Genomic DNA, 60948 nt, shown 5'->3' on the forward strand with positions numbered 1-60948 from the left:
AGGGTGCAGGACATAAGTTAATAAACAAAACATAAGCTCAATGAACATTATTCTTCCATATTAGTGTTTTTATCCATATTTGTTAATCAAACAGAAAACAACTCCTGATCATGGATGTTATTTTCCAGATTTCTGTGATCATGTAGTGCCAAGCATTAGATTACTGTAGCTGTTGGTACTAGGGATGGGGGGAGAAATTCAATTCAGTTTGCATTTAAAGCCAAATCTATCAAATTTGCACGCCTTGAAACAATAGGAGAGCCAAAATTCAGCCATCCTTCAAAATTTGCACTCATCCGAATTGCGCAATGCAGTTTCTCAGCTAAGCAACGTTTAGAAACATGCATGTGTTTGGGGAAAATATGCACAAGCATGCGTGTATTCGTGAAAATTAGTTACCAAAAATGCCTTATAGTTAGGAGGAATTGCTTGCAAGGATGTGTGTGCCCAAACTGCATACACGTACGTGTGTGCTGGGAGAAATTCGCAGCAAAATGCAGAAGAATTTCCAAGAGGATTTAAAACAAACAAAAGCAAATCGCAAATTGCTGCAGAAATGTGGAGAATGAATTCCAGAGTGGGGGAAATGAGACAAGGAGAGAGCCGAAATTGACAGGCCCTTCCATCCAATTGGAAAATGGAAATGGACTGCCTTCAAGCCGATCCCGACTTATGGCGACCCTATGAATAGGGATTTCATGATAAGCGGTATTCAGAGGAGGTTTCCCATTGCCTCCCTCTGAGGCTAGTCCTCCCCAGCTGGCTCAGCTTGTCACAGCTGCACAAGCCAGCCCCTGCCTTGTCTGCAGCTGCCAGCTGGGGGGCAACTGGGCTCCTTGGGGCTCTGCAGCTTGCCCACGGCTGCACAGGTGGCAGGGCACATAACCCCTGAGCCACTCACTGTGGAGTGATCTTTAGCTGGCCCTTGACGCCCAGGAGGCACGAGCAGGGATTTGAACTCACAGACTCTGCACTCCCAGCCAGGCTCTCCTCCCCACTGTGCTATACCAGCTCTGCCTTTCCAATTAGCAGCCTCTTAATTTGATGGAGAGCATCATCCGTATGTGTGTCTGCTTTGCACCCTGAAAAGAAGGGGCTGTTTTGTGGTCAGTGCCTTCTACTGAGTGGTGCTGACAAGGAACTACTTTGGGCAGAAGAAAGGTGCCCCACTCAGCAGGAGGACCCCCAAACTCAGGAGGCTTTCCACATGTTGAAGGAAGTGAAGTCATATATATATTATTATCTAAGGAGCCCAATCATGCTGAGATGATCAACCTCTAAAATTTCTTGGGTAGGTGCGATTGCATAATCTGGGGATAGAAGTGATTGGGACAAACTTTTGTCCCAGGAAAGATGCCATTTATATGCCAAGGTGGCTGTGGGTGTGCTTGACCACCGGGGGGGGGTGCAGCTCTGCAGCTGCCAGACTGAACAAATGATGAGTCTCTCACCCATTCCTCTGAGTCTGGAGGGTGTGTCTGGAGGGGAGATTTTGGCCACACAGGGGCTTCTTCTTTCAAATATCAGATAAACATATGCTGCAGCTGTTACTATTTACCAGGGTAGCCCTTGTTTTCTGGCACCTGTCTCAGGTAAATCACTGGCCTTAAGTTATCCCCCACCCCTTTTGTAGGCAGGCCTGTTAAAACTAACATACTTTTAGCTCAGGGCGGTAGCTAGAATTTTTGGAGCGCTCAACAGTCATCCCTTGCACTCATGGAGAGGACATAGCATGTTTGTCTTTATACAAAAAGATATAAGCTGCCATTCTGCCCCCTTTGCAATCCCTTTTCGACTAGGACAAGGAGGACCAGGGTTCAAGTCCCCCATCAACCATGACCTTAGGACAGTCTCCATCCCTCAGCTACTTTACAGGGGTGTTCTGGATATAAAATGGGGAGCAATGGGTGGGATAAAAAGGTAGTAATAGCTATTATTAGAGCATATGAAAGCGCTTTATGCTAAATCAGACCATTTGTCTATCTAGTTCAAAACCATCTACACCAGTGGCAGCTAATATTTTTTGGCCCAAGGGCTGCATTTCCTAGGTTCCACCCCTTGGGGGAGGGTGCATGCCAGGGGTGGGTGTGTCTGGGGGGAAAAGGTGTGGCCAAAAATTGCTCATGGCCACCCCACACTATTGCAAATAATGCAGTCACATTTTCCGCATTTGGGGAAATTGCAGGGGTCAGCACAGCTGGAGTGTAATGGATGAGCCTCGCTCACATGATGCACACCTCAACAAAGAATCCCCATGTTAGCAGAGAAGTGTAGGGGGAAGTTTTCCCCTCTCCACTGCAGTGTTATTAACACGTGCAGATATGGGGGACAGGGGACGGTGGGGAATAAGTAGTAGAACTTTTTTTGGCCCAGAGAACAGTGAGTGAGAACAACTTCCTCTATTTAATTTGAGGGTGTCGTTCAGCTTAAAAAAAGAACGTTTGGCAGAGCTAGTGAAAGAAAATACCCTGTTCCATATTAAAAGAAATCTATTTCTTTGAAGACTGAGACCCGACAATGTGGGTGAACCTCACTAGATAGAGAGACTTCTTGTTTACTGAGCTTTGGCCCTCTTTGGCTTGCGCAGAGATAATACAACGTCTGCTCTTTATTGAGGACTCGTTCTGATTTGTTTGCAAGGAAGTTATACAACAATGACCTTTCATCTTGGCTTGTTTACAGGGAGTTTATAGTTCTTCCCATCAATCAACCATGAACCCACACTTTTGAGTGCATTTCCCTGACACTTTCCTAACCGCAAGACGTCTGTGTTTTTTTAAACAGTGGATTTGTTAAACCAGAACAATTGAGAGTTTTAATCTGTTGTAATTGCACAAACGTAAACAATCCGGTATGCAATGGAATCTCTTCCACAGAATAGGGGCAGGCAGGAGGCAACCAGAGTCTTCGTATCTGTTCTGTTTGTAATCATTATCTTTGCCTCTTGCAAAGCTGAGGTCTCTTGCAGCGGCTATTTTGCATGCTTTGATAGCCAATTGTTTCAATTAGGGAGCCCAAATCTGGGGAGGATTCTAGATGCCTCTCAGAATGAAACCGACCAGAGAGCGTTAACTAGTGAGTAATAATTAGGGATGGGGGGAATTAGATTCAATTTGAATTTTTTAAAATATTATTTATTACATTTATATCCCACCTTTCCCCAAGGAGCTCCAGGTGGTGCATACGGTTCTCCTCTCTCTCCATTTTATCCTAACAACCCTTTTAAAGGTGAATGTACCTAATTTCAGTTTCCAAAAGGACATGCAAACCCCCTTGAAATTTTCTGAATTTTGCAATGCAGTTCCACAGCCAAGTCACGTGTACAGACATGTTTATACGAGGATCAAGTATGCATACAAATAAATATATTAGTGAAAACAACATACAAACATGCAATATCATCAATGAAACTGCTTTGCAACAATGTGTGTATTAGGCAACATTGCAAACAATTGTGTGTGTATTAGAAAAATCTGCACTAAAATGCCAATGAATTTTCATGAGGATTTCTTTTAAAAAATTGCAAATTGCTGCAGAAATGTGGAGAACTGATTTAAGATTGGGGAAATGAGAAAACGAGGGAAACAAAAATAGACAGGTTTGCCCATCCAGAAGCAATAAATAAGATTTGAAAGGGTAGAGTGAGATCTCAGCTCTAATAGCGACAAACTAAAACATCCAGAACTGCCCTGTTTGACCAGATCAGCAGGCCCCTGACATTTTATCCATGAACGTAGCAATGGTATACTTGCAGCACACCTGTATTCTCATACCAAGTATCATGTTGCAAGCCTCCCTCCCACCCTTTACTATTAAAACATGTGGAAAGTTTTATCCTGCCTGCTCCGTTTGGTTGCTTTCAATTATTTATTTTTGTTCCATCTATTTCCAGTATCAGAGGTGAGTCGAAATGGCACCATCCACCGACAAGAGGAATGCATCAGCAGGTTTTGAGGGAACCCTAAGGTTTGCCGAAGTAAAAATGATAAAACTATGTCAGAAAAGCCTTGCTGGATCAGGCCAATAGCCCATGTAGTCCAACATCCTGTACCCACAGTGGCCATACAGGTGCCCCAATGGAAAGCCCGCAAGCAGGACTGGAGCGCAACGGCGACTCTCCCTCCTGCACTTTCCAGCAACTGGGACAAAAATAGAAATGGATATGCGTCTTCCTCCCTTCCCAAAAAAGCACAAAGCTCCGTTTTGCGTGTTGTAAAAAGCAGGGCTGGAATTGTTGGTTCTTGTGCACTACCAGCGCTTTCTTTTGTTTTTAAGTGGGCATGCACTACACTTGAACAGTTGCACGTGCATGCACGCACACCCAGAGCAAAAGTAGGTAATGGGGGGAGGGATTTAGGGGAGAGACAGAGGGGAAAGCCAACCAGCCTGGTGGATACATTCTGTCAATCACATCCACTGGTGCGGATGGCAAGCAGTGGAATAGTCATGCACATCCACGACTGAAACAAACAACAGCAGAAGGTGTAGATGCTGATGTGTTAATTGTGCAGACAGAAAAATGGATCTGAACATCCGCTTGTGATACAATCCCCCCCGCTCCATCTAGAAGCATTCCAGAATGGCTACGGCAAACCCTTGGCTCCATCGAGAGCCGACTGACTCAGTACCACCTAGTAGTCTAAACTGTATAGTCCCACAGACACCTAAGCAATCTTGGAGCATTAGAAAATTCATGGGCAGGCATCAAGCACATGCGTATAATTATATTCTGCTAGGAACCTCACCTCCAGGCCTTCGACACACCTCACCTATATCCCCACACCCTCTCTGTGTTGGCAAAAACCTGCCCAGTGAGAATCACAGTGATTACGACAGATGGGAAGTATTTCAGCATCTCCTCATAAGCCCAGAGCATTTTTGATATGCGGCTGGCTCTTCCTTCGTTCGCTTTCTGGGATTCTTTTTGTGAATGTTCGGCAGCTGGAAAGTGCAACACAGTTTGGTTTGCAGACTGATAGCAAACAAGAGCAACCATCACCACCACGTTTGCAGCTCTCATGGTCCCAGAGGAAAGTCTTGAAGTGGATGTGGGTGGTTTCTACGAAAGCTTACACTCCAGTTGTCCCTTGAAACATAAAAAAAGAGTTTTCCAGTGTCAGGCCAGAGGGCTGTCTTGTCAATGCGGTGCCATCCGGATGTTGCTGGGCTACAGCAGCCATCATCCCTAACTGTTAGTGGCCACACTGGCCAGGGTGGAAAAAAGCTGTAGTCCCAAACATCTGGAGGGCCATGAGGTGGAGGGGAGTGGCTCTAGTGCCAGTAACCCAGTAACCAGTTTCCAACAGCATCTCAGAGTGTAAACTATTCTTTGGTCTTCCTTGGGCCTACACGTGCAGCAACTATGGCATGAAGTGGGGAGAACAGAGCAGCGGGCATAATGAACAAGACGGCTCAAATATATGCCACGTCTGTCTCATTTCTGGGCAAAAGCTGCTTGCACCTCTGCACCACCCTGCACACCAGGGCATTTGTAAAGGAATTGTTACTGGGTGCCCATGTTTTCATTCATATGGCTTGCATGTGGAGTCCCCTCTACCTTCTACCAGTCCTGACATTTGGACTGCGGCGAAACTGGTCCAGACTAAAGAAACACACAGGGAGCAAATGGAGCCTTGCAAATGCATTTACACAAGTGACTAGCCTGGCAACCTTCCCACTAGCCTGCCCGCCACCAGTAAATACATGAATTAAAACACAAAATTAAAAATAGCTACTTATGATTCATGGCCTGCTGTAGCAGAATTCTTAACACATACACACACCACACACACACACAAGGGTTCAGAGAACCAGACATCACAGCGTACAGGGAGAGAGATTTTGTTAAGACTTTTTCAGAAAGACTGAATCTAAGAATTATTATGTAATATGCCCCTATGTCCTGCTGTTTCTATTCAATTTCACTAAAATTCCATACGTCTCATCAGTGTTTCAGTGGCTTCCAATCTGAATGTGGGTTCTTGGCTCATTGATTTCATTGCGTGTGTCCCTTTGTGTCCACTGGGTGTCCATTTGGACTAGGGTTGCCAGGTCAGAAACATCCCAAACCCTGAGATTTCAGGGGTGGGCCCTAGTGATGTCATGGGGTGGGCCCTAGTGATGTCATTAAGCATGATACAGTAAGCATCAACCACAGTTGCTTGGAGCATACCATTCAAACAAATAAATTTCTCTGGAAATTAAGATAGAAGTCTTAGCTGAATGAGGGTGTTCCCAGGTCCAGCTGATGTGATGGGTCCCAGGCTGTGGTCTGAAGGCACGTGAGGCCAGCTCCCTGCCGAAGCTAAGCAGGGTCAGGTCTGGTCAGTGCCTGGATGTGAGACTGCCTGGGAACCATATGGAAGCCACTTTGGGTTTCTATCATGAAAGAAAGGTGGGGTATAAATGTAAAAAATAAATAATAAATACATTTCCTCTCACCTGCTTAGGAAGCCTGGGTAGGAAACATTTAATGTAGCCTACTTGCTTCTGCCAAGAAGGGTTTAAGTGCCCTCCGGCCAGGCCAGTCACCAGAAGGCCATTGTAGGAAGAAAGGAGTCTAGTGTCGTGGAGGTGTTAGATAGGAGCACTCAGGAGTAAAGATGGATGCCCCTGAAGGCTGCCATTCTAAACACCCTTACTAAGGAACAAAGCCCCATACAACTCAACAGGACTTACTTCTGAGTAGATATGGTTAGGATTGTGCTGTTGGTAAGGCTTGACTAGGGATCCTCTGCAAAAAAAAACCATATCAAAGTAGGGTTGGCAATCCCCTGACTGGAATGCCCTGCCCCTACATTATAACATGGCTGCTCCAAATTTATTTACAGATTTCATCCTTCACTTCAGAAAGAGGTTTGAGAAATGAGTAAGAGTGAGAAGATTCTCTAGCCCTTTCTGTCTACCCTGTGGGCTGCTGTAAACTCCTTTTGGCAGCCAACCCAATTCCAGTGAGTAATAATTGACAGAGAGAAAACACACATGGTTTGGTCTTCCTTCACAGGCAGCAGCTTGGGAACAACAATTGCAGCCTCACTTCCCAATATGAAAAATTCTCTTTTACCACTATGGGGCAAGAAAATATCATTGTGCAAACAACAGGGTGCATCATCAGTGGGTTTAAGGGAGTTGAGGTGAGCGTATGGAGACACTGTTGTTGCTTCTATGGATGTAAAGGAGTAAGGTCAGACGTAAATGAAATGAAAATAGAGAAACAAAAACAAAAGACAGTGATGATTTGCTAAATGCAATACCATACCAACCACAACAAGATTCCTACAAGTAAGGCAGAAAACTCAGCGTACCACAACCAGTCAGGGTTCCTGACCAAAAACCAAAACAGAAAAAAAATCCTGGCAGCCATTCAGCCAGGGTCACAGAAATCCCCATGCTGCACAACCTGACATGGGGGCTGCAGTTAGTGCAGAATGCTGCGGCACGATTGCTGACATGAGTGAGACCCTGTCAGCACATAATACCTCTGCTTTGAAATCTGCACTGGTTGCCAATTTGCTACCAGGCCAAGTTCAAGGTGTGCTTTCCATGTTGCAGGTGCCACATAGTACTTGTTCTGCTCTTGTAAGAAATTAGTAAGTGTGGCAGCACCTACACTTTGGAACTCCCTGCCTATTCACGTTAGGCAGGCACCTCCTCTTTTTGGCACCCGCTAAACACATTTTTGTTTAGGCAAGCCTACACAGGCATATAGAAGCTATTATGCTTTTTATCTCTTTTTAACTCATTGTTGGTTTTATTATTTTCAGTGTTTTTAAATACCTATCTTTAACTGCTTTTGCCAATAATTTCATTGTTTTAATTCCTTCTGTAAATTGCTTTGAGGTTTTTCTTAACAATAAAGCGATATAATAAATATTGTAAATAAAATACATAAATATATTTTAGAGTCACTGTGGCCCTTGGGTCTCTTTTCTCTTTTAGAAACAAAAGAATCTTCCTTATACAGACGCAGGCCATGGTGCCATCTAGCTCCGTACTGATGGCATGGACTAGTATTGGCCTTCCAGGATTCCGGGCAATAGCCTTTTCCAGAAATTGAATTTTGGACCTTTGCATGCAAAGCATGTGCCCTTCCCCTGAGCTACAGCCGTTCCCCTGTTGAAAATGTATCTTTTAATATTGTTCTTTTCTATTCACTAATGAATGCACAGCATAGCTAGGGCCCAGCCAGCCACTAGCGTTCTCTAGTCATTCAACGTCATTCATTGTGTCATTAATTTCAATGGAAGGGAAAAGTTAACAAAAAATACAGAAGGTAATGTAATTCTTTATGTAACATTTGCACACTTAAAAAAATCAAACTGTGATTTCCATCCCTGACATCGGACAAAGATGCGAATTGTGGCAATTTCCACTCCCTTTCCTGTTTCTGGTGAAATTCTCCAACCTTCCTAGCTTGGAGTGGTTAATATGTGTGTCTTCTTAGAATCATAGAATCATAGAATAGTAGAGTTGGAAGGGACCTATAAGGCCATCAAGTCCAACCCCCTGCCCAATGCAGGAATCCAAATCAAAGCATTCCTGACAGATGGCTGTCCAGCTGCCTCTTGAATGCCTCCAGTGTCGTACAGCCCACTACCTCCCTAGGTCATTGGTTCCATTGTCATATCGCTCTAACAACTAGGAAGTTTTTCTTGGTGTTCAGTCGAAATCTGGCTTCCTGCAACTTGAGCCCATTATTCCGTGTCCTGCACTCTGGGATGATTGAGAAGAGATCCCAGCCCTCCTCTATGCGACAACCTTTCATGTACTTGAAGAGGCTAAACATGTTCAGTCTCTCCTCATAGGGCTTTGTTTCCAGTCCCCTGATCATCCTTGCTGCCCTCCTCTGAACCTGTTCCAGTTTGTCTGCATCCTTCTTGAAGTGCGGAGACCAGAACTGGACGCAGTACTCAAGATGAGGCCTAACCAGTGCCGAACAGAGGGGAACCAATACTTCTTGCTGCCTTGCACTCTGAATAGAGTAGAGCATGTACCCTTTGGGGAGTGACAGGACTTGATGATTTACCAATCCCTCTCAGAGGGCACTGTACTTGCATTGGCCTTTTGAGCTGACGTCTTGCACTGCTGACTCGAAGATTGGCATGAAGTCTGCTGAAAGCGCTACATTTCAAAGTTGCATAACTGAACTTAAAACGCGGTTGGGCAAAATTCTGTCTGAATACTTCTCTGATATCTTCTCAAGCCAAAAGGCCCAGGATATTACTAAGGGGCCAGAATCCCACATAGGGGGATGGAGCAGAGTATCCGCTAAATCGGCTTTAGTACCAGATTTCAACGTAATCCGATAATCTGCTTTCTTTTCAGACTGGCATTGATTTCTTGCGGTGGGTTGTAGTTGTCATCAGTATACTTTCTTTTTAAATTCAGCTCTGAAATTTATGTTATTGTCTTTGTAATTGGCTTTCCTCTAAGCTGATGCATTCTTAGCTGCTGTTTAGTTGATATCGACCACCATTTACATCCATTAACCTCCCTCCAATTTTTGGCGATTATCTGCCTAATTGATATGCAAATTGGGGGGGAGTGGAACGGCATAAGTGTTTTCATAAGATGCAGTAATGGCCACCAGCTTGGACGGCTTTAAAAGAAGATTAGACAAATTCACGGAGGACAGGGCTATCAATGGCTACTAGCCGTGATGGCTGTGCTCTGCCACCCTAGTCAGAGGCAGCATGCTTCTGAAAACCAGTTGCCGGAAGCCTCAGGAGGGGAGAGTGTTCTTGCACTCGGGTCCTGCTTGCGGGCTTCCCCCAGGCAGCTGGTTGGCCACTGTGAGAACAGGATGCTGGACTAGATGGGCCACTGGCCTGATCCAGCAGGCTGTTATGTTCATAACCATTTTAGTTAAAAATTACGTAGGGTTTTTTTTTGCTTAAAAAAGCCAGCAGGTTGGCAATTGCGAAAGCAAAAAGAGCAACAAAAAAAGGCGGATCGGAAATGAAAGTTGGACTCTTGGAATTCAAGCAGATCAGAACTGAGTAGCGAGCCCAATCCCCAGTCCCACAGCACTATTGGGTTTCCTCCACTTTTAATTCAGAAGTGGGATTCTGTCTGAAATTTGGGGGTTCCTCTGCTGGGCTGGTCTCTGCCTTTTACTCATGAGGCTGGACAGGGCACCTGATTCCATATTCTGGGCGAGGCTGGGACAGCCTGAACAGGGAAGCAGAGCTTGCAAGAGCTGGTCCTTGATTCCCCAGAGGAGTTGCAAATCCAAAGCTGGGGAAGAGAGAGCCAGCTTTTCATCTGGAGTCGATTTTCCTGTCAAGCCAGACAGCTTGGATCCCTCCTACGTGCATCCATCTCAGGCAGCTGCTTTCAGGTGTCTCGGAGACCAGGAGGAGTCGCACAAGGGAACGGGCTTCTGGAAGCATCAAGGTCTGGGCAGGGGGTTCCTTCGTCTTGCATCGGTGGAGGAACAGGTGAGCAGGCTGAGGAACTCTTGCAGAGGGCGGGGGACAGAGGGTGGGAAGGTGATGGGTTCGCAGTGGGTGAATTGAAAAGGTCTTTTTAAGCCTTTCCAAATAAGGAAGGGGCTGCGACCCTTTGCTTTTTTCTGCCCCTCTCCTCGTCTGCTGCAGCTGTTAGCGACACAGACTCTGGTGAGGCAAGGGTGGGCAACTGCAGGCGTCACAAACAGCAATGGTGGCTTGCTCCGTTTCCCTGGGGCCGCCGATTTGACGACGCACGCACAAAGTTGACTGCGATTACTGTGGTGTTTAGATTGTAAGCTCAGCAGGGCAGGGACCTGCTGTTTGATCTTTTGAACAGCGCTGTGCATATTGATGGTGCTTATAATGCTAATTTATTATTTATTTATTTAATTTAATTTTTATACCACCCATAGCGAGGCTCTCTGGGCGGTGTACATCAAATAATCAAATGATAATCAGGCATGGGTAGAGGCTGCTGAACTGTGACTCCCATCGTCCCTGGCCATTGGCCATGCTTGCTGGGGCTTGTGGGGTCATAGTTCAGGCCAAAGGTTCCCCATACTTGTGGGCAGTCTACAGTGAGCGGAACCACATCAGTTGTGAGAGTGAAAATTAGGGATGGAGGAGGAATTTGGATCGGTTTGCATTTAAAGGCAATTAATTTCTGAAACAATATGAGAACTTAAACATGGCCATCCTTTAACTTGTCTGGATTTTGCAGCGCAGTTCTCTGACAAAGGGATGTGTGCAAAAAAGGCACATGCTGGGGTAAAGCGGTCAGGCAGGCAGGGACTGTCTTCTTTTTCCCCAAGACAGTCTATAAGCCACCCCGTGAGCTTTATCAGCTGAAGAGTAAAGATGCTTTCATAGAATCATAGAAGAGTAGAGTTGGAAGGGGCCTATAAGGCCATCAAGTCCAACCCCCTGCGCATGCAGGAAATGCTTTAAAATGCTTTAAAATAAATAAAGAAATGCATGCATTACTGAAAGAGAGCCCTGCAGCAGTGGGCGTAGCTTGGTGGTAGAGCACCTGTTCTGCATGCAGAAGGTCCCAGGTTCAATCCGCGGCATCTCCAGGCGGGCTGGGAGAGTCCCCCTGCAGAGCTGCTGATACTGACCCATGATCTGATTCCGTATAAGGCAGTTTTCCTATATATGGTCCTATTTGGGCCTGGGCCCAAAATTCCCCATCTGTGCTTTACAAGGGCAACCTAGATCAAGGCAGCTGGACAGCCATCTGTTGGGAATGCTTTGATTTGGATTCCTGCATTGTGAAGGGGGTTGGACTGGATGGCCTTATATGCCCCTTCCAACTCTACTGTTCTATGATTCTAAGCAGCTACTGCAGGAAAGTGTCTCTGCCAAGGTGTAAGTCTTGGGCTGTGTACGTTCCATCCATTTCAAACATTTGGCTTCGCCCAAATAATCTTGGGAACTGTAGTTTGTTGAGGGTGCTGGGAATTGTAGCTCCGGTCACATCCTCACCATCCATTTCAAACATTTGGCTTCGCCCAAATAATCTTGGGAACTGTAGTTTGTTGAGGGTGCTGGGAATTGTAGCTCCGGTCACATCCTCACCATGCATTTTAAACACATGGCTTCCCCCAAATAATCTTGGGAACTGTAGTTTGTTGAGGGTGCTGGGAATTGTAGCTCCGGTCACATCCTCACCATGCATTTTAAACACATGGCTTCCCCCAAATAATCTTGGGAACTGTAGTTTGTTGAGGGTGCTGGGAATTGTAGCTCTGGTCACATCCTCACCATGCATTTTAAACACATGGCTTTCCCCAAATAATCTTGGGAACTGTAGTTTGTTGAGGGTGCTGGGAATTGTAGCTCCGGTCACATCCTCACCATGCATTTTAAACACATGGCTTCCCCCAAATAATCTTGGGAACTGTAGTTTGTTGAGGGTGCTGGGAATTGTAGCTCCGGTCACATCCTCACCATGCATTTTAAACACATGGCTTTCCCCAAATAATCTTGGGAACTGTAGTTTGTTGAGGGTGCTGGGAATTGTAGCTCTGGTCATATCCTCACCATACATTTCAAACACATGGCTTCTCCCAAAGAATCCTGGGAATGTAGTTTGTTAAGGGTGCTGGGTATTGTAGCTCTCTGAGAGGTAAACTACACCTCCCAGGACTAACTGTGGGAATTAATATGCCTTCAATGTGCTTTAAATTAATGGTATGTACGCAGGTGTTAGAACTGCACCCTGTTTTTGATGGGCAAAACAGCAGAGGCCATAAACCAAAGTGACAAGGAAGAGCTTCACCTGTTTAAATTCTGCCTCTCAGGCTGCCATTAAAAGGCAGGGGAGTGGAACCAGTTGAAACAAGATAGCAAACCCCATCTGGAGGGCACTTTGACCAACTTAAGGTGTGCATGTGACAGCATAAGATAACACATCTGTTGGGATGTGCCAGAGGCAACCGAGGTGCACCCTGCAGAGGTAGGCGGCTGAGCGAGAGAGGTGGTGCTTGGGAAAACCTTCTTCCCAGGCAGTTTTGCAAGTGAAAACAGGATCAGGGCGACAATGTAGCTGGCTGAGAAGGATGATTAGTTTGCATACTGCTACTCCTGTGGCTGATGTCCTGAACATAAGAACCGCCTTGCTGGATCAAACCAAAGGAGTCCATTGAATCCAGTTTCCTGTTCCCAACCGTGGACAGCCAGATGCCTCCGAGAAGCAAAATGCTGTATGACAGCATGCTAAGCCATTTCCCCCCTCTCTTTAAACAGTCCGTCCTAATTCCACATAAATATAATGGTCAATTAGAAAGAAAATGCTAAAACGCAAACAAGACTTCAGAGTGAATAAACAACAGATGCTATTTTCTTTAATCCTTTTTTTCCCCTTCCAAGTGACTCAGGGTGGCTCTATATATATACCTAGGGAGGTGGTGTGCTCTCCAGTGCTGGAAGCCACCTGTCGGGCATGCTTTAACATGGATTCCTGCTTTGAGCAGGGGGTTGGACTGGATGGCCTTATAGGCCCCTTCCAACTCTACTAAACTATGATTCTACATGTACATACATACATACATACAGAGTTTAGAAGATTACTTTTAAAAAGTAATAAATTACAGTTACACTTACATGGCCCCCCAAAAGTAGTAATTACCGTTACAATTACAATTGCTCTGAAAGTAACTGATTACTTTTACTCAATAGTAATTGCTACAATTACATTTTAGTTACTTTTAAAAAAAAATTGCCTACAAGGTGCTGGCCTTGGCTGCTGCACATCTAAGTAGCCTAAAACAACATTAAAAATAAGCACACACAAACATAGAGGGTAGTAGAATATTTTTTTTTTTATCCGTAAGATTAACAGAATGGCATAACAGAATCTCACATCCCCTCACCCCACCCCCAGCATGATGATACCCCAACACACATATTTTTTGTATATATATATTGCTTCCAGCTCTTTTCTCCTTCCACTCCTGTCAATTTTTAAACCATTGTTTTCTCCACCCCGTCTGGCTCTCCACCTCCTCCCTTGTCGCCTCCTAAGCCCCCATAGAGCATGAAGGTAGAACGACGCTGCACAGAAGCCCAATTTGAAGCACATGATTTTTATTCACAAATCAGAGGAGCAGAAGACTTCCCCTGCTCCCCCCCAAGTAACGCGCAAAAGTAATGCTGGAAACATTACAATTACTCCTCAAAAGTAATGAAGTTACTACTCGTTCTGTTACCAGCAAAATGTAATAAAGTTACCCACTCGTTACTCAAAAAAGTAATAAATTACAAGTAATTCGTTACTTGTAACTAGTTACTTCCAAGCTCTGCTTAAGGGAACCCAGCTGCAATGCGTGGGTATGCACACGCCCACTTAATGGATGCATTTAGAGATTCAAAGACACATGAAACATCACAACTAGCTTGGCTCCCTGTAGATATCACGACACAGTGAGACACGGTGAGACCAGAGTTCAATTTCGGAGCCCCCCTCGTAATTCTCGTCTCCGCTTTTATTTTACCTCCGCTTGGAGGCGTGGATTATTTTCTCTCCATAAACAGCCTATGACCTTTAACTATTGTATAACATCACGTACATACATAGTACAACAGCATTATCTACGTGGCAATATGCAGGCAGTTATTTAACCACTACAGATGTCAGTATCGTTTACAGCCATAAAGTTAACCACATCCTGTTTTTCCACTGGTCAGATCGCAATGTCTTGAGAGATAGTGTACTGAGAACAGCAGCGTGGTTTGCCAACGTATGCTGTTCATTCAGTCCACCCCACATCTCCCCCTTTTTTATTTTTTAGCAAAAAGTAATTACTACGTAATGGTCGCGGAGCAACAGGTGTACACGTCTGGAAAAGGTATTGTAAAAAACAGCATAAGCCTATACTTAAAATGAGTAAAAGAATAGCATATCTAAGAATCTGACTTAGCCATCCAGTGGGCAGCCAACTCCAAAGCCACTGCCACCAAGTTGTAGGGGCGTCCTGCAAAATGTTATTAGCTAGATCCTTCAAGTTTTTTACCTGTGTTCTGATTTCAAAACTGTTGTCAGTTAAATTAAAACAGCACATATTCTTTATAGTTTCGCACCCCAACTGATGTTGTAATAGCAGGTAATCTATAGCTGCACGATTATCCAAGATAGCTTGTCTTAATATACCCTGCTCTTCATTTAACAAAGCAATGGCTCGAGAGGTGGCATTTATCATCTTAACATAATTACAGGCTAATTTATGTAATTGATTGCTGTTACTTACTGCCAATGCAGGAAGTCCAACAAGGGAGATGGCTAGTGATACACTTTCTGCTTTATTAAGCAATTCCACCTTGTCATTACAATCAGCCGGCATGGCAACAGCTTCTCTTTTCCTACGTTGGGCTAGCAACTCCCTTTTATGAAGGAAAATGGGAACCAGTCGACTCAGGCAACAGATGGTATCAGAAATATTAGCGGGAACATAATTAAAAGTGGTTTCTCCACATGTCCAAAACCATCCACCTGGTAAAGGAATGTGTCCGTACATACTGGATATGTTAATGTGCTGTGTACAATTCCATGTGGGTCTCCCAACCTTTAGACATCCCTTCTGCACCTTATGTCGACTACAATTAACCATCCGAGCACACGTATTATTAATGGAATTTGCAACATGTGATGTAAATAATTGAAAAGCATTAACAGGCAGCTGGAAGGTTGGAGTTCCCCAATTCGAAACAGTATGATATTTAATCTCTGAAGTATTCATGAACCGCCCAAGTCCTGTAATGTTCCCAATATCCCCAGGTGCTTTGCATACGGGTATTAAACATGTTCCCAACATACCCATTTCCTGTACATGTTCAGTCATGCAAAAGTCACTCACATTTGTCATTCTTGCTAACTGAACCCAGATATTGTGTTGAAACCGCATCCCCAACTCCTGCCCCAACCTGTCAGCCCCGGCGCTTCCTAAAATCCAACAAATGCAAAGTACAAAAATAGAATTTGTATTTAAAGACGCAATTAAAGCAAGAATGGTATTCTCAGTTGTCTTGTCCACCCCGGCTTGTTCCATTGCTTTTTCTGCTTGTGTTGCCAAGTTCTTTATTTGGCCCCAAGTCACGGGAGGTTGCGGAACATTCCGACCACGCTTCCTGGAAGACATCCCAGTATCCTGAAGTTGCAGAGAAAAATTAGGGATGGGATTCTTAAGATTATCGTGCCAGGACATCGTCTTTCCAGGGCCGGATACACCTAGCAGGTACCCACACAGGACCGTCAGGCGTAGACACAGCCGCGTAACCTCGACCCCACGTTATAAGCGGAACTGGGCCTTTCCACTCTGGATTTGGTAGTTGCCGAAACTGCACCCGCGGGGCAGGTAGAGACTCCGACTGCTGAAAATGCCGCTGCGCTCGAGTAGAAAAGGAAAAATGAGTATTGGGAGATTGAGACAAATTTAAATGATTAATGGTAAACAACACTTGTGCCAGCCACTCCTCTTTGGTGGCCAATCCCAGTGGTACTCCTCCTTTTTGTTTTTGTTTAAGCAAATGCTCTTTAAGGGTACGATTGGTACGTTCGACGACAGCTTGACCTGTAGAATTATAAGGAATACCAAACAAATGTGTAATGGACCACTTAGTGCAAAACTGTGCAAATTGCTGTGAAACATATGCAGGACCATTATCAGTTTTTATCGTCTGAGGTTGGCCCATGATGGCAATAGAACGAATGACATGATTAATAACATTCTTAGTTTTTTCCCCTTTCTGAGGAGTTACCCATATGTATCCGGAATATGTATCTACTGTAACATGCAAATACTTCCATGGGGAGAAAGTAGGAAAATGTGTAACATCCATTTGCCACAACTGGTTAACTATGAGACCTCGTGGGTTCACTCCTGGTTCTGGGGATAGAGTTAACTGTGTGCATTGGGGACATTGTTGAATAATGGCAGAGGCTTCCTGGGCAGTAAGATGGAATTGCTTCTGGAGTGCTTTAGCATTTTGATGATGAAGGGCATGACTTTCTATGGGTGTGCAAAGGAGGGCACGAAGAGCCTGATCAGCATATTGATTACCTTCTGTTAACAATCCTGGGAAAGGTTGATGACTGCGAATATGAAATATAGCAAATCGACAAGACCGAGTATGTATGAGTTTTTGAAGTGTAAGCATAAGAGCAAGTAGATTAGTGTCCAGCATGGGAGAGACATAACTACCGGGTAATGCAAGTACAACATTCTTAACATAAAGACTATCGGTAATAATGTTAACCTCCTGATCTGCAAAAGTCAACAGCGCCATACTAACAGCGGCCAACTCAGATCTCTGAGCGGAAGTTTGGGGTAAGGTGAAAATTGTCTTCCAAACCCCCTGCTCGTGCCATGCAACAACCCCTCTAGTTGGACTGCCATCAGTATAGACCGTGACCGCAGGTAAGGGTTGTAAACTGATTACAGATTGAAACTGGATAGGAATTTTTTGTGTAATTTGAAGCCGTGGATCTGATGAGGAACGACATGAAATTGTGCCCAAATAAGAGACTAAAGCCCATTGAAGGTCATCAGAAAGCGCAACAGCATTTTCCCATGTGTAAAGTTTAAGAGGCAACGAAATTTCAACCGGATCGATACCTAATAATTGCCTTGATCGTAATCGTGCTTTTTGGATTATTTCTGCTGCTTGCATTGGCAAAGTTGTGATAGATGACTTTGGTGTATGGGCTAAGTAAAGCCACTCTATTATATGTGTAGCATTGGAGCCTGACTCCTGAGTGAGTGCAGCAAAAAGTTGGCTTCCATCAAATAAAACAAATAAAATCAGTGGTTTATTCAATATTTGTCGATCCACCCAAATAGCTTTTAACGTTGTAGAAACTAATTCTAGGGATTGCCTTGCCTGTTCCGTTAAAGTAATAATATCTGCAGGTTGACGTCCTTGTTTTAAACATTCAAATAAAGGCCCCATGTCTTGAGTGGTAAGTTTACAATATGGTCGAATCCAATTAATAGAACCCAAGAATTGTTGTAGTTCTACATAAGTTGGCTTCATTGACAAAGTAAGACAGGGCAATACAGGAGTGGAGTAGGATTGCATTAATTTATGTCCTAAATACAGAAATGGTTCTTTGAGTTGTACCTTTTCAGGGGCAATCTGCAACCCTGACTGTGACAAATGATCAGTAAGGTGTTGTTGCCACATAGATGGGAGGGTTCTCCCAGCCACCAAGATGTCATCCATATAATGGTAGACCAATAATGTAGGGTATTGAGCCCGAAAGGGTCGCAGGGCCATGTCTACAAACTGTTGACATAGGGTTGGACTATTTAACATGCCCTGAGGTAGCACTTTCCATTGATATCGTTGCGCAGGGCCAGAGTTATTATATACGGGAACAGTAAACGCAAATTTCGGTGCGTCTTGCGCTTGTAACGGTATTGTGAAAAAGCAATCTTTCAGGTCTATAATAGCTAAGGAATAGTCATATGGAATTAAATTTGGATTAGGCGTCCCACATTGTAGCGGACCCATGGGCACAATTAATTTATTTATTTCTCGTAAATCATGTAAGAGCCTCCACTTTCCAGATTTCTTTTTAATCACAAACACTGGGGTGTTATAAGGGCTATTACTTTCTGCTATATGATCAGCTTCCAGTTGCTCCTTTACCAGTTGGTGCAGAGCTTCTAATTTTTCTTTGGGTAAGGGCCATTGTTCTACCCAAATGGGTATGTCTGTCTTCCATTGTAAAGGAAGAGCTGCCTTTTGTTGGCTAATCATTAATAACAATGGTGGTCTGGAATTGCTCCAGTAAATCCCTTCCCCACAGATTTACTGAAATGTCCAAAATACAAGGGCGAATGTGGGCTATACGATCACCATCAAGAGCAACAACTTGTATCCAATCCTTACTCCGTTTTGAATCCTGAGCTCCGCCCACTCCCCACACAGAAGGGGCCACTTCTACTGGCCAAGAGGATGGCCAGTTATGTTCAGCAATTACTGTGACATCTGCCCCAGAATCTATAATACCTTCAAAAATAACATTGTTTAAACAATACTTACGAACCGGTTTCTCCCTGGTCACTTCTGCCAGTACTGCAGCTACCTGTGGATGGAAAGGATTACCTGAAATACTCACACTCGGCGATTTCGTCCTTGTAGATCCGAATCCACCAGTACGTTTTTGGGAGGAAGTGTTCGATGTGAAAAGACGATATGGCAATAACAATAGTTGCGCAAAAGAATCTCCCTTCTTCAACTGAAGGGGAAGGTGACTCCAATACTGAATATAAATAATTCCCTGATAATCAGAATCAATAACACCAGGTACCACCATTATATTATTCTTGGAAGCAGAGGATCGCGGTAGTACAAGGCCTACGGTGCCTTCTGGTAAAGGGCCAGTGAGTGTGGTAGGCATTAAAAGAACTGCTCCAGGCAAAGGAACATCTTTTGACTCTGCATGTATTAAATCAATTCCAGCGCTTCCTTGAGTAGCAGGGGTGGGTACACTTCCTTGAGATTCGGGGCTGGAAGCCTGCCCCAAGTTCAGTTTCCCTCAATAGGACGGGAAGACACATTGGTATTGGTAGTGGGAGCTGAACGACACTGATTAGCCCAATGATAACCCTTTTTACATTTCGGACAGATTTTCTTTGGCCGGTTTGTAACAGTGCCCCCACCTTTAAATGCTCCTCCGCCAGGAGCCCGACATTCCCTTCTGAAATGACCAGGCTTTTGACAATTAAAACAATTGCCTGTAGGTTTGTTACCCTGTCTTAATGCCCCAGCTAACAATGTCATGGCATGAACATGTGTACCTACCTCTGCACAAGCTTGAATCATGTCTCCCAATTCATATTGCGGTCTATGAATAATGTTTTTCAAAATCTTTTTACAGTCTGTGTTAGAATTCTCGTAAGCTAATTTTAACAATAATTCCCCTTGTGCCTGAGGGTTATCAACCTGCCGTGTCAGAGCCTCTTTCAAACGGTCAACAAACTGAAAATAGGGCTCTGTTGCTTGCTGCCGTACATTCGTAAAAGAACGTAAGGGTTCTTTCCCAGCAGGCACCTTTTTAAATGCTTTCTGTATACACTCAGCAGTTCGATGAAATGCGGCTTCAGGCAATACCCCTTGTTGTGCTATGGTAGCAAAATTACCTGACCCATAAATTTGCTCGGGAATGATATTAGCATCCCCAGCTGCTATAGCAGCATGTCTAAATTCTTGGTCCCAAACTACATATTGCGAAGGAGTCAAAATCATCCTAAAGAGATCCTTCCAATCTTGAGGGATCATGTTATATCCAGTAGCTACTCCTTCCAACATCCCTTGTACATAATTAGCCGTAATCCCATATTCTCTTACTGCCTTATTTATTTCTCTAATAACAGAAAACGGAAGAGCTGTCCAAGTTGCTATGCGATTATTAGCATTATTAGGATCTGGCTGATATGTAACGGGAAAAGCTGAAATTGTACCCTCCCAGTCTCCCATTTCTTCCATAGATAATAATCCTGAGGCTGCAGCCTGAGCTATGGCTGCTTTAACCTTCCCAGTAACCTGTTCTTGTTGGACTGGAGGGCTATATGGAGGAGCATTTACAAATTTCTCAATATCCTTTTCAGGTGTAGGTAAAGAAAGTTGGGGATAAAGAGGAGTTTTCTGGTCAGAATTGGCAAACAGCGATGTCTCTTTTATCCCTAAATGACTAATGGCCTCAGCACACTTTTGCCATAATAAGAGATGGTGAATAGGTGCTCTTGGTTCTTCATGTAATTTTCTCCCTATCTTTATCCAATCTGACTGACGTAGTGATCCTTGCTCTGGATACCATGGACATTGACATTGAATTGTTTTTAACAATGATTCAATGTGAGAACGACTTATAAAAGCTGAGGTATCCTGTTTTAAAATTTTTTGTAGCTCTTGTGCATGAACCTTCTGCTGAGCTGACAATTCCCCCCCCATACTCACGAATGGGAGCTGTACGCTGAGGTGCACCGTTGGCTGATCCTGCCAGTGGGTACGAGGGTGTTTGTTCTGAATCACGTCGAGGTCACCAGATGTAGATATCACGACACAGTGAGACACGGTGAGACCAGAGTTCAATTTCGGAGCCCCCCTCGTAATTCTCGTCTCCGCTTTTATTTTACCTCCGCTTGGAGGCGTGGATTATTTTCTCTCCATAAACAGCCTATGACCTTTAACTATTGTATAACATCACGTACATACATAGTACAACAGCATTATCTACGTGGCAATATGCAGGCAGTTATTTAACCACTACAGATGTCAGTATCGTTTACAGCCATAAAGTTAACCACATCCTGTTTTTCCACTGGTCAGATCGCAATGTCTTGAGAGATAGTGTACTGAGAACAGCAGCGTGGTTTGCCAACGTATGCTGTTCATTCAGTCCACCCCACAGCTCCCTCTGAGGTATGGCTTGCCAGCAGCTTCTTCATAAGTCCTGTGACAGATTTCCCTACCAGATTAGCATAAGGAATGGCAAATTGTCTCATATCAGATGTCAGGCAAGGTTGGGGAAGAAAACAGATTCAGTTTGCATTAGGGATGGGTGAGGAATTTGATTCGGTTCATACTTTAAGTTGAATTTATCAAGTTTGCACTGTCTGAAACAATATTAGAACTGAAACTCAGCCTTAGAAATACACATTTCTCCGAATTTTGCAATGCAGTTCTCCAACCAAACAATGGTTACAAAAATGCATATATTAGGGGGAAAGGTGCACAAAATGAATATATGAGTGAAAGTAACAAGACAAAAATTGCATTATATTGGGATAAATTGCTTGCAAAAATGTGTACGTTAATCAAAGCTGCCTAGAAAAAGGTGTTTATTAGGAGAAATTCGCACTAAAATGCTGAGGAATGTTCATGAGGATTTTCCTCCCCCAAAAATGCACAAACTGTTGCAGAGATGTGGAGAACCGAATTTAGACTGGAAAGATGAGAAACATAGAGAACACAAATTTGACAGACCTTTCCATCCCTCGTTTGCATTTAAAGGCAAGCCTATCTAATTTGCACTTTCCCCAACAGTACATAAACCAAAACACAGCCATCCCTCCAAATGTGCAGCGTCCTATGAGCCAATCAGCACGAAAGGTGGAATGTGTTAGCCACTGAGAAGAGTCTTCTAACATGCTTCCTTGCCTTTTCCTGCTGATGGGAGCCAATCAAGAGTGAAAAGAGGTGAGTCAGCCACTGGGAAGACTCTTCTCAGTAGCTAACACACTCCCCTTTTGTACTCATTGGGTCCTAGGGACATCTGCAATTGTGGGAGAAAGCGCATGTGGGAAGGACTGAAGAGTGTGGAGATGACGACAGAAAGCAAGCAAGCAAGCGACGGGTATAGCTGTGAGGGGGCCTGGCATGACTATTATGAAGGGACCCTGCGCGTCTGAATTTGCCCCTACAATCCTGCTGTGCACGCGCCCAGAAAGAAGTCTTGCCTTAAATACTGTTTGAGCGCTGCCTTCCCCACCCCACCAAAACACTGAAACAGGGTTTCAAAGCTGATGGAAAAAGTGGCTAGGATTGAGGTGATGACGGGTAAATTGGAAACTGTGACCAAACAAGACTCTTCCTGTCCTGCCCTCCCCCATTTTTGTTTCAGGGACGCCTTTCTGGACTGTGGCATTGATCGTACCAAGCTGTGCAACCATGTGGCTGGGAGGAGCTGTTTGTTTCTTGCTTCTCCAGTGGATGAGCGCTGTGGCAGGTGAGTGGGCAGGTAGCATAGATTAGCCATTGATAATAAGTTTGACCTTAGCAAGAGAAGTAAGGCCTGAAGATGTGCTGATTACCTCTCTGTTCTCCTCTCCCCACCCCACCCCAGGCTTCCAGCTTAGATGGCTTCAATAAGCCCCCGGAGTAAAGGTTCAGAAAAGGGCAACCCAAACGATCAAGGGGATGGAGCAACTCCTCTGTGAGGAAAGGTTGCCGCATTTGGGCCTCTTCCCATGAAAACCCTATGAACATATCCCAAAAAGATTCATAGGGTTGCCATAAGTTGTAATCGATTTGAAGGCATATAACGACAACAGGTCTAGAGAAGAGGCGAGTCAGAGGCGACATGATAAAAGGGTATAAAATTATGTGCGGCACAGAGAACGCGGACAGAGAGAAGCTTTTCTCCATCTCTCGTAAGGCCAGAACTTGTAGACATCTGATAAAGATGAATGTTGAAAAATTCAGGACAGACAAAACATCTTTGCGCAGCACATAGCTAAGCTATGGAATTCTCTCCCACAAGAGGCAGTGACAGCGACCACCTGGGAGGGCTTTAAAAGAGGATTAGACCAATTCCTGGTGGATGAAGCTAGCCACAGCTACTAGCCACAATGGCTATGTCCTGCTGAGGCACAGTAGGCACAGTGCCTAGGGCCCATGATACTTTCAGGGCCCCCCGTTAACGTTTTAATTTCTTTTAAAATCAGAAGAAGAACAATGAACTTTTAGGGTTGAAGAAAATGTTTTAATTTTTTTCTCACATCAGAAAAAAATGAAACTTTTAGGGCCCACGAAAATATATTAAATTTTGCCTAAAACAGAAGAAAAATAAAATGTTGAAGTATTTAAAGTTATATCAAAAATAATTTTTAATATTGATATTATTATGGAGGAAGGGGCCCACGAAAGCAACAGTGCCTAGGGCCCACAAAAGTCATAATGCGGCCCTGGTCCTGCCTCCTTGATCAGAGACAGTATACTTCTGAATACCCATTGCTGGAAACCACAGGAGGGGAGAGTGCTCTTGCACTCAGGTCCCACTTTCGGGCTTCCCATTGGAGTCATCCAGTTGGCCACTATGAGAACAGGATCCTGGACTCAATGGGCCACTGGCCTGATCCAGCAGGGCCCTTCTTATGTTCTTAGAGCAAGACCCCAGAAGGTATTACTCTGTTTCTGTTACAGTGTTGCTGGGCTAAGTAGGAACAGAGCTTTCGTGTCCGGAGACGATGAAAGGGTCAGTGATTACCGTGCTGGACAGCAAAGGGGCTTTCGAATGGAGATTTAATATTGCAAACAAGTTGTTGAAATATCGCACATGGGTCATTGGCTACAGGTTGCTTTTTTTAAAGAAAAAATACTGGTTTTCTCCCAGAAAGGATACATCTGGGGTGGAAAAAAATATATGAGGTGGCTAGATGCTGCAGAAACCTTGCATGTATGAGGAGCATCGATGATCTGACAATTAACAGCCGTCTGGAAACGCCTTATATCCTCAGCCACTCTTTGCTTTTATTATGAGAAATAATTGCAATGATTATTGAGCATCCAGCTTCATGTGGCTGCTGATTCAGCAGAGTTTGCCTGATGACAGAAGGCATCCTGAATCCTTGCTGAGTTTTACCTCTCTGTTTTCCCAAACACCAGCATTTTCCTTTGTTCCTCCAGGGGGCCGTCCATGCTCTGCCAGGAATTTTGGGCATGGCTCACCGGTGTGCGTATGTGGGGATTCCTACTGTGACATGTTGGAGCCTGTCTCCCTGCTCCCCCTGGGCTCATACATCAAGTATGAAAGCAACAAGGCAGGGTGGCGTATGGAGAAAAGTGAAGGGGTCCTTCGCAGTGACTTTCCAGAAAAAGGTGGGCTTGTCTACTGTTTAAGTCTGTCTCTATTTATTTATTTATTTATTTATTCTATTTCTATGCCGCCGTTTGGCCAAAAGGCCCTCAAGGCGGCTCACAAGGTTGTGGCTCTGCAGGACACTAGGGCTACTTGTTTCCCTGGCACTCCTCCAAAAAGCTCCTTAGAAGTGGTGCAAGTTAATTCCCTCCCATTGGAAGGGCAAAACAACAACAAAACAAAAGAGAATAAACTACCAACCCCACCACTTCCTGCCCTGCTTGCCCCAGATCTCTGCCCCCATCCCTTCTCCTCCAAGAAAGTGCTCTATGCTTTGCAATCCCCACTCCCTTTTTCTTATATACGCCACAAAATTTCACAGCTGGAGCTTAAGCAAATTGCTTATTAGAACTACAAAGGATTTATAGTTTTAAAGTAGTAGTGGTGAGCCTTCTCCTTGATATGCTGGTTATGTGTGTGCAGAAAGTAGGAAAAATCTGCAGAACTTGGATTCTAAACCAGACTCGCTTGATTCTATCAGGGTGGCTCAACCCAGTTTGGATCATGAGTCTACTTGTAGTTAGAATCTGCAGATCTCATGCTGAGGTGGTCTGAGAACTCCAATGCTACCTCTACCTATTTTTTTTTAATGGTTTCCTTTTAGAAAGCTCCAGCATGCAGCCTTTCAGCCAGTCACAGCCTACAGCAGCCAGCACAGGGGGCTTCTTGCCACCATGCACGTTGACCAGAACAGAGGGGTCCCCTTGTGAGAGACGGGACCCGAAGACTCTCAGGCACTCTGAGGGAATTGCATGGGGAAAAAACTGGGGGAAGTCAGTTTTTTTCTCCACAATTGCCCCTGAAAGTGAGAGAAAACCACCGAGTCCCGTTGCTCCCAGGGGGGCTTGCTTTATTTTACTCAAAAGTGCAGTACTCTACGTAGTACTCGCTCACTTTTACATGTATATCGTAAGCTTCCTCCAACAAGCTCAAGCTTAACACAGTCTGTTTAACCCTTACAACAGCCCTGCGAGGTAGACTAGGCTTGAGAGATGGCGACTGGAGAAGAGACGGTTAAGGGGGAGACATGATAGTCTTTAGGCATCCAAAGGGCTGCTGTGCAGAGGACATCAGATCTACAACGCACATTTAAAGCACATCCAACGCACATTTAAAGCACATTACTTCCCCCAAAGAATTCTGGGAACTGTGGTTTTCCTTTCACAAAGCTTCAAATTCCCAGCACCCCGCACAAAACTACCATTCCCATGATTCTTTGGGGGAAAGTCACATATGTTAAATGTGCATTGGATGTGTTTTAAATGTACAGTGCGGATCGTCACTTTCCAGAGGGCAGGCCTCAGACCAATGGGTGGAAACTGCAAGGAAGTAGATTCCCAGTAAATATTAGGAGGAAGGTCCTAAAGGCAATAGCCGTTCACAGTGAAGCTGACTGCCTCAGGGGCATTGCGGACTCTCCTTCTCTGGAGATATTTAAGAACAGGCTGAATGGCAGTGTGTCATGGGTAGGGATGGGTGGGAATTTCTATTCAGTTCGCATTTCAAGCAGAATTTATCAAATCCGCAATTTCCAAAACGATATGAGAACTGAAACACAGCCATCCTTCGGAATTCACATTTATTAGAATTTTGGGATGCAGCACACCAACTAAACAACTTTCACAAAAATGAATATATTAAGGGAAAGTGTGCGTTAAAAAGATTACATGAGTGAAGATAACGTGCAAAAAGGCATGAACTGATGAGAGACGGCTTGCAAGAATGTATACCTTTGTCAAATCTGCCTAAAAAAAATGTGTTTATTTGGAGAGATTCGCACTAAAATGGTGGAGAATTTTTATGGTTTTTTAAAAAAAATTCGCAGATCGCTGTTGAAATGTAGAGTACTGAATTTAACATTGGAAAAGAGAAACGAAAAGTTCTTACCACCCCTAGTCATGGGGTCCCATAGTTGCATCCTGCACTGCAGACACTGCAAAGAGGAGGGCTTAGATTTGATCAGAGCTTCCCCAAACCTTTTTACACCACCACCCCCAGACCACTCAAAAACTGCTGAAGGCCTCGGCAGACCACGTCATGATTTTTTTTCTGCCTGTTGTAACAATTGCAATGTGCTGTAGCAGGTGCTGTGTGGTTTTTTTGAACTGCATTTGCATTGCTTCCTTCATTGTTTAAATGCTGCGTTTTGTAATATTACAGTTTGAATTCCATAAATGAGGAAATAATGATGTACAACCATAGTGTGAAATCAGATACTTATTGCGACAGAGTAGGAAGAAATATTTATATAAGCATGACTGTCAGATGTTTATTATTTACACAACCTAAGGATATTTATAGTGCAATCCTATGTTTGTTTACTCAGAAGCAAGTTCAATGGAGCTTACTCAAACAGGGAAGCGTGCACAGAATGCAACCTGGTGATAAGGAACTTCACCCACTCAACCCAAAATTCAGAAACTTGCCACTTTGAGCTGTTTTGCAACTGTTTATACTTGTTTTTATGGTTATTGGATTTGAAAGGGATTTATTTCTTATTGTGAGCTGCCTTGGTTTCCAGTCGGCAACCCTACCCTCACTCTGTTGGAAAGACTCCATATTATACACACACAGTGGAGATGTACAAACACATACACCCCATATAATAGTTTATTGTCAAAACCAGTTGGTCAATGCAGAACATTTTTTAAAACCAGTATTCGTTTCCTACATAATAAAAGTAGTGATACCTAAGTAAGCCCTGCCTAATTGCTTTAAAAAATAGGATTGGAGGTGAAGAGAAAGATTTACAACACAAACACAATTCTTCGTTATGTTCAGTCACAAGTCCCATTAATTTACAGCACAATCTTGATCGTGTCTACTCAAAAGTAAGTTCTATTGAATTCAATGGGTTTATTTATTTATTTATTATTTATTTATTCAATTTATATACCGCCCCATAGCCGAAGCTCTCTGGGCGGTTTACAACAGGTAAAAAACATCTGACATACAATTAAAACCTCATATTAAGCAGTTTAAAAATAAGTTAAAAATATCAGGAATTAAAACATAATTAGCATTGCAGCTTTACTCCCAGATAAATGAGTATAGGGTTAAAGCTTCGTATTGGGAAGGTTTTCAAAACATTGCCCTCTTCAACAGCCCAGGAAAATTGTAACTTATTTTCTCTCTTGTGTGCAGGAGACAAAAGACTGAAAGCTATATACTTACTCAATTTATGAGATTTTCAGACAAGCAAGAAAAAACAACCATTTTCTGGGCTTGCAATGGGGTCTAGCTACTGCCTTGTCAATCACAACCTTGACTTCATTTATTGGCTACAAACCTGAAAGGGTGGGGTAATAGCAGCCAGCTATGAGTTCATTTAACAGAAGTTGCGGGGGGGGTGACATTTTGGTGTATATCTCTTGAACCAGACCACCTAGAAACTTAATTTTTTTTTTAAATGAGAACTGAGAGTCTGATGATTAAGGTTACTCACCTGGAGATCTGGAGAAGGCCCCCAAAATCTGGAGTCTCCAGGTGAAAATTGGAGACTTGGCAAGCCTAGACCGCACCCCTGGGAATGATCAAGCAGTGCTATCTTGTAAACCACTGTCCTTCTTCTCTTAACTAGATGCTGTCACTCTGAAACTCAAGACATCCCAGAAGTATCAAAAAATCAAGGGCTTTGGAGGGGCCCTCACAGATTCGGCTGCCATCAATATCCTGTCTCTATCCCCAAAGGCCCAGACAAATCTCCTCAAATCCTATTTCTCAGAACAAGGTAAGTGCCGCAAGATGGGTAGTAGCAGAACTAACACGAATTTTGCAGCAGATCAACATGAGGAAATAAAACCACCAGAGGCTCACAAATCTTTCTGGTGTGACTTAAAGCTAGATCCACACCAGACATTTATTCCACATGAAACAGTCATGCCTTCCCCCAAAGAATCCTGGGAAGTTTCTTTTGTGAAGGGGGCTGAGAGATGTTAGGAGACCCCTGTTCTCCCTCAAAGAGCTCCAGTTCCCAGAATTCTCTGGGAAGAGGGGCTGACTGTTAAACCACTCTGGCCGTTAGAGCTCTGTCAGGAGGAGTCTCTGAATAACACTCACTTAAGTGGAATAAATATCTGGTGTGGATGTGGCCCTATTATTCTCGCCGAGCTACAATTCTCCGAGAGGTTTCACATAAAATCATGCATAAAATCACACATCGCAGAAATGTGGAGGTCTTCTCCGTAATGCTGGTCCCTGTGCCTTTTGATCCACTTTCTCCCAGGGATTGAATACACCTTGATCCGTATCCCCATGGCTAGCTGTGATTTCTCCGTGAGGCTGTATACATACGCTGACTCCGAGAATGACTTTGAGCTGAAAAACTTCAGCCTGACTGAGGAAGACACCAAGATGAAGGTGAGTGTGTCTGGGCTGAGTCCAATGATGGAGATTCTGGTCCCTTCCAGGGATGGGGCAGAGATTCAGTTCCATTTGAATTTGAACCTAATTTTTAACTTCCCAGAGCAATATGTCAGGTGTGGGGAGCTTTTGGCCCTCTCGATGTTGCGGAATGACAACTCCCATCAGCCCCAGCAAGCATGGCCAATGGCCAGGGAAGATGGGAATTGTAGTTCAGCCGCTGCTGGAAGAGCCAAAGGCTTCCTGCACCTACAACAGGTGAAACGAAACACAGCTATCCTTCCTTCTCCAGATTTTGTGGTGTAGTTCTTCCACTAAATGTGTGCAAACATGAATTTACTAGGATAAGGTGTGCCTAGAAATGCATATATTCGTGACAATAGCAAATGGTAACGCATTATATTATAGAAAATATAGATGTTTGGGGAAATACGTTTTGCCAAAATATGCATAAAAATGGCATGCAAAACTGTATATTCAGGAGAAAGTCAGTGTAAAACGCTGATAGATTTTCATGAGGATGGTGCCGGCTGGAACTGATGGGAGTTTAGGGATGGAAGAATCTGTAAAGTTCAAGTTTCTAATTTTCCTCATCTTAAATTCAGTTCTCCAAGTTTCTCCAGCAATTTGCATCTTTTTTAAAAAATCCTTGTGAAAATATCTCAATATTTTAGTCTGAATTTCTCTTAATAAACACAATTTTGTTCACAGTTTTTACTATTATACATATTTTTGCAAGCAATTTCCCCTAGCAGAATGCATTTTTGAATGTTATTTTCACTCGCAGATTTATTTTTATACACATTTACCCCTAATATATGCAGTTTTGTAAATTGTTTGGCTGGAGAACTCAGAGTTTGGAAAAGTTACTTTTTTTGAACTACAACTCTCATCAGCCCCAGCCAGCTTGGCCACTGGATTGGGCTGATGGGAACTGTAGTTCAAAAAAGTAACTTTTCCCGGCTCTGGACTGCATTGCGAAATTCGGGGAAGAGCAAATTTTGAAAGATGGCTGTGTTTTGGTTCTCATACTGTTTCCCAAAGTGCGACTCCGATCAATTTGGCTTTAAATGAGAACTGAATCGAATTTCTGCCCCATCCTTAGGAGTCGCTCAGCAACGTCCAGAGGGCCAAAGGTTCCTCTCCCTACTCTGCCCCAATCTTCTCTATGCTCTTCCACTGAGCGATGGCCCCTTCCTTTAAGACAGGGATGGGGACGCTGGTGCCTTTTGGAATGTTCTTGAAATCCAGCTCCCGTTAGCCCCTGCCAGCATGGCCAGTGGTCAAGCATGATGGTAACTGCAGTTCAACAAGTTTCAGGGACTCCAACTCCCATCATCCCCCAGCTAGCATGTTCAGTGGTCGAGAAGGATAGTAGTTGTAGTTCAACAATGTTCTTGGACTCCAACTCCCAGCAGCCCCTTGCCAGCATGGCCAACGGTGAGGAAAGGTGGGAGTTGTAGACCAGCAATACAGTACTCTAGAGGGCCCAGGGTACCCTGCCTTACAACATTAGCTTGTTCTCTTTGCAACTTGGCAAGGCTTGTTGAAGTCGGGCTAAGCATGATGATGCTAAAGCAACGTTCCACATCCCCTCCTCAGATCCCCATCCTTCACCAGGCCCAGGCAATAGCTACAAAGCCCCTCGTTCTCTTCGCCAGTCCCTGGACCTCTCCGGTGTGGCTGAAAACCAACGGGGCCATGACGGGCCGTGGGACCCTCAAGGGGAAACCGGGAGACAAGTATCACAAGGCCTGGGCCAACTATTTCGTCAGGTAATGACGATGTTCACCGTAGGTGTCGTTTTCTTCCCTTGTATTGAATGAATGGATGAATGGTTTATTGCAAGCACAGGCCATCACAAACATCTTTTGGGAACCGAATTCCATAGATTAACTATACGCCATTTGAAGAAGTCCTTCCTTTCGTCTGTCCTGAATCTTCCAACATTCAGCTTCATTGGATGTCCCCGAGTTTTGGTCTTATGAGAAGACCTTTTTTCACAATCCACGTTCTCCAAACCGCACATAATTTTATAGACCTCTTTTGCTCACTTCCTCTACATTGGCCTGGGCCTAGCGTTGTTGCAAGGCATTGTGGGAGAAAAATGGCAGAAGACATGAGGAGACAATTCTGTAGAAAGTGGCCTTCTTTTCCTCAGGGGCATGAGAAAAATAAAAATCTCGGGGGGGGGAAGTCTTCTGAGACATTTTGGCTCAGAGCTCCTGCTAACATAGACCATCGTTCTTCTTTACAGGTTCTTAGATGAATACGCCAAGTATAACTTGACTTTCTGGGCTGTGACTGCGGGGAACGAGCCGACGGCTGGAGACATCATCTTCTACCCCTTCCAGTGTCTGGGCTTCTCTCCTGAGCACCAGCGGGACTTCATCGCCCAGGATCTGGGGCCTGCCTTGGCCAACAGTTCTCATAAGGGCATCGAGTTGATCATTCTTGATGACCAAAGGGTGATGCTCCCTTACTGGGCTGAAGTGGTGAGTGGGCCACTCTGATAGAACCTGAACAGTAGCATTTACTTTCTTCTTTATTTTCCTGAGGCCTGCCTGATGTTCATATTCTGTGCCCTGAAAAGCTGAAACCTCCAAAAACATTTTGGAAACTTTGTCAGTTGGCTACACATCTAGACCCTTCTTAAGAGATTGTAATCAAATTTGACATGATGGTTCCTGTTTCTGTCAGTGTTTGGATACAAATGGATGCCATTTTGAATCAAGATGGCTGATGGAAGGGGCAGGTTTTTGTCTGCGTTGGGTAACAATTGGATGCTATTTTGAATCAAGATGGCCAATGGAACCTTTCGAAACTGCACTGGTTTTATCCAAATTTGGCATGGTGGTTCCTAAGACCAAGGAGCAAGCTTTTCTTTTATGCTTGGATACAGTTGGCCGCCATTTTGAATCAAGATGGTGGAAGGAACCTTTCAAAACTGCGCTTTTGAATTCCTGAGCAACACTGGGTACGAGGCTGCTATATTTATTTATTTATTTATTGCACTCTGGGGGGTTTACAACAATCAAAAACATTAAAACAAATACATAATTTAAAAACATATTTTAAAAACAATTTAAAACACAATTTTAAAATTCAAAACAATATAAAAACAATTTAAAAACACATGCTAAAATGCCTGGGAGAAGAGGAAAGTCTTGACCTGGCGCCGAAAAGATAACAGTGTTGGCGCCAGGCGCACCTCATCAGACAGATCATTCCATAATTGGGGGGCCACCACTGAGAAGGCCCTCTCCCTTGCTGCCACCCTCAGAGCTTCCCTTGGAGTAGGCACCCGGAGGAGGGCCTTTGATCTTGAACGTAGTGTATGGGTGGGTTCGTATCGGGAGAGGTGTTCCATCAGGTATTGTGGTACTTGTGTGTCTATAAGAACAAAAGTGGGACCGACAACAAAATGTTGCAAAGTGGAGTGCTCTTCTTGAGGGACCCAGCCAGCCAGAACACTCCATTCCACCCCCCCCCATGTTTTCCATTCTTTCCCCCCAAACAGTCAGCATTCCATACCCACTGCTCAGTACTCACTGGACTGTTCAGGGCTTTCCCCCCCTCCTTCCCCTTCCCTCCTTTTCCTAATCGGTGAAGGCTGGTCCACCGGGGCTAGAGGGGCACTGCCCTACCGACCTCAGTATGTCCCCAGCCAGTGGCACCGGCCTGCCTTCTTACATACCACCAGTCCAGGGGGTAGCCCTACCTCTCAGCTTCCTCCTCCTCAGTCTCAGTAGAACTCAACAGGGGGGGGGAGGACGGCGGCAACACGAGAATGAATTGGCTCCGCCTCTCATTGCTCTGGCTCCCCCTACTGCTGGGCCCCCAGCCTTCTGCCCCATCAGTCCCAATAGGCACCAGCCGCTGCAGCTAAATATTGTTTGTACTCCTGCAAACCTTGTGGAAGAGACTGCATTTGCAATGATTACGTATGATACAAAGAGCCTCAGAGGGCCAGGCTAAAGATCCATCCACTTCAACATCCTCTTTCTCACAGTGGCCAATCAAAGCTGCTGGAGGAAGGACATGTAACCCCTGCTAGAGGTCTATACTGATTGCTTCCAGTGGGCTTTTGAAATCAGGTGGCCTTAGGTTGCCTTGCCCTGCGGTAAGCAATTGCTAAAATCCTTTCTTAATAATCCAGGACAATGAATTAGACTCTCCCCCCCCCACCCCCTCACACACACACACTGTTACCCTACAGAGTGTGAAATTTGCACAGGGCCCACTAAAGCTTGCCAGCTTTGAAGTTGCTTTGAGGCTTCATTGATGTCATTTCCATTGTCCTCCATGAGGTCTAGAAACATGCCCACTGAGGGAAAGACAAAAAAGATAGAACCTGAGACTGTTAAGAACTCTTCAGGCTTGATGCTTGTGTTTTACTACCCCCTGTGTACTTTCAGGTTCTCAAGGACCCCGTGGCGGCCAGTTATGTCAAAGGAATCGGCATCCACTGGTATATGGATTTCCTGGCCCCCATCGACTTGACGCTATCCATCACCCACCACCTTTTCCCCAAGTACTACCTCATCTCCACCGAGGCCTCCACGGGATCCTACTTTTGGGAGCCCCGCGTGGTGCTGGGAGGCTGGGACCGCGGCAGCAAATACAGCCACAGTATCCTCACGGTACGGGTCCAGCTGGGATTGGTGCAGCATTCCACTTGCCCAGCCTCAAGTCATGGAGAAATTGTCTCTCCCTCCCCCTCCCCCCTTATCATTCTCCTCCTTATCTTCCTCTTTATGCTCCTCCTCCTCCAGAATCTCAACAACTACGTCACGGGCTGGACGGACTGGAATCTCGTCCTGGACATGAATGGGGGCCCCAACTGGAGCAAGAACTACGTTGACAGCCCGGTCATTGTGGATGCAGCCAACAACGTCTTTTACAAGCAGCCCATGTTCTACCACATGGCACACTTCAGGTGGGAGACAACGTGGCCCTTTAATGGCAGGCAGCTCATCCGCGGGAGGGCACTGAACTCAGGAGCTTGGGAAAGCCTCTGATCCAGTGGGTCAGCTTTTGTGTTAATGATATCTAACTTCTGCCACTTGCCTTCCCCCCCCTTTCATGTGCTAATGTAGCAAGTTCCTCCCAAAGGGAACCCAAAGGATTGGGATCCAAAACAGCAAGTGGACCAGCTTAGAATATTCAGCCTTCCTGCGCCCGGATGGCTCGGCTGCTGTCGTGGTCCTGAACAGGTGAGCTGATGGGCATGAGGTAGACGCAGGGCCACCACTGCAGGGCTGTTGTGCTGAAGGTGGAGCAGGCTCCAGGAAGGTAGATCCAGAAAGGAGGATTTGAACCCATGGGTGGAAAGTGCAAGGCAGCAAATTTCAGCTGAATATTTGGGACGGATGGGGGAGAAACTCGATTCCGTTTGCATTTAAAGCCAAATCTATCGAATTTGTACTTTCAAAAACAACATGAGAATCCAAACACAGCCATCCTTTGAAATCTGCACCGGGGGGGGTCACAACAATTTTAGAAATGGTTAAAAAACCACCTAAAATCACAAAATAGGGTGGGTCCTAAAAATATACGGCTCAGGTGTCAAAGGCCAGAGTCAAGAGGTGCATCTTCAGCATTTGCCAAAACCTTTACAGCAAAGTTGCCAGGCGCACCTCTGTGGGGAGGAAATTCCAGAACTTAGGGGCCACCACAAAGAATGCCCTCTCCCAGGCCACCACCGCCTCAAATGTCTGAGAGCGGTGGAGCTACTGAGAGAGCCCCCTCTGCTGATCTTAACAGCTGAGAGAGTCTCTAGGAAAAGAGGCGGTCTCTCGGATATTTGGGGCCTAAGTCGTTTAGGGCTTTGAACACCAGCATGAGCATCTTGAATTGGGCCTGGAAACGGGACTGATGGGAACTGAAGTCCAACACAATAATTGAAAAATGCTCCATTTCAGTGGGGCAGCGGAATCCGCTCTGGTTTTTAGTCCAAACTTTGCAGGAGTGACCCAAAATGCCGAAACCTGCCATGCCTTGAAAAGTGCTCAAAGTGCTTTTAGATATCATTGCATCCGAGTGTGTGAGTGCCTAGCGTCCTCCCAGGATGCCCTCCAGAACTATTCCCTGGTTCCAGCTTTTTTTCTGTCCTAACACACAGCTTGCTTATTTTATTTTTTTTTAACCCGCCCTCTTCCCCAGATCCCCCAAGGACGTGCCATTTGGAATCTATGACCCCGGTGTGGGCTACATTGAGGAGCTGGCGACTGCTGATTCCATCCAGACCTACCTCTGGAAGCGGCCCATGGAACGGGAGGAGAAGCCCGGTCCAATCAACGGCCTGTAAGAGGAGCCAGCCACCCCTCAACACGAAATGCTGGGTTCCCACGAGAAGGGTTAATGTTAGCAAGGGGGGAGGGTCAATGGGGGGGTGGCAGGGGTCCTGGGGATGGGCCTGCTGGCTCAGGGGAGAGGCCTGCATGAACCAGGACAACTGGGAACAGAGGGGGCAAACCCTAATCCTGCCTCAACCATTATTGGCAGAGTTAATAGCTCCGAATGCCATCCAGAGTGAAGGCCACCCTAAGCCAGCCCTCTCGTGGTGACATCCCTTCCACAGCGTTCTCCATGTCTTCCTGGTGAGCTTGTGCTCCCTTTCTTTCTCAGATGTTTTCATACAATAAACCACTTTTTTTTCCCTACAAACCCATCCACTTCCTGGCTTTCTTTCTTGGGCTTGTAACTGAGGAGAAGCCGACGGTTCATTGATGGCAAATGAGAAACATGAAAATACAAGGGGGGAGGCAGCGGCGGTTGGTGGCTCAATGTCCATGGGTCAGTGGAATCCCCTCCGGGTTTTAGTCTGAACTTTCAAGGAGCTGCCCAAGATGCTGAACCTGGTTTGCAAATAGGTTTCGGCTCCTTAGAAGGTTGAACTAAAACCCAGAGCGGATTGCACTGCCTCACTGACACAGACCACCAGTTGCCACTACTAGAGGCTGTGCCCCCTGCTTGCTTTGCTCACCAACACCACTCCCCCTGTGGTAACTCCTTAGACTAGGGCTGGGGAGCCTTTTTGGGCCAATTTTGACAGGTGGGCAGGGCAATCCACCTATGATGTCATTATGACATCACACGATTGACAGGTGGGTTGCCCCGCCCATACATCAAAATTGCTTGTGGGGTTCCCAAGTGCCTGCTGCTGTTTCAAAATGCTTCTTTTTTGCACTTCCTGTAGCATCAGTAGCATCAGTGGGAGGGGGGAGGAAACACACGGGGAAAAGTCCCCCTGCCCACCAGCGGCGGTAGCTGGGGGAACGGAGGGGAGACAAACTTAGACCTCTTCCTTTAACCACGCTGGCAGGCAAGGAGGAGGAAGGCAGCCAGTCGCGGTGCTGGCGTTTCATCACACTGTAGTTCACAGCGCCATCTGTTGGTGGCCACATGAATTACAATGCGATGGCAGCCTTATGCAAATATGGATATAGGAAATAGGAATGACTCAGAAGAATGCAAGGGAAATAACACAAAAGCAACCAACGTTATTAAGCAGCCATTGAAAGCGACAGCAGCAGTTTGGAACATGGATGGTTGATTCAGTTTGGAATGACTGACAAGCCACATTCTCGTGAAGCAATTTAGCAGAATTTACGCCCCTCTTAATTCTTCCCGACCATCCTTAATTCGCTGGTTGCAAGCGAGAGGCTCCTGTTCAAAGCAGCTTTGCTGAGATAAAAACCAGAAAGAAGAAAAGGTAACTGGACGGCGAGGAAGGCTAAATATAGAGATGGGGAAAAAATTAGGTTCAGCTCACCTTTAAAGTTACATTATTCACACTTTCTTAAACAAAACAGGAACTGAAACACAGCCATCCTTTGAAATGTGCCCTTTTCTGAATTTTGCAACAAAGTCCTCCAGCCAAGTAATGTTTACAAAAAATATATACTCGAGCCTAAAAATGCATCTACTGGTGAAAACAACATTACAAAATGCATACTATCAGGGGGAAATTGCTTTGCAGACATGTTTCTTAGGCAAAATTCCATACAAAGATGTGTGTCTTGGGCGAAATGCACGCTAAAATCAGATGAATTTTCACAGGCATTTTTTTAAAAGATTGCAAAGTGCCGTGGAAATGCAGAGAACGGGATTTAAGACAACCGTTTGGGCACGTCATTCTTGAGGCTGCAGCTCCCCCTGGTGGACAACCACACACATACACAACCACCTTTGCTGTATAAATAGCATCTTTGCTGGAACAAAAATTCCGTTCCGTTCTTTCTCCAATCACACCTGCCCAAATCTCCTCCAGATCCTTGCTCTGAAATCACACCAATTGAAGCCGTCATCGGCCACCATTGGTGCTGTTAGGTCAACGTTGCCCTTGCAGAACTCAGCAAGGAGGCGGAGGATGGGAGCGTAAGTGTTCTCCACCTATCATTGGCTCTGGCTCCTCCTCCTGTTGGGCTCCCTGCCTTCCGCCCCACCAGTCCCAATGGGCACCAGCCACTACTGCAAAGTCTTGTCCCATAATCAACACCAGTGGGCTCTAGCGTCGTCACCCTGGGCGCCTCCTGGGAGGAAGGGCGGGATATCAACTTAATAAATAAATAAAATAAATGAATAAAGAGTGTTTTCCTAGCGGTAAGATGTTTCCTTCCTTTTATATTCAGGAGCGTTGCACTTGCATCATGACACACAAGGGCTTTGCTATGCTGCCCCTTAAAGAGAGGAATTCATCCTCATGTCTGGCGCAGAAGGTTTGCTTGCACTTAGGAATGCGTTCTACCAACTTCGGTTGGTAGCCCAGCTACGTCCCTATCTGAGTAAGGAGGACCTTACATCAGTGGTTCATGCTCTGGTAACCTCACGTTTGGACTACTGCAACGCGCTCTATGTAGGGCTACCTTTGAAGACGGTTCGGAAGCTACAGCTAGTGCAAAATATGGCGGCCAGACTGCTAACAAGAACCAAGCGGTCTGAGCATATAACACCTGTTCTGGCTCGCTTGCACTGGCTTCCAATATGCTACCAGGCCAGATTCAAAGTGTTGGTTTTAACCTATAAAGCCTTATACGGAGCGGGACCACGATACCTGCAGGAACGCCTCTCCCGTTACGAACCGGCTCGTACACTACGGTCTACTACGAAGGCCCTCCTCCGGGTCCCGACCCATAGGGAGGCCCGCAGGGTAGTAATAAGATCTAGGGCCTTCTCAGTGGTGGCCCCCGAATTGTGGAATAGTCTCCCCGAGGAGGTATGCCTGGCGCCGACACTATTATCCTTTTGGCGCCAGGTTAAAACCTTTCTCTTCTCTGAGGCATTTTAATTTAAGTTATTTATGTAAATGCTGTAATTTCTATTTTAGTTGGTGTATTTTTATATTTGTTATACTGACTTTGTAATTTTATTATTGTATACGTTGCTATGTTTGCCGCCCAGAGAGCTGTTTGCTAGTCGGATGGGATATAAACTGAATAAATAAATAAAAATAAATTAGGATAAATGGCCACAGAGGTTTGCAGAACGTGGAAAGCTGCCTTGTGTTGACTCTGTCTAGCTCAGGATAGCCGGCACTGACTGGCAGCAGCTCTGCAGGGGTTTCAGGCAGGAACATCTCTGGAGATGTCGCTGGGGATTGAACCGGTGACCTTCTACATGCAGAGCAGATGTTCCATCCTGGAGCCGACAGCCCTTCCCTATTTTTGGAAGAGGGCAGTAAACTGACTCTTCATTCAACTGGACACAGTTGGTTAACCCTTTCCTCCCCATCCTTCCCTTGATCTCAAGTGCCCTCAAAGTGCGCTAGCGGGTGCCCTATCTTTCTGTACCCCACCCCTCCAAACACCCCCCCCATGCAGCTACCAAGTCCTACTTTGGGTTGCACGTCCCGTTAGATTGGGGAAAACGTTAAGGGAGGCCAACGTTTTCCCCCAGGGTTGCGTTCCTCCCCACCCCACCTTTGAAAATAAATCAACACGTCATTACCCAAGGCCAGTCCAGTTGTTTTGGCATCTAGGGCACAAAATCCCCTTTCTGACACCAAAATAGCATAATAAATAAATAAATAACCACAAGCACCACCACCAGCAGTTTGCTGCCTTTTCATGACACCCAAAATCATCTACCTGAGGTGGCTACCTCACCACCTGATGGTAGCGCCGGTCCTGAGAATAGCCAATGGGGGACAGAAAGGGGCATGCTTGTGCTGTTTCCATCCTCTCACGCCAGCTGCTACAGAAAACACAACTGGGCTGAGTCAGTTCAATTAACATTTAATGGCAGATAAATAAGGGTTTGATTACAGTCTTAGCGAGGAAGAGAAGAGGGTTGATGAGTGTCTCTTTTTTTTGGTGTGGAGGAATCTCTGGGTAGGGTAGGCGCCTCCTTGACTCTGTTCTACTGGCTCCAGGATTGTCTCCTTTCCAGACACGCCCACTTTGTCCCAGCACTTAGGCTCTATCCATGAGTCTGGGGTTGTGCATGGTGTTTCCATGCATCCAGGTCACCCTCTCTGCCCTGGGGAGATGGTACCTCCCTTTCCCGCACGTGCAACGGACTCTCCCTCTGATTCAGGCACAAAACCTCTTCCACAAGAAGGTTTGGATGGATTCGGCTCGAGCGACAGCTTCAATGCAGCCAATCTGGTCATCTGAGATACTGAAAGGCACGTCCCAGGAATGCCTGAAGGGAGAGAGCAAGAGCTTGGGCCAGGATCAGAGGGGACCAGAGAAGACCCCAGAGTTGCCGGGATAGGGGAGGGGGTCCCCAGAAAAGCCCAGCCATGCTGATGGCTGTACCTTTTCTTGCTCCGCAATCCTGTGCACTTACTCATTATGCGCAACCACCACGGCGACACCATCTGGGCGTAGGAAACCTACAATGGACAACTGACATTGGCCAAGTAGGCTATTGCAAGTCAGGTCTACTCGGATGGAACCTTCTGGGACAAACTTACTGGGCAGGAGAGAAAAAGAGAAATCTGGAGAAATTCCCACTAAAACGGTGGAGAATTTTCATGAGGATTTAAAAAAAAAAAAAAATTGCGGATTCCTGCAGAAATGCAGAGAACTGGATTTAACACAGACAGATCTTTTCCTCCCTGCTCATAACCCCTTGTGACTACATCCCTACACACACACACATGCATGCACACGAGCACTGCATAGCTCCAACAGTGGAGCAGGGGCCGTCAAAGCCGTCCTCTGGAGCAACGAGACACTCATCTTACCTGAAATGGGCTAAGTGGTAGAACATTGGCTGCTTGTAGAACTCATCTTTTAGGGGATTCACGATGATTGGGCTGTCCACAAAGTTTTCCACCCAGTTGGGTCCCCCATTCATATCCAGAGCCAAGTTCCAGTCGATCCAACCCGTGACGTAGCTGTTCAGGTTCTGCAGGGGCCAAAAGGCGAAAGTCAGCCAATGAGGGAGTGGGGAGGACGGCGCCGGCCAGCAATGGAAAGGTCTGGAAGTCCACGGCAGAGCACCTGCTTTGCCCGCAAAAGGTGCTGGCTTCCATCCCCAGCATTTCTGGGGTAGAACTGCAAAAGATTTCACCCGGAAGCCCTGGACAACCAACTCCCCCTCAGTGTAAGCCTGTGGCACCCGTGGCCACCCACAGCACCCTCAGACACACCCCAGGGACACATTTTGGATGAGGATTTTTTTGGACGCCTCCATCTTCTCAGAGATGGCTGGTGCCACAGTGCACCAACGGCAGGGCCTTACCGTCACAATGTTCCGGCTGTATCGGACACCCCTTTCCCAACTGCCCAGGTCAACTTTGGGCTCCCAAGACCGGAAACCGTTACAAGATTCCGTGTAGATAATAAAGAAATTGGGGTAGAGGAAGTGGGTGGCCTCCAGAGTCGGGCCCGAAGGGACAACAGAGTCCAGGTACCAGTGGATTCCGATACCTGCCACATACTGGGCAGCAGTGCTGTTTCCAATGACCTGCCGGGAAAGAGAAGAGGGCAAAAGAGTCCGGGTGAAGACAGACGTAACAGTCGTTTTCGAAGAAGCAAAGACTACCAGTGTTGAAACAGTGATCCTTCAACATCAACTTTGCTGGACCAGCCATGTTGTTCAAATGCCTAATCACCGTCTTCTAAAGCAGCTACTTTACTCCCAACTTAAGGATGGAAAATGGAACATCGGTGGACAGCAAAAGAGGTTTAAAAATATCCTTAAAGCGAATCTAAAAAAATGCAACATGAACATCAAGAATTGGGAAGTCTTCGCCCATGAACGTCCCAAATGGAGGTCGGCTATTATCAAAGGTGCTGTGGACTTCGAAGGAGCACGAACACAGGGCCAACGGGACAAACAAGCTAAGTGGAAGGCACATCAAATCCTCATCGCGACCATCTTCCATCTGGAAACCTATGTCCTCACTGTGGGAGGCTGTGTGGATCCAGAATTGGCCTCCACAGTCACTTACGGACTCACCGTTAAAGGCCTTATCTTGGAAGACAATCTTACTCGGCCACGAGTGATCGCCAATGAATGATGAAAAGATATGGCTTCCCCCCAAGAATTTTGGGCATTGTAGCTTACCCTCACAGAGCTACCATTCCCGGCCCCCCTAACAAAAGAACATAAGAACATAAGAAGAGCCTGCTGGATCAGGCCAGTGGCCCATCTAGTCCAGCATCCTGTTCTCACAGTGGCCAACCAGCTGCCTGGGGGAAGCCCGCAAGCAGGACCCGAGTGCAAGAACACTCTCCCCTCCTGAGGCTTCCGGCAACTGGTTTTCAGAAGCATGCTGCCTCTGACTAGGGTGGCAGAGCACAGCCATCACGGCTAGTAGCCATTGATAGCCCTGTCCTCCATGAATTTGTCTAATCTTCTTTTAAAGCCATCCAAGCTGGTGGCCATTACTGCGTCTTGTGGGAGCAAATTCCAAATTCCAGATGCTTCCCAGGATTCTTTGGGGAGAAGTCACATGCTTATTTATTTATTTAACAACATTTATATTGTGCTTGATTGTAAAAAAGAAAAGACCTCTAAGGAGTTTACAAAAAACATTAACATTATCAATAAAATAGTGGAAACAAGTGATTAAAACCCTTTTTAAAACAGTCAAAAGAAGAAACAGACTAAAAAATTAAAACCGATCAGATCTCTGCGTCTGGATGGGCTTGCCTAAACAAAAACAAGTTTTAAGCAGGCGCCGAGAAGAATTCAGAGAAGGCGCCTGCCTGATGTCAAGAGGCAGGGTGTTCCATACATGTGCTTCAAATGTATGGCATGGATGTGACCCCAAAGAGAAGTGTTCAGCCGTGGCACAAAACTCAGCTTCTCCCGGGCTTTGCAATTTGTATGACAGGCAAGCAGCCAGCTCCGGAAATCAAGCAATTGTCCAAGATTTTCTTGGAGACAGTTTTCTCTGCAACGGTATTGGGCACTGGGGGAAAAGGCGGTGGTGGTTAATCCCAAAATTGGCCAGTGGGGCATTCATCTCCTCTCCCTCTCCCAAGCGCTTTTCCCATAAGGAAAACTTATGAGAACTTTTCTTTTTCAACCCAAGGGCCGCATTCTCTTTCAGGCAGCCTTCTAGGGGCCAGGGGTCAGGGGCCAGCTGTGGTCAAGATCAGAGGCAAAAAGTGGACACGCCAGTCAAGATCCACAATTTGAAGACGTACCACTTTGGCCCAGTTGGGCAGGTTGATCCGCAGGTCGTCGAGGGTGATGAGCCGGACATTTTTGTGACTGCTGGCAGCCAACGCAGGGCCCAGATCCTTGATGATGAAGTCGCGCTGCTCTTCGGGGGAGAATCTGGTGGTGGGAAAGTTCTCCTGGGAGATGCAGACGGAAAAGACTGGCTCATTCTGAGCCGTGATGGCCCAGAAGGTGATGTTGTGTCTGGCATATTCGTCTAGGAACCTGGACCCCCAACAGATGGAGATGTTAGCACAAGCACTCAGCCTTGTTTATTGCTGCGGAGGGGGGGAGGCAATGGTGACTGGTGGCTCCATGTCAGCAGGCAGTAGAATCCGCTCCAGGTTTTAGTCCGGTTTGGAGCCACCAGCTGCCATCGGGGGGGGGATAAAAAGGGCCAGAGCCATGCTAGGGAGGGTCCTGCAAGGGCCTCAGGGATGTTCCAGCCCCTTCCTCAAATGTTCAGCTTTAAATTCAAATAAAGTGTCTAGTCCTCTTCCTTCTGAACATACAGTGGTGCAGCTGGGTAATTCTAGACTCTGGACTTAATGTTCTTATGGAGAACCCACTCTTTAAAGTCTAGATGGTCTGGTCTAGTCTTATTTCAGACTGTGGTCAGCCCGTGCTGTTACATTTGAGGGCTCCTGTGCTCATTCTGCTCCATGCTCCAGGCCATGGTCTTTTCACAAATCATGTAACTGACCGATGCCAGCATAGCTTTTATCCTCCCCAAGAGAAACCCAAGAGAAAGCCCTTTCCCTTCACAGACATGCAATTTACCTGATGAAATAGAGGGCCCACGTTTTGTGGTATCTGTCTCCTGCTTCTCCCTTCAGTTTTGCTTTGCCTATCACGTCGTTATTGGTCCTCAGCCAAGCGGGGGCAGTCCACGGGCTGGCAATTAGGGAGAGGGGCCGCTTAGATAAGGCCGTGATGCGGTGAAGGAGAGGGATCTATGGGGACAGGTGATGGGGATTCTGTGAGTGGATCCTAACCCTAGAGATCTGGGGTTGTAGCCAATGTGAATTCCTTCTCAGAATAGACCCACTGAAATTAATCAACATGACAAACTTAGGTCCGTTAATTTCAGTGGGTTTACTCTAAGGAGAATGTAGTTGGGTATAAACCCCTGGACTCCCCAAAACTCACCAGACTGGACAATCTCCTCTGCCCTGAGGAGCTAACCTATGGGAGTGGGGGTTGCAGTTTTAGGGAATGTGGGTGTTTAGAAATGGGGGACAAATTCAGGTTGCTTTGCATTTTAATACAAAACTCTCTAATTTGCATACGCTGAAACAAAGCCAGCTTTGGAAGGATCACACTTTGCCATCATTCACAACACAGTTCTCCAACCAAACAATGCGTGCAAAAACGTGTATATTAGGGGAAAGTGGTCATACAAATGCATATGTTCATGAAAATGACATACAAAAATTGTCTTACGGGAAATTTCTTGCAGAAATGTGTCTACTGGGAAAAACTGCGTACAAAACCGTTTGCATTAGGAAAAATTAATTCACACTGAAGCACTGGTGAATTTTCGTGAGAGATTAAAAAAAATAAGAGCCAACCGATGCAGAATGTGGAGAACTGAACTTAAAACTGGAAAAATGAGAAAGTAAGAGAAATCAACAGGAGTTAAACATCTCTCCCTTAGCCACTTGTGCCAAACAAATTGGCTGCACAGGGTGGCCGGGTGGCCTCCTTAAAGGGGGATAGTCCTCTGTTGGAAGGACAGTCCAGTTTAAGTCCGATTTAAAGATAACCGTAAGAAGGGAGATAGTAAAGGAGATGTCCATCCATAGTGAGCACTTTGACAGCAGACTGAACATCCACATCGGCCATAGTCGCTCCTCCTATAATGAGATGTATTGGATTTCGATTCAAATTAGAGTCACTGTTTATAAAATCACACCTAAGAACACATATTTTCATGCAGGTGGCATCCGTTCATTTATATGTGAGCCAATGCCACTTGCATGCAAATCTGGTGAGAATGCCCAACGGCAGCAAATTATTGGAAGCAAATAGTGCAGTCAATCTCTGACGTAATAAGGGCTGAGATCCACCCCAGCGTTAATTTTGTTGAGTGTAATTGAGGATGAGGCTTTGAAGTAGTTTGGAATCTGAAACCACTAGGATATATCCTGCTGGTGGCTGCGAAGGTAGCGCAGAAAAGGCTAGAAAACGGGAGGGTCAATGATCCCCTAACGGAGTGGGAACGGTAAAAGAAATGTTTGGCATTGGCAGATAAGGAGAAAGCAACTCGGTTGGTTCGAAGCAGAGATGGAAGATCACTGAATGCTGAATTTGCTGAAAGGTGGAGATTGGAAGTGTAAGACTGGATAGAAACTTGTTTCTGTAAACAGGATCATATGAATGAGAAATAACAAATAAATACAAAATAATCCGGCACTTTAGCTCTTAGTTGTAATATAACAAAATGTTGCAGGGTGGAGGAAGTGCTCCTGTTGAGGGTTCAAGCCTGCCAGCCAGCCAGCCAGCTGTGCCCTTGTCTCGGACACTCCATTCCATTTCCCCTCCTTGCTCTTCCATGCATTTTCCACCCCCTCTCCTCCAACAGCCAACCAGCATTCTGTGCCCACTGAGCATGCTCAGTCTTCATTGGGCTGTTTGGGATCTTGTTCCTCCGCCTCCTAGTTATTTATTTACTGTACATCTCCAAACCTTGGGGTTCCCCACCACCACCGCTGAGCCTGCGGATGACACCTCCCTCTTGTGGTAGGGTGCCATTTGGGGTACATTAACCCTTGGAGAATGGAGGCTGTTATTGGTAGATAGGACAGCCACAGGAGGGCAGCAGAGAGCCCGTCTTTGAGACTGGCTTCACCACTCACTCGGAGTTTGAGGTCCTCCTGTGCAAGGCTGAAACACTTTAGCTGGTAGTCATACAGGCAGTCGTCGTCGTAAGTGTACGGATGCGTGGAGAAGTCAGAACACGCAATGGGCCAGCGCAAAAGGTTGTACTCAATCCCTGCAGAGAGATGGGGTGGGAAAGGGATGGTTCAACAAGACAAAAGTTCATGCTATCCATGGCCACTAGCCACGATGCCTATGTTGTCCCTCCACTGTCGGAGGCAGGATGCCTCTGAATGCCAGTCGCTAGGAACAGCAAGAGAGGAGAGTTGCTGTTGCACTCAGGCCTGCTTGCGGGCTTCCCATGGGGGCATCTGGTCGGCCACCGTGGGAACAGGAGGCTGGATGAGATGGCTACTGGCCTGATCCAGCAGCCAGGCTCATCTGATGTTCTTATTACATGACTGAAGGACTTAGGGAGGAGCTGCTGTCCTCCCCCCAGTCTGGTCCACAATTGTTCTGTCAGTCTGCTCTGCCTTACATTACCCTGGAGCAGGAATTCTGGTTTAATGAGACCCTTCCCCTTTTGCCAGCTACGCGTGTGAAAGGGCATCATGCCCTAAATGGAGAGAGGGGGAAGTGTTAACGGCCCTACCTGGCCCCAAAGTTGGGCCCTCATTTTCTGCATGCCACCAGGCGCCCGTTTCTCTTACCTTCTTCAGAGAAGTAAGCCCGGAGCAGTTGATCTTGGGCCGCTGGAGATAACTGCATGATGTTCATTGCAGCGGCATCTGTGTGGGACCCACCAAAACCTTTAATTTGCTGGTAGTGAACAAAGGGGTTGTATGTATACAGGAGCCCTTTAGAGGAAGAAGAGGATACACAAGATATTTAAGTCTGGAAGAAGAAAGGGTTATAGTGGTTACTAAGGCTGTGGACAGCTCCCCCGACCTAATCCAGGGAGGGGCGATCCGGTCAGAAGGGGGGGCAAGCAAAGAAGGAGATGTTGTCTCTCCGGCCAACCCGCCCCAAGCCAAGAGCTGGAGGGTTGAATCCTGTTCAGTGCTGCTTCCCCAGTGCATTGGCTGCAAGGAACACGCTGGCAAAGTCGACCCCGGCAGCCTTGCCACCTGACTGCACCTCCCCCTACAGGCAGTCAAACCTAGGGATGAGGGGAGGGAATTCCATTCGCATTCAAAGTCAGGTTTATCAAATTTGCACTTTCCAAAACAAAATGAAAACCAGAACTCGGCTGTCCTTAGAAATGTGCACTTCTCCAAATTTTGTGCCGCGGTTCACTAACAAATGTTTACCAAAATGCAAAAACTGCCTCCAGCAACGTGCTCAGTGGGACAAATTCGCACTAGAACACTGGAGAATTTTCACGAAGGCCACAAATTGCTGCAGCACTGAAGTTAAGACTGGAACAATGAGCAACTGAGCAAACCAAAATTGATAGTTCTTTCTGTCTGACCCGACCCAGGGCAATTTGGGGCTCTCTTGGCCTGACTCAGCCCAAGCCCAGATTCCCCCCCTCAATTGGTTTGGGATTTAGCTGAAACCAGTGCAAAGCTTTTACATTTACCTGAGCTTCTGCGGTTGGGCCAGAACTTCCCTTCACTGCGCTCTAGGCGCTGGCCAACCTTGCTGCTCACGTACTTTAGAAACGAGCCCTTCGGTGGGAGGACGAGGGGGTCCAGTGTGTCGCAGTAAGTTGCATTACAGACGCAGACCATGGCATCGGGGCCGACGAACTTCGGGATGCAAGGCCGCCTTGCTAGGAGACAGAAGGGGAAAAAATCACATGGCTGAGCAGGAAGGAAAGATGAAGCCTTTCTGAGGGAGCACTCTGCACATGCTCCAAGGCTGCCTGCCCCAACATGGTGCCCTCCAGATGTCCTTGGAATCCGAATGCTCAGGGATAGGAATGAACAAATCTGTCCCTGTGCAGTTTCTAGTTTTTGCAGTCTTAAGTTCAGTTCCCCCCGTTTTTGCATTAGGCTGAGGGGTTTTTTAGAAGTCATCACAAAAATTTGTCAGCAGTTTAATGCGCTTTTCTCCTACTATACTCATTTTTGAATTTTGTCTAATGTATACATTTTTGCAAGCGGTTTGCCCTAATATCTAAAACACACAGACGATGCTCTAACAGTTAGAAAGTTTTTCCTGATGTCCAGTCGAAATCTGGCTTCCCGCAACTTGATGATGGGATCTGGAGGGCATCAGCGTCCCCTATCCTGGAAACAGAGGACCCTCCTCTCTAAAGTAGGACCCAAAGCCAATCTAAGATGGAGATGGACCAGACCAGCAGTGTCCTTGATTCCTTATATCTTTTCCTCTCACAATATAGTGACCCTATCCACTCACCTGTCGCATCTGCGGCCATCCAAAGGAGGAGGAAGAGGAGGCAAAGGCCAGTATCTGTGATCCGCATAGCGCCCACCCACACTGAGAGGAGTCACGCCCAAGGGCAGAAGGGAGACTGTGATGAGAATGGTTGATCATGGAATCAGCACACACGGAGAGAGAGAGAGAGAGAGAGAGAGAGAGAGAGGTTAATTCTGTAAAATAAAATAAAAACAACAACTGCCCGGCAATGAGATGAGAGCCAGTGTGGTATAATGGTTAGAGAAGGGCTGGGGAAACTTTTTGGGTCTGAGGGCTGCACACCCATTCATGCAACCTTTTGGCAGCCACATGCCAGTGGTTGGGGGGGGCAGAGGCAAAAGTGAGCAGAGCAATTAATGTAAGCCACTTCCCTGTTTCCATCTGGGATGCAGACACTCACATTTCTATCCCGGATGCAGCCACTCCCCCTGTTTCCATCCTGAGTGCAGCCACTCCACCCGTTTCCATCCCAGATGTGGCCACTGCAACCCTGTTTCCATCACATGTGTGGCTACTTCTCCTTTTCCATCCTGGGTGCAGCCATTCCTCTTGTTTGCAGCCTGGGTGTAGCCACTCCACCCATTTCCATCCCAGATGCAGCCACTCCTCCAGTTTCCATCACATGTGTGTCCACTGCCCGTTTTCATCCCAGTGGCAGAGACTGTCCCCTGTTGTTGTACCAAGCGTAGCCACACATCCTTGCTGCTCTCCTCCCAGACGCAGCGCAGTTGTGAGGTTAAAAGAGCATGGGGTACAATTCAGAGGAAGGGTGGAGGTGGAATAAATAAAACATAGGGATATGCCAGGAGCAATCTGCAACTGCACTGACAGGTTTTCCAGGAAAGATCTCCAAATTATCAAGGAATTTACAAGTTTACAGGGTGGTTTATAACAGATGCTATTAGAAGCTGCAGATTCATAGATTACATAAATTGTAACTGACTTGAAGGCATATAACAACAACAAAAATCCCCCTATTCTTCCTTCCTGAAATTGATAGATCTGTTAATTTCCGTTCTCTCAGTCTCTCATTTTTCCAGTCTTAAATTCAGTTCTCCACATTTCTGCAGCAACTTGCTATTTTTTTTCCTTAAAAAAATCCTCATGAAAATTCTTCGGCGTTGTAGTCCTAATTTCTCCTAACAACCACATTTTTGGCCATTTTGACTAATGGACACATTTTTGCAAGCAATTTCACCTAATAGGCTGCATTTCTCTGGATAGATTTCATTTTTATACACATTTTACCTTAATACATGGAAACATTGTTTGGCTGGAGAACGGGATTGCACCATTCGGAGAAGTGTGAATTTCAAAGGACGACTTCATTTCAGTCCTTGTATTGTTTTGGAAAGTGTGGATTTGATAGATTTGCCTTTAAATGCGAACATAATTTAATCCCTCCCCCTCCCCCAAAGCACCCTAATGAAAATCAAGAGTGAATGATGGATTTCATTTATTTCGGCCAAGACCAGCACGTACAAAGTACAAAAAAAGAAACAATAGTGAAAATCAGGAGTTTGTGTGAGGTGCTCGAGGTGGTCTCGGATGTACGAGCGTTGACCCCAGAGCTTTTAGTACTGGGGGATTTCAACGTGCATGCTGAGACCACCCTCAGTGGAGCCCCTCGGGATTTCCTGGAAACCATGGCTTCCTGGGAACTGCACCTTAGTAACACTGGGCCCACCCATGTAGCTGGTCATGCTCTCGACCTTATGTTTGTCCTGGGAGCGGTAGGAAGTGTTCTGAAGTTGGGGGCTATTTCTTTTACCCCCGTGTCATGGTCAGATCACTATCTGGTGAATTTTGACATCTCGATGCCACACTCCCTCCGCAGGGGTAAAGGACCTATTAGAATGGTCCTCCCTAGGCGCCTGATGGATCCAGAGGGATTCCTGACTGCGCTGGGGGAATTGGAACCTGCTGAAGGTCGCCCGGTCGAAACCCTGGTGATGGAGTGGAATGAGGGAATCACCAGGGCATTAGACCGGGTGGCTCTGAAACGTCCTCTCCCCCTGAATAGGACTCAGACGGCTCCGTGGTATACACCCCGGTTGCGTAGTCTGAGGCAGGAGGTGAGACGACTAGAGCGCCGGTGGCGAAAATCCCGTTCTGAAGATGCTCGGACACAGGTTAGAGCAGCAATAGCTGCCTACCAGGTGGCAGTGAGGGCAACAAAGAAGGATTTCTTTGCTGCCTCTATTGCATCCGCAGAGTGCTGTCCCAGGAAGCTGTTCCAAGTGGTCCGAAGCCTGGTCGGTCCAGTTGCTCAGGAACCCTTGGAACATTCTAAGGCTTCCTGTGACAAATTGGCAAAGCACTTTGCTGATAAAGTCGAGCACCTGAAGAACTCGATTCCATACGCTGTGTATGCAGTGGGGGATCCAGAGTTGACCAATTGCAGTCCGGTTCTGTGGGATCGGTTTCAGCCTCTCCCTTCTGAGGATGTGGACAAGGTGCTTTCAACGGTAAAGCCTACCACCTGTCTGATTGATCCTTGCCCATCATGGTTTCTTATGAAATGTAGGGAGAAATTAGGCGAAGGGATCAGGGCGGTGGTAAATGCATCCTTGAAGGAGGGTGTTTTGCCACCAGCCCTCAAGGAGGCAATTATAAAACCTATTCTGAAAAAGGCCTCCTTGGATCCCAAAGTCTTGAACAACTTTTGCCCCGTTTCAAATCTGCCATTTTTGGGGAAGATCATTGAGCGAGTGGTGGCTGGCCAGTTGGCAGCACACTTGGATGAAACGGATTATGTGGATCCATACCAATCGGGTTTCAGGACTGGACATGGTACTGAAACAGCCTTGGTCGCTCTGGTGGATGATATGAGGAGGGCATTAGATAGGGGAGAATCCACCTTTCTTGTCCTCCTGGATCTCTCGGTGGCTTTTGATACCGTCGACCACGGTATCTTGTTGGATCGCCTGGAAGGATTGGGAATAGGAGGCACTGTCTTGCAGTGGTTCCGTTCCTTTCTCTCTGACAGGCATCAACAGGTACAATTGGGAGATGAGGTTTCAGACCCTTGGCCCCTCACATGCGGAGTGCCACAGGGTTCTATTCTCTCTCCCATGCTATTTAACATCTATGTAAAGCCGCTGGGAGCTATCATCAGGAGTTTTGGGCTGCGATGTCATCAATATGCAGATGACACGCAGCTCTATCTCTCCTTTAAATCTTCACCAGAGATGGCTGTGGAGACCGTGTCCAAGTGCCTGGAATCCGTGAGTGGATGGATGGGAAGGAACAGGCTGAAGCTCAATCCTGATAAGACCGAGGTGCTACTTGTGGGTGACAGGGGGAGGTTGGGTGCTGTTGACCTACAGTTTAATGGGGTGAGTTTACCCCTGAAAGATCAGGTCCGCAGCCTCGGGGTGGTTCTTGATTCCAAGCTGTCCATGGAGGCTCAGATTTCGGCAGTGAGCCGGGCAGCTTGGTACCAATTACATCTCATACGGAGGCTGCAACCGTACCTCCCTATTGATCAGCTCCCACTGGTGGTACACGCCCTGGTCACCTCTCGATTAGACTACTGCAATGCGCTCTACGTGGGGTTACCCTTGAAAACGGTCCGGAAACTACAACTGGTGCAGAATGCGGCGGCTCGGTTGCTTACAAACAGCCGCCGCCGTGATCACATCACGCCAGTATTATTTCACCTACATTGGCTGCCAGCTGTTTTCCGGGCCCAATTCAAGGTGTTGGTATTAACCTTTAAATCCCTATACGGTCTCGGCCCAGTTTATCTGAAGGAGCGCCTCCAGTACCACAAATTAAGCCGCCCAACCAGATCAGCCACGCAGGGCCTTCTCTCAGTCCCACCAACGAAAACAGCTAGGTTGGTAGGAACTAGAGAGAGGGCATTTTCAGTGGCGGCCCCCACTCTCTGGAACTCCCTCCCATTCGATCTTCACCATGCCCCTTCCCTGAATATATTCCGCCGGGCATTAAAAACTTGGCTTTTTGGACAGGCCTTCAGGAATTCCGGGGAGGGCTAATTTTGGGGGGGGATATTTTATTATCTATTGATCGCCCTAACTGATTTCATGCTGCTATGTTTAATGATCGTACTGATTTTATTGTATTTTACCTGTATTGTATTGTAATTTACTGAATTTTAGTTTGTACGTCGCCTAGAGTGGCTTCGGCCAGATAGGCGACACAAAAATTAAATTTATTTATTTATTTATTTTATTTAAAAGGGATTATGAGCTGTGCTGTTGGTCAACAGGGGGAATCCAGAGCCATTCAAGGAGCAGACCAGGCAAACATAGCACTAGAAGTATTTATAACCTGCAGGCACCAATTGCCTGCCTTTGGAATGTGGCCTTACAAAGTGGCCATGCCGTATTTTCTTCAGGACCCACTTGATAATTTATTACAGCACTGGATGTTAAATCAATCAGTGGCTATTAGCCACAACACTTGGTAAAACCTCCACCTTCTGAGGCAGTGTACCTTAGAATACCCAAACAACTGGCCTCTGTGACCTGCTGTGGGGCTTCCCTGGAGCATCACTGGTGACAGGATACCAGACAAGAAAGACCTGTGGTACAATCCAGGAGAGCTCTCCTTATTTTATCAAGTGGTCAGGAGAGGAACCTTCAGATTTAAAGACAGTCTACCTCTGATTCATAAACGCTGAGGTCAAAGAGCAGGAGGTGGTCATTTATTTATTCACTAACTTACAGCAGCTGTGCCCAGTCTCCATAGATGTCGCTGGACTGCAGCTCACATCATCCTTGATCATTGGCCATTCTGGCTGGCACTGGAGTTCAACAACGTGAGGTTTCCCGGGATATCTGTTTGGCCACCATGGGACCTTTCAGCTGGCCTAGCAATGCCTTTTACAGTCTTCATGCAATTCCTTGCTTATTGCATTTTTATCCTACCCGTAATCTCAGGTCAGTACCCATGAGTCTACCCCACCTTCCCCCCAATTTTACCTTCACAACCACCCTGTGAGGTAGGTTAAGCTGAAAGAGACAGAGGGCTTCATAACTAAGTAGGAATTTAAGCCCAGTTCAGGTCTGATTCTCTTTTCCTGCCTTCAAAGTGCTTTTCTCTCCCTGTAAATGTGTTTGTGTTTGAGAGAGACAGGAGTTAGGAAATATATCTGTGTTTGTGAATATGTTTCTCTGTAGTCTTGCAGGGGCAAAAGGGTTACCCTGCCCTGCTCTGATCACTAGATCACATTGCATTATAGGCACACAATTTGAACTTATGGCTTCCAGGGGAAGGGCCTTGCTGTTCAGCAACAGGATCCTCCCCAGACTCTGCCCCAGTCCCCCAATCAGCTATAAGCCTCATTCTCTAAAGCCTGCCCCTTTTGCAGAACACAGGCCTCTTGTTTATTTATTTATTTATTTATTAAATTTATTAGTCGCCCATCTGGCTGGTTGTCCAGCCACTCTGGGCGACGTACAAGATAAAAAACAATACATTAAAATGTTAAAATTTAAAACCATAACAGTAAAAACCTAACCCACCCCTAAAGCCTGCCTGCTCTGTCATTCCAGAATGTCGAAATAATCCCTACTCTCTTTTGAAGCCTTGCCCAGTTCTCCTATGCATCTCGTTGTGGTTACCGAAAATGTGGTACTCACCGCCTCCAAGCTGTTTCGCTTGCCAAATCTGCCACACGGTTTAGAAGGATGCTCGTCTCTGAGACACTTCTTCTGGGCGAGCAGCAAGGGATGTCAGAAGGTCAACATTAGAGGATGCTCCACTTGGGGACCAGGTGCCAACACCTTTCTGCTTAGAGAGTCTGATGGCACCAGGCGTGTCTGGGGATCTTGTCAGAGGCCACTGGGAGGCAAGATGGAATGTCTGGCTCAGCAAGACAGGTGGCCTCTGTAAGTGAGGGGGAGGATCCCAAAACCGAATTGAGAGTAAACAAGGAGAGGATTTTTAAAAAAACAAACCCAAGCCAACATTTCATAATCTTCTAGCATTACCTTGAAACTGAGATTTTGTTGACACCATCAGTGGTCCCAGTGGCTCAGATTGTTGTTGCTGTTATGTGCCTTCAAGTCGATTTGGACTTATGGCGACCCTATGAATCAGTGACCTCCAAGAGGGTGCCGAAATGCAGGGGTTCTGGGAGCTGCTTCAGCGCTTCTGCCTCCCTGTCCCTCTTGCGGTCTAGCTTCTGCAGAGAGCTCATTTGACAGAGCAGCAATGGTCAGTTCCAATTCCTCAAAGGTCGGGGTCTCTCCTAGCTTGGCAAGCCAATTAGACTGCCATACTGTGGGTTGTTGATCACCCTGATGCATAGGCTCTTCCACCATGGGTGGTTCACGTTGATCACTGGGACCCCTGTGGTCCTCACATCTGCACTGCACTTGGGTGTGCATGGGGGATGGTCCGTTGGGGCACTGAGCGGGAGAGGCAAGAGCTACAGGCGCTGGCTTGGCGGGCTCATTGTTTATGGCTTTGCTTGGCGATGTTTCTAGAGCTATGTGTTGTTGCTCACCATTTAGGCACTGCGGTGTTGATCTTTCTGCCTCATATATACATATTTGTATGCAATTCCGCCGAATATACTTTTTTTTTTTTGCAAAGCAGTTTTCCCTAAGAATGCATTTTTGGTACACATTATTTGATTGAGAACTGCACTGGAAAATTTGGAAGAGTGCAAATTTCATAGGACGGCTGTTTGAATCAAGTAGGTTTGCCTTTAAATGCAAACTGAATCTACCCCCCTTTAACCACAATTTTCAGTGCATGTTCCCCCTCATTTTGTCACAAAAATAAGTCTGATTGTGTGGAGTGTGTTGGTTGAATAAGCACTCCAACATTAATTCTGCAACCTGAATTTACCAGTATGTGATCAACTCCCACCTGAAGATAGCAACAGTCTGGACATGCCCTTAAACACCATTGCCACATCCCAGATGTCAGCAAAAATAGAGGCCTTTTACTCGCTAACCAGGCCAGGCTCGGCTAGTTGTTACAATTATGGTTATTAAATTTATTACCCACCCTTCACCAGCAGATCCGAGGGTGGTTACAACAATTTAAAATTCATTTTTTAAAATAAGTAAAATAAATTACAGTCACTGGGACGTGGTGGGTCCTGAAAACGCGAATCGTAGGTGTCAAAGGCGAAGATAAAGAAATGCATCTTCAACATTATAATTATATAATTATAATTATTATAATTAGAATTATTGGATTTATTAGTTGCTTGTTACCTAAAGGTCTCCAAGCAGAAAGTCAATATACTGTACCATGAAAATAGAATAGAGCAACCCCACCCATACAGCCACAGGAAGCTTTGTTAGCAGACTAATACAGATAGCAGTCTCTCAGTATATCAAATGCGTGGGGGGAAAGGGAAGTCTTTACCTGGCGCTGAAAAGATGTCAGCAAAGTCGCCAGGTGGACCTTACTGGGGAGTGCATTCCACAGATGGGAGGCCACAACCGAAAAGGCCCTCTCCCTTGTCACCCGCCTCTGAGCTCAGAAGGGTGCAGAAAATGCCCTCTCCTGGGAAATTCACCCTTCGAACTGCTGAGGGCAGCAGAATTACAAAACTGCAAGTCGGATTTAATCAGCGGCATGTAGACTCCCCTTGAAATAAAGTCTGGTATATTAAGCAAGTACTGGAAAGTGCTAAGTTTCTAGTTACCATGAAACTGATGCAATTGGAGAGTTTGTAGCTCCGGGTAAAAGTTCATCAGAGCCTCACAGGCTCAATATATTAAGCAGATACAGGAAAGCTCTAAGCTTTTGATTCCCATTAACACCTGGGGGGGGGGGGAAGTGTACCAAAAAAATACTGTAAAATAAGGTTTGTAGACTAGAGCACACTTTAGCTGGTGCATCAGGTTTCTCCAGAACAAGTAGTGCCAGCAGACTACCAAGGGCCGGTGCCAGGCATGATTTGGCCCTTGGGCACCTCTCCCCAACACCCCCTCCTGATGCAGACAGCTCAGGTTTAAATGGGCCCGCCCACCCCACCACCTGCGTCACTGTGTCAGTGGGCTGTATGCACATGCTTGCCATCACCCAATCCGTTAGGGTGATGGCAGGCGTGTGTGGCAGCGCGCTGACACGGCGACACAGGAAGCAGGTAAGGCTGCACCACCTGCATTGGGGGCGTGTTGCCTGGGAGGGTAGAGCTCCCGCTCCACAATCCATGGCAGCCTAAAGAGGGGCCCTTCTGGGCCGCAGGGGCTCTTGGGCATTGCCCGACCTGACCACCCACTAGTGCCAGGCCTGAAACTAATCTTATCTCCTTTTTTGACAATGTTACTAGCTTGGGAGATAAAGGGAATGCTGTGGATATAGTCTGTCTTGATTATCAGCAAGCTTTCAACAATGTCTCTTAATAATATATTTCTTGACAAGCTGATAAAATGTGCTCTAGACAATGCTGTTGTGAAGGGTGGATTTGTAGGTGGTCATCAGTGCTTCTCATCAAGGGACAAGCGGGCTTCTGTCCTTGGCTAAGTGCTGTCTCACATTTTCAGAAATGACTTGGACAAAGGAGTAGGGGGGACGCTTATCAAATCTGTAGACAACACCAAGTTGAGAGGAGTAGCTAAGATCTTAGCAGACACAAAAAAGAGCCAAGATTTGGAACAGTTTTGGAACTGAGCAAAATCCAAAATAAATATTCAAACAAATAAATATTCAACGTTTTGCATCCAAGCAGGACTAGTAATGGTGTCACCCTAGTCTGCTTTTGTCAGACCTCATCAAGGCAAGCCCTCCCAAAGAAATACAATTAAAGCTGACATTGTTTTCTGTGGATGACACTGTAAAAAACCACCCTCCCAGCGCTACCATGGCATATAGATTCATGCCAAGGATCCGTATGCCAAGTCGCCAACTGCACTGGTAGGCCATCGGCTTTTCAAAGCGCACCTGTTTCTGCAGACATGCCCTTGATCTCTCATGTGGAGCCTCCTGTTTCTTATTTTAATTAGACATTTATATTTTGGTCTTTTAATAGGATTGTTTTTGTAGTGTATCGGCCCTCCAGGCTTGTCAGAATCAGGAAATACTGAGTCAGTTCCTGGGCTGTGTGCAGGTCAGTTTCACGTCTGCCTTACAAACAGCACCATGTTGCAGGGTTTGTTCCCTCAATAAACTTATATTAACTTGATTGTTAGACTTCTGCTACGTGGCTTCTTCTGTATGATGCTTATCAGTTTTATTGTACATTTTAATAATGGATGTTTCTATTTTATTCTTTGTGAAACTGGCTTTTATCATTCATAAACCATTTTGAAGGCTGTTTTGGCATTGTTGTTGTTATGTGCCTTCAAGTCATAAGAACATAAGAACATAAGAAGAGCCTGCTGGATCAGGCCAGTGGCCCATCTAGTCCAGCATCCTGTTCTCACAGTGGCCAACCAGGTGCCTGGGGGAAGCCCGCAAGCAGGACCCGAGTGCAAGAACACTCTCCCCTCCTGAGGCTTCCGGCAACTGGTTTTCAGAAGCATGCTGCCTCTGACTAGGGTGGCACAGCACAGCCATCATGGCTAGTAGCCATTGATAGCCCTGTCCTCCATGAATTTGTCTAATCTTCTTTTAAAGCCATCCAAGCTGGTGGCCATTACTGCATCTTGTGGGAGCAAATTCCATAGTTTAACTATGCGCTGAGTAAAGAAGTACTTCCTTTTGTCTGTCCTGAATCTTCCAACATTCAGCTTCTTTGAATGTCCACGAGTTCTAGTATTATGAGAGAGGGAGAAGAACTTTTCTCTATCCACTTTCTCAATGCCATGCATAATTTTATACACTTCTATCATGTCTCCTCTGACCCGCCTTTTCTCTAAACTAAAAAGCCCCAAATGCTGCAACCTTTCCTCGTAAGGGAGTCGCTCCATCCCCTTGATCATTCTGGTTGCCCTCTTCTGAACCTTTTCCAACTCTATAATATCCTTTTTGAGATGAGGCGACCAGAACTGTACACAGTATTCCAAATGCGGCCGCACCATAGATTTATACAACGGCATTATGATATCGGCTGTTTTGTTTTCAATACCTTTCCTAATTATTGCTAGCATGGAATTTGCCTTTTTCACAGCTGCCGCACACTGGGTCGACATTTCATCGTGCTGTCCACTACAACCCCGAGGTCTCTCTCCTGGTCGGTCACCGCCAGTTCAGACCCCATGAGCGTATATGTGAAATTCAGATTTTTTGCTCCAATATGCATAATTTTACACTTGTTTATATTGAATTGCATTTGCCATTTTTCCGCCCATTCACTCAGTTTGGAGAGGTCTTTTTGGAGCTCTTCGCAATCCCTTTTTGTTTTAACAACCCTGAACAATTTAGTGTCGTCAGCAAACTTGGCCACTTCACTGCTCACTCCTAACTCCAGGTCATTAATGAACAAGTTGAAAAGTACAGGTCCCAATACCGATCCTTGAGGGACTCCACTTTCTACAGCCCTCCATTGGGAGAACTGTCCGTTTATTCCTACTCTCTGCTTTCTGCTTCTTAACCAATTCCTTATCCACAAGAGGACCTCTCCTCTTATTCCATGACTGCTAAGCTTCCTCAGAAGCCTTTGGTGAGGTACCTTGTCAAACGCTTTTTGAAAGTCTAAGTACACTATGTCCACTGGATCACCTCTATCTATATGCTTGTTGACACTCTCAAAGAATTCTAATAGGTTACTGAGACAGGACTTTCCCTTGCAGAAGCCATGCTGGCTCTGCTTCAGCAAGGCTTGTTCTTCTATGTGCTTAGTTAATCTAGCTTTAATAATACTTTCTACCAGTTTTCCAGGGACAGAAGTTAAGCTAACTGGCCTGTAATTTCCGGGATCCCCTCTGGATCCCTTTTTGAAGATTGGCGTTACATTTGCCACTTTCCAGTCCTCAGGCACGGAGGAGGACCCGAGGGACAAGTTACATATTTTAGTTAGCAGATCAGCAATTTCACCTTTGAGTTCTTTGAGAACTCTCGGGTGGATGCCATCCGGGCCCGGTGATTTGTCAGTTTTTATATTGTCCATTAAGCTTAGAACTTCCTCTCTCGTTACCACTATTTGTCTTAGTTCCTCAGAATCCCTTCCTGCAAATGTTAGTTCAGGTTCACGGATCTGCCCTATATCTTCCACTGTGAAGACAGATGCAAAGAATTTATTTAGCTTCTCTGCAATCTCCTTATCGTTCTTTAGTACACCTTTGACTCCCTTATCATCCAAGGGTCCAATTGTCTCCCTAGATGGTCTCCTGCTTTGAATGTATTTATAGAATTTTTTGTTGCTGGTTTTTATGTTCTTAGCAATGTGCTCCTCAAATTCTTTTTTAGCATCCCTTATTGTCTTCTTGCATTTCTTTTGCCAGAGTTTGTGTTCTTTTTTATTTTCTTCATTCGGACAAGACTTCCATTTTCTGAAGGAAGACTTTTTGCCTCTAAGAGCTTCCTTGACTTTGCTCGTTAACCATGCTGGCATCTTCTTGGCCCTGGCGGTACCTTTTCTGATCTGCGGTATGCACTCCAGTTGAGCTTCTAATATAGTGTTTTTAAACAACTTCCAAGCATTTTCGAGTGATGTGACCCTCTGGACTTTGTTTTTCAGCTTTCTTTTTACCAATCCCCTCATTTTTGTGAAGTTTCCTCTTTTGAAGTCAAATGTGACCGTGTTGGATTTTCTTGGCAATTGGCCAGTTACATGTATGTTTAATTTAATAGCACTGTGGTCACTGCTCCCAATCGGTTCAACAACACTTACATCTCGCACCAGGTCCCGGTCCCCACTGAGGATTAAGTCCAGGGTTGCCGTCCCTCTGGTCGGTTCCATGACCAACTGGTCTAGGGAATAGTCATTTAGAATATCTAGAAACTTTGCTTCTTTGTCATGACTGGAACACATATGCAGCCAGTCTATGTCCGGGTAGTTGAAGTCACCCATTACTACCACCTTTCCTAGTTTGGATGCTTCCTCAATTTCATATCTCATCTCAAGGTCTCCCTGAGCATTTTGATCAGGGGGACGATAGATCGTTCCCAGTATTAAGTTCCTCCTGGGGCACAGTATCACCACCCACAACGATTCTGTGGAGGAGTCTGCCTCTTTTGGGGTTTCGAGCTTGCTGGATTCAATGCCTTCTTTCACGTATAGAGCGACTCCGCCACCAATACGTCCTTCCCTGTCCTTCCGATATAGTTTATATCCAGGGATAACCGTATCCCACTGGTTTTCTCCATTCCACCAGGTCTCGGTTATGCTCACTATATCAATGCTCTCCTCTAAGACCAAGCACTCCAGTTCTCCCATCTTGGTTCGGAGGCTCCTAGCATTAGCGTACAGGCACTTGTAAGCAGTGTCTCTCTTCAAGTGTCTTTGGCACTTGTGGTTAGGCCTGTGGTAATTTTGCTCTTCTGAATTTATATCCTGTGCCCCTGCTCTCACAATGCCTACTTCTAGGCCTACCCCTTTTAAAATTTCATCATTTCTTTGGTTTTTATCCCAGGGGGGAGGTTTATTCCGAACCGGACCTTTCTCAGCTCCTGTTGGGTTTCCCCCCTCAGTCAGTTTAAAAGCTGCTCTGCTACCTTTTTAATTTTAAGTGCCAGCAGTCTGGTTCCATTCTGGTTCAAGTGGAGCCCGTCCCTTTTGTACAGGCCCGGCTTGTCCCAAAATGTTCCCCAGTGCCTAACAAATCCGAACCCTTCCACCCGACACCATCGTCTCATCCATGCATTGAGACTGCAAAGCTGGGCCTGTCTGGCTGGTCCTGCGCGTGGAACCGGTAGCATTTCAGAGAAAGCCACCTTGGAGGTCCTGGCTTTCAGCATCCTACCTAGCAACCTAAATTTTGCTTCCAGAACCTCACGGCTGCATTTCCCCATGTCGTTGGTGCCAACGTGCACCACGACAACTGACTCCTTCCCAGCACTGTCTACCAAACTATCTAAACGATGGGCGATATCCGCAACCTTCGCACCAGGCAGGCAAAACACCTTGCAGTCTACACTCCCATCACACACCCCACTGTCTATGTTCCTAATGATCGAATCACCCACTACAAGGATCCCTCCACTCCCTGGAGATATATCCTCGGCACGAGAGGATAGCTGCTCATCCCCCAAGGAATGGGTCCCTTCTAAGGGATCGTTTCCCTCTTCCTCAGTTGGATGCTCTTCTTCCCCGAGACCATCGTTCTCCATGATAGCAGAAGAGCT

The 60948-nt window shown here is 46.0% G+C and overlaps 2 protein-coding genes and 1 long non-coding RNA gene across 9 annotated transcripts; 1 reads left to right on the top strand and 2 right to left on the bottom strand.

Moving 5' to 3' along the window:
- Positions 1 to 10234: 10234 nt before the first annotated feature.
- On the top strand, positions 10235 to 35625 carry LOC133374952 (lysosomal acid glucosylceramidase-like). Of its 4 annotated transcripts, XM_061606320.1 has the most exons (13): positions 10254 to 10439; positions 20862 to 21030; positions 22002 to 22154; positions 22579 to 22683; positions 24363 to 24554; positions 28175 to 28324; positions 28820 to 28953; positions 30559 to 30731; positions 31214 to 31451; positions 33375 to 33599; positions 33732 to 33895; positions 34056 to 34172; positions 35122 to 35625. In XM_061606320.1, exons 4-13 carry the CDS (start codon positions 22626 to 22628, stop codon positions 35264 to 35266), a joined length of 1596 nt encoding a protein of 531 aa, XP_061462304.1. In that variant the 5' UTR covers positions 10254 to 10439; positions 20862 to 21030; positions 22002 to 22154; positions 22579 to 22625; the 3' UTR covers positions 35267 to 35625. The 4 variants fall into 4 exon arrangements, with proteins under 4 accessions (XP_061462302.1, XP_061462304.1, XP_061462303.1 ...); XM_061606319.1 differs by lacking the exon at positions 22002 to 22154; XM_061606322.1 differs by lacking the exon at positions 20862 to 21030.
- Positions 15497 to 21129, bottom strand: LOC133374953 (uncharacterized). The gene is made up of 3 exons (XR_009760027.1): positions 20913 to 21129; positions 18996 to 19038; positions 15497 to 16331 (listed from the first exon to the last, which is right to left on the bottom strand). It is a non-coding gene; the product is annotated as an uncharacterized LOC133374953 (long non-coding RNA).
- A 3580-nt stretch (positions 35626 to 39205) lies between the features above and the next one.
- LOC133374629 (lysosomal acid glucosylceramidase-like) lies at positions 39206 to 53585 on the bottom strand. Of its 4 annotated transcripts, none has more exons than XM_061605744.1 (11): positions 53397 to 53585; positions 47767 to 47881; positions 46985 to 47176; positions 46113 to 46190; positions 45441 to 45577; positions 43363 to 43535; positions 42567 to 42807; positions 40651 to 40875; positions 40151 to 40314; positions 39751 to 39876; positions 39206 to 39603 (listed from the first exon to the last, which is right to left on the bottom strand). In XM_061605744.1, exons 2-11 carry the CDS (start codon positions 47831 to 47833, stop codon positions 39492 to 39494), a joined length of 1515 nt encoding a protein of 504 aa, XP_061461728.1. In that variant the 5' UTR covers positions 47834 to 47881; positions 53397 to 53585; the 3' UTR covers positions 39206 to 39491. The 4 variants fall into 4 exon arrangements, with proteins under 4 accessions (XP_061461728.1, XP_061461727.1, XP_061461729.1 ...); XM_061605743.1 differs by having other exon boundaries at positions 46113 to 46259; XM_061605745.1 differs by lacking the exon at positions 39751 to 39876 and having other exon boundaries at positions 46113 to 46259.
- Positions 53586 to 60948: the final 7363 nt, after the last annotated feature.

The sequence above is a fragment of the Rhineura floridana genome, chromosome 22 (assembly GCF_030035675.1).
Source record: "Rhineura floridana isolate rRhiFlo1 chromosome 22, rRhiFlo1.hap2, whole genome shotgun sequence".
Taxonomy (NCBI): Eukaryota; Metazoa; Chordata; class Lepidosauria; order Squamata; family Rhineuridae; genus Rhineura; species Rhineura floridana.

Bases quoted from the DNA above. Each gene is read 5' to 3' on its own strand.
- LOC133374629 (XM_061605743.1), bottom strand. From the start codon at position 47,833: ATGCGGATCACAGATACTGGCCTTTGCCTCCTCTTCCTCCTCCTTTGG. The intron at 45,578-46,112 runs GTAAGAGAAACG...ATCTCTCTGCAG, and splicing joins GGCTTACTTCTCTGAAGAAG to GGATTGAGTACAACCTTTTG. The intron at 40,876-42,566 runs GTACGTCTTCAA...CTTTCCCGGCAG, and splicing joins TGCCCAACTGGGCCAAAGTG to GTCATTGGAAACAGCACTGC.
- LOC133374952 (XM_061606318.1), top strand. From the start codon at position 22,626: ATGTGGCTGGGAGGAGCTGTTTGTTTCTTGCTTCTCCAGTGGATGAGC. The intron at 22,684-24,362 runs GTGAGTGGGCAG...TTGTTCCTCCAG, and splicing joins GTGGATGAGCGCTGTGGCAG to GGGGCCGTCCATGCTCTGCC. The intron at 30,732-31,213 runs GTAATGACGATG...TCTTCTTTACAG, and splicing joins TGGGCCAACTATTTCGTCAG to GTTCTTAGATGAATACGCCA.